This window comes from Oncorhynchus mykiss, chromosome 10 (genome assembly GCF_013265735.2).
Source record: "Oncorhynchus mykiss isolate Arlee chromosome 10, USDA_OmykA_1.1, whole genome shotgun sequence".
NCBI lineage: Eukaryota > Metazoa > Chordata > Actinopteri > Salmoniformes > Salmonidae > Oncorhynchus > Oncorhynchus mykiss.
The window spans coordinates 58,662,701-58,734,789 of NC_048574.1; the positions used below are offsets into that span (position 1 = coordinate 58,662,701).

The window sequence follows — 72,089 nt, forward strand, 5'->3', positions numbered from 1 at the left end:
AACACACCAATGCCATCCCAATGCAACATTCCAACGGGAGATTGCGGATCGGCATTTCACAACCAACCATGAGCCGAATATTGCCTTGCAGACCTTCATGGCATTATTTCAATGACCCCACAATACATACAGTTTCTGTGCAATGCTGCGCAACAGGCCAGAGGTAAAAGGGATTTCCATACCATAGCTGAATTTCCCAATGTCATTGGAGCAATTGACTGCACCCTCATCATAATAAAAGCACCATCATTAAACTTCGTCGAAAGAAAATATTTCCTTTCTGTCAATGTGCAGGTCATCTGTGATTCACATTTGGCTTTGTTGAATGTGGTGGCCAAATGGCCAGGTGAGACACACTATTCATTCATTGTGCAGAACAATTCAGTCAGCCTTAACCTCCATGAAGGAGTTGTTGAGGATGGATGGCTTATTGGTAAGTGACTTATGTTTTATTTGCAAGGTTTCATTTGCCATGTTAAACCTCTACTGGGAAACAATATCTGAATGTTGTGTTCATAACTGCAGGAGACCGGGGCTACCCATTAAAACCATGCCTGATGACTCCCCTCACAAACCAACAAGATGCAAGGTACAACCAAGCCCACGCACAAGAACAACAGTGGAACGCACCATAGGCCTGCTGAAAGGGCATTGGCTGTGCTTGTCTGGGACAGGAGGCATACTGCAATTCCAGCCCAGCAAGGTTTGCCTCTGAAATGACATTCCTGTTTAAGTCCAATCATTTATGTGTTGATCTCTTCTTGTTGTTTCAGGACTGTGTCAGTCAAAACATGCGGCGCGACTGAAGCGCTCGCCAAACAGGACACCCTTCTTGTAGGCCTGTGGATGGCTGAGGGATCAGGCAAATCCCCCACATCTGTGAAGATTTCATGTGTTGTTATTTTTGTTATATTCAGTTTGTTACATTTATTATGTTATGTATATTTGTTATATTTAATGTCAAGAAAATACGATTTAGATGTGGTCCATGTCTGAAAATGGTTGAGAAAATAAAGCTTGACATACCATCAGTTTGTCACGCCCTGACCTGTGAGAGCCTTTTTTATGTCTCTATTTTGGTTTGGTCAGGGATTTGGGTGGGCATTCTATGTTCTGTTTTCTATGTTTTGGTATTTCTATGTTTTGGCCGGGTATGGTTCTCAATCAGGGACAGCTGTCTATCGTTGTCTCTGATTGGAAATCATACATAGGCAGCCTTTTACCCTGTTGTGTTTGTGGGAAGTTATCTTTGTTAGGGGCACTAGAGCCCTGTTAAGCTTCACGGTCGTTTTTTTTGTTATAGGTTGTTTTGTTGGCGACATTTATCTTAAATAAAAATAAATGTTCGCTCACCACGCTGCGCTTTGGTCTACTTCCCATGACGATCGTGACACAGTTTGTGTGTCTGGCATGGTTATTCATTGGATGGGTCTCCCATTGATCGGGTTCCTGCCTACAAATGTCTGGTCATTTGGATAACAAAGACTTAATGTTTAAATAACATGGTTGAGCTAGTTATTAAGAAGCTAAGACTTAAAGAGGCTTCTTTTTTAGAAATCGATCTTCTTGCCTCCCCCTAATAGCAGGAAGCAGATTGTACAGTCAACTGCCTGACAGTTCTTGATTATTGTGACACCATTTACCAGATTGCAGCAATCACTACTCTAAATCTTTGGATGCCGTCTACCATAATGCCATTCGTTTTATAACTTGTGACAGTTTCAATACTTAATACCACTGCATCCGTATCAAATGGTGGGCTGGTCCTCATTAAAGTCCGGAAGATCAATTAATTATTCCCTTTTTGTTTACAAAACCCTACGACACAAGCTTCCAACTTACCTAACTTTGTTGTTAAAGTATAACAACATGAGATACTAATCCCGATCACTGAATTAGGTCCTCATTTTAATATACCTCATTGCTAGAACCAACTGCAAAATGCAATTGGTTGCTCTGACGCCACTTGGGCAATTAAACATATTGATTCGGGGAACTATTTTCTGAGGAATGTGGCTGTTTTTCTTAATTGTTTGTTGTGTTGTATTTCAGTAATCTGATTTGATTTGTCTATGAATTGTATGTGCAGGACTCCCTTGCAAAAGAGACTCTTAAGGCTAGGCGTCCCACCAGCGGAACAACTTCCGGTGAAACTGGAGGGTGCGCAATTCAAATAAATAATCATACGAATTATGGATATTAAACATTTAGGAACATATAAGTGTCTTATATCAGTTAAATTCTTGTTAATCTAACTGCACTGTCCAATTTACAATAGGCTTTACAGTGAAAGCATGCTGTGCGATTGTTTGAGGACGGCGCCCCACATCAAAATATTTTATCATAAATGTATCATAAATTCACAAATAGCAATAAAAAATTAAATTACTGTTTGAAAATCTTCCTTGGCTTTTTTTTTCTTCATAAGCATCTTAGTTTTTTTAAAATGGATTTCTAATGTTTTAAATTAATGGTTCACCCCAGACATTTGTTTTGCTATGGAATATTTAAACCACGATAACCAGAATGTTGTTGAAATGTGTATACTAAAAATTTGTGTCCGTGTCAGTTCCTGGAACCATAACCGTGGAAAGAGGGTGCGGCCCATTACATCCCTATTGATACTTGACTAGGGAAGAGTTGAGGTCTGAGGAGGAGGAATGAGGAAGTTCCTCATATATATTCTGTATCATCATTGCCACTGCATCTTTGCCCATACCTGGATTATAGTAGGCTACACAGTGGATACACTTTTTGACAGGCAAGAATGAGGCTCAACAATGTCAGCTGCCAAACGGGTCCCGCAAGTTTGAACCACCTACCCTTTAAATGGGTTAGAACCACACTGGTTGGCCAAATTTCACGTCTCATTCTTTCCATCATATAAAACACATCTGCACAAGAGTAGTTCATCTTCAGTTTTCAGAAAGCGAGGAGGAGAAGGTATTTGTGCATCGTTTCTCATTTGAGAAGGCTACAATCCGCAGGTCCTAGCTGACAACGTCTCGGATATAGGACAATTTATTCTCAGGTAAAATGCAGCTGTAGTGAATTTGACGGCCATGATTGCTTGATCAAATTTCACAGCAATTTTTCTTCATATTTCAAGACCTTGTAGGCTTACCTATGCAATTGAAAGCTGGCACATCTGCACCATTTGTTATTAACGGGACATCTTCCAAAGACAATACAGCCAATTAATTCTGAAGTTGTTTAGAACTGTTTTGGTGGCAATTAAAGGCGTGGTGCGTCTATAGGGATGTCTATAGGCATCCCATGGATGTACAACTGCTGAGTGATTGCTTAACAGGATATGTGTATAACGGTGCAAACAGTTGTTGATGTAGCCTAGGTGTTGATGTAGCCATTGTTTCTCAAACCGCTTCTCGGGGACACCTGAACTGGTTTAATGATTAATTGACAAATTAAATCAAGTTGGTTGGACGTACTGCCAAATTCTCTAAAACAATGTTGGAGGTGGCTTATGGTAGAGAAATTAGCATTCAATTATCTGGTGTACATTTCTGCGGTCAGCATGCCAATTACATGTTTCCTCAAAACTTGAGACATCTAAGAGTGGCCTTTTACAGTCCCCAGCACAAGGTGCACCTGTGTAATGATCACCTGTCAGGTGGATGGATTATCTTGGCAAAGGAGAAATGCTCACCTACAGGGATGTGCAAAACATTTGAGTGAAATAAGCTTTTTGTGCATATGGAACATTTCTGGGATCAACACATGAAACATGGTACCAACATATTACATGTTGCATTCATATTTTTGTTCAGTGTAGTATGGAAATAGTCATTTAAACACCTTACTCTGCTTATCTTAATCGGCATCAGGTTAAAATTGAAGTAAGCATACCCTGAATAAAACGCCTGGTTTCCTGAGCAATCTTTTGAATTATTTGGACCTAATTGGGCAGGGGTTAATTTGATCCGCGCATGTGCTAGCACCAATAGAGCAAGCCTCGTTCTTCCAGCCGAGATCTTTTTAACATGTAAATACGGATAGCCAAGCCTGCTTTGCCTTCATGTTGGTGCTAGCAAGCTATCAAGCAGGCTAGGTAGTGCTACGTATCAACATCCAATCTAGTAGGGGCTGGAAACTATTGTGAGCTTCCATTATTTAGAGCCACCGTTCCCTCAACAGCCTCCTGTGCATCATAGAAGTAGTTTTCACATACACACTTTATATGTCCGAACTCAGAATCAAAAAGGTTTCACAAAAATAACATGGTCACTGTGATAGAAAGTCTATTTTGATTGTCGATTTTCTGCATTCATCAAATTTCCCATCAGGTAGCTTGATTTCTGATTTCCATGTACGCTGGAATTTTTGGGAAATCTTCTTCTTTCAAAGCATATAAGCGTTTTAAACAACATTTTATATTAATCTGACTTTCCACAGTAATTGTATTATTGTGTGCATTCAACCGTGCTCACTTCAAATAATGTCAGACTTGAGCATCTTCACAGAATGCATATCTCTACCTTAATTTCTCTGAATAACCTACATAAGTATATGAATGACTCAATATGAATGATTGTCCTAAACCACTGAATGGTAGCCATTCTAATGTTACGATGGGGCTGCCAAACATGCTACCCTGAAAATAAATGTAATTTATCCTACTGCAAAGACTAGAAGTGATTCTTTGATTGACGTTGTCATTGACAAAGGATTCTGTGTTTTATTGACTTTATTATGCATTTGAAATATTCTACTCTGAAAGTGTACAGGCTTTGAAAAATGATAAAGACCGGATCCTCCACATTGATACCAATGACTTATATATAGACTAGATGATTGATAGGGAGGGCTGTGTTGGAGCCACTGGGCCTCCATCTTGGCACTCCATCACCGTTGTAGAAAATATTTTGGAAGCTTTAGAAATGCATTTATGAATGTCTACATTAGTTTTTGCCATGTTTATTATATTACAGACACCTTAATGCATACTTTTAAATGACATGTTATATATCTATATATAAACTCTGCAAAACAACGTCCTCTCACTATCAACTGTGTAAATTTTCAGCAAACTTAACATGTGTAAATATTTGTATGAACATAACATTCAACAACTGAGACATAAAGTGAACAAGTTCCACAGACATGTGACTAACAGAAATGAAATAATTTCTGTTAGTGTGGCCACCAGCTTCATTAAGTTCTGCAGTGCATCTCCTCCTCATGGACTGAACCAGATTTGCTAGTTCTTGCTGTGTGACGTTACCCCACTCTTCCACTAAGGCACCTGCAAGTTCCCAGACATTTTTGGGTGGAATGGCCCAAGCCCTCACCCTCCGATCCAACAGGTTCCAGACGTGCTCAATGGGATTGAGATCCGTGCTCTTCGCTGGCCATGGCAGAACACTGAACACATTCCTGTCTTGCAGGAAATCACGCACAGAATGAGCAGTATGGCTGGTGGCATTGTCATGCTGGAGGGTCATGTCAGGATGAGCCTGCAGGAAGGGTACCACGTGAGGGAGGAGAATGTCTTCCCTGTAACGCACAGCGTTGAGATTACCTGCAATGACAACAAGCTCAGTCCGATGATTCTGTGACACACCGCCCCAGACCATGACGTACCCTCCACCTCCAAATCGATCCCACTCCAGAGTACAGGCCTCAGTGTAACCCTCAGTCCTTCAATGATAAATGCGAATCTGACCATCACCCCTGGTGAGACAAAACCGCGACCCGGCACTTTTTGCAAGTTCTGTCTTGTCCAGCGACGGTGGGTTTGTGCCCATAGGCGACGTTGTTACCGGTGATGTCTGGCGAGGACCTGCCTTACAACAGGCCTACAAGCCCTCAGTCCAGCCTCTCAGCCTATTGCGGACAGTCTGAGCACTGATGGAGGGATTGTGGGTTCCTGGTGTAACTTGTGCAGTTGTTGTTGACATCCTGTACTTGTCCCGCAGGTGTGATGTTCAGATGGACCGATCCTATGCAGGTGTTGTTACACGTGGTCTGCCACTGTGAGGATGATCAGTTGTCCATCCTGTCTCCCTGTAGTGCTTTCTTAGACATCTCAGTACGGACATTGTAACTTTTTGCCCTGGTCACATCTGGAGTCCTCATGCCTCCTTGCAGCATGTCTATGGCACGTTCACGCAGATGAGCAGGGACCCTGGGCATCTTTCTTTTGTTTTTTTTTCAGTCAGTAGACAGGCCTCTTTAGTGTCCTAAGTTTTCATAACTGTGACCTTAATTGCCTGCCATCTGTAAGCTGTTAGTGTCTTAACGACCGTTCCACATGTGCATGTTCATTAATTGTTTATGGTTCATTGAACAAGCATGGGAAACAGTGTTAAAACCCTTAACAATGAAGATCTGTGAAGCTATTTGGACTTTTACGAATAATCTTTGAAAGAAAGGCTCCTGAAACAGGGGCGTTTTTTTTTTTGCTGAGTTTATATAAACATTTTCCTTAAAGTACAATTTTTAGATATTTCTAATGTTCTAATGTTACACCACGAAAATACTTAAATACATGTAATTTTGTCCTCTAAACATTTAATTGAAATACAGAAGAAACCCATTAATTCCTATGGAGGACTGCTCCTATGGGGAGGGGTAATATTATGGCCGAAAGGTGGCTTCAAAGCCTCTCAATGGCCAATACATAGCAATTAGCAATCAAGGGTTTATATGCATCATTGATTGATACCTGTTCTGAAAATTGCACTGTCTGGATAAAAAGTTATTGAAGGATAATGAAGGATCCAACATCAAAAGGCTCCAAATGTTTGAAGTTCTATTGTGAAATTGAAAACGATCTGAGGATAAAGAGGGACACAATAATGAGTTCTATTGTGGCTAAATACACAACGTGTTCTTTGGAGGAGGTGGTGTTTTATTGTCTCTAAAGATATAACAACTTGGGCTGCATTTCCAAAGGCAAATTTTGTGAGCAGTAAATCTTATTTTTCTGTAAGAATGTCAATTTACTTCCTGATAGACTGGGAGCATTAGAGACACCATTTATACAATAACATGTCATTCAGCAGCGCAATGTGTACTAGCCAGCAGGTTTGTTAATATGGGGGCTTATTCTAGTACAGAGAAGGATGATGCTCATCACCTTAGCAAGAAGTAGTTTCATATTTCATTTGTATAAAGCCTGCCTCAAATAGACTGCCCCCAGGTTTGTCACAGCTAGTGACTTGACAGTTTGCTGCTCCAAATTAAAGAAACAGACACCTTAAACAGACACCTACACTAATGAGGTCATTTTGTTGAATAATGTGAGTCACTTAGGAAGTTCTCAACTTGTTCTTTAACTTCTTACTTCAGTTGTACATTCCAGATTCAGGAATGTCTCGAACATCATGCAATGTGGAACATTTCATATTCAGCAGAAGCTTTGAGATTTAAAGCTGAAGTCAAGTCCAAAATTATTATCATCCTTGATACAGATTAGCAAAAAAGACTGTCTAAAATAAACAATTAAAATACTGAGTTATATGGCATGCTCAATAATTTTTTTACAATTATTTTGGCCGGGACGATACCAGTATCTTGTTAGAAGCCTATTGTGGCAAGGAAACAAAACAGGATGTGTATGTAACTTCTTTAGCAACCAGCCCTAATGTTGAAAACAAATCATTATGTTGTCATTCATTTATTTATTTTCCAAACTATAGCACACAATATTTTACATTCAGAAGGTTTTTGAAGGACCAAAGAGTTTTTTCCGCCTCGTGTTTTCACTTTTACCATGACATCGTCACAGCCCTAAAAGGTGTACTATTTTATACTAGTACAATTGCTCAGAGACAGACAATTTTTTTTTTACAAAAATAAAATAGGGGTCAAAAGCACAGACGAAGGATATCAAGGGTCTGGAAAGAGTCTGTGGGAGGAATGGTCTAAGTTCCCCAAAGGGAGGGTGCTGGAGTATTAAAAACAGGGGGCACCTGTTTAGTGGTAGTATTAGTATACAATTATATAATTTCAAATTTTGTAGAGTATGCAATATAGCTCAGTATTTTTTTGCTCATCTTTATCAATGGTGCCAATAGTTTTGGACCTGACTATCTATCAAGGTTTAAAGATGATAGGTTGATAGCACAGGCAAGACAGGCAATATAGTTGATGCATTGTTGAGTTGCTTTGATATCAAATTAACCATCTTGTCATGAGAGAGCGAGTGAGAGATAGTGGCATTATCACTCATCCTCTCCAAGACTGGTTCTGTCAGCTTTGTTCGATTGCCACACATTTCCCCGCAACAGGTTTTAATGTGTGGCTATAAATGGTTCTCATCTTTCAGCAGCACTGGGTGTTTGAAATTCCAGATATAGATGACAGGGGCAGATGACCTAGAAATGAAAAAGTAGGCCGATGTTGAGCTGAGATAAAACAGTAATGGTTTTGATCCATCTCTCTCATCTGTTTTAGAGTCTACCAAATATAGGAGTTGTAACAGCCTTCAGAACACTCACTAAGATAGGATCTACAACGATTACACAGTAACATAGAATGGGAATGTGCAGGTTTGGATGTTATGTTTTGAAGTTCTGATCTGGATAAACTCATCGCTGTGTGTGAACATTACAGTATGTAATGTCAGTGAAATACCAACCTATGATTTTGTGAAATTAAGTAAGTAGGAATTCTGTTGGAATTCTGAGCTCTCACCCTTAGCTGTTGAGTCCCGGTTGTAAGCCTTAAAGTCACATATTTTTGGCATATCCTTTTAAGATTACTAGGATTTACACCTTTGGAACTAGCCTCTACACCTTTATAGGTGGGGATGGGGCAACTGTAACAAAGGGACCCCGGAGTGCTTACTGTAAACACTGTTGTTGAAGCAGTTTTTGTTACTAATCAGTCTTTTGAAATATCAGATCAACTCCGAAAAATATCTGATGTGATTGGTCAAAGCCTGTCTAAACACAGCCCTTGTAATCGAGATGGGGCCATCGTGGTTTTGGTCAAAATCACTACATTTTGGGTACATCCAGTCACGACTTCTATAGATTGACAATGTTGTCAAAAAACAAAGCCACACACTTTGATTACTGCTAACCTTAGCCACACCTATTGTTTATTTTCGATTTTAGGACAATACACTAATATACACTGAAAGCAGTGGAGGCTGGTTACTTTGAGGAGGATGGTAGACCCACAAAGTGTGTTTTAAAAATCATCAAAGACTCATTATTTTAACCTAAAGCATTTAATAAAGACATTTATAGCACAATATTTCGGGGAAGGGGAATGAGAGGGCTACATACACCGTGTTGAAAAGGGATCACCAGTCATTGAATGAGGGTATGTGGCATGAGTTGAGATGTTCAGAGGGTTGACTAGAGTGCAGGACAGGATTTTACCGGGAACCAAAAAAACGTAACACATTCACAACACAGTTAGACAAAAGAGCTAAGAATGAGTTAGTCTAACTAAGCAAGGAATTAAATATTTTATGTTTAATAATGTGATTGTGTATGTGATTGACTCTACAAAGAGTGATGAGAGATACTTGATAGAGGTACTCATGGTGTTTGGAAGGGAAACATTCAATGTGCCAGTGGATGAGCGGGCACCTCATCAGTTCATGTCAGGAGAAAGTTGACAATGGTAGTGGAGTGGAGTAGTCATCACCTCTTAATCAGGAAACATGAGGGGACTTAGCTGTAAATACAAATAGCAGATACATTCCATTACAGCTGCGCCATCGTACGAGTTTCTCTATGAAGTTAAACTCAGACATCTCAAAATTCATAAAGTCAAACACAGACTTGACACATCATTAGTAGCCCAAGAAACGTTCCTGAATAAAACCCTGATCATCCAAATACCTGACTATAACTGACAACTGCAGACTGGTGGCACCATAGGTCCCAGAGCGGTGGGGCAATTTTTCCCCTTAGCACCTGGAGTTTTTCCTTATCTGTTAACCCTGGACCCTATAAGGTATGACAGTGATTAATCAGTTGTAAAAAGGTTTTATATGGGCTATGATGGCACCAATTTTTCCTAATCAAGTCACATGGCTTTAAAAAAACTCCTGAAAAAAAGGGGGATTTCCTCTTCCCAGCCAGACACGTAGACAACAACTGATAGACAGTATAACTCAGAGGGCTGAGATTGCTTTAAACATGTTTGCATCATGCAGGTCTATGCAACTGTAGGCCTTAGAAAAAAATATTCACATCTGACATCACTATTATGTTGATTGATTAATTCCAGGTCTTAATTTTGGATTAAAAACGTATAGGCAGCCTAGCCATCCCAATTTTGAATATAATCTAAATTTGATCACATTCACATTTTCTCCTGACACACATAAATACATAATGTTACCAATTAGTTTACCCTGACCATAGGCTGTATGCAGCTGCTCTTATTAGTAGCCTACAGTTGATCAGACTGAAGAATTGTCTTGTTTTCATCCCATACATCATGTCAGATTTCTAAAGTTCAGGTGTAGCCTAGGCTACTGCTACATTAATGTCATGAGTTCTGCTTGTTGCTGTCCGGAGTGATTATGTGTTTTCATCTTTGCTCAATAAATACCGGAGAAAAGTGCAAAGCCTACTTGAGTGCACAAAAAAAAATTCTGTGTCAAGCTCTCTCTTTAATCTAACTTTTAATGGATGATGCCGTGGAAGCTATCAAATCATTCGGAATTGTTTTCGACATCCCAGAAAAGATACTCAGCATGTAAAGCATCGTAACGTGCAATTACAGGCGGCTTGATGATAGTTAACGAGCTATACATTTGATACCAGTTGCTATTGAACGCTCTCACCTTTTCATCCTTCTTCATGACACTGATCTCAGGCAGAGGTCGACCATCGCTTTTATTTTGCACCTTTTCCATGTACCCCAGAGAATGTAAGGGGTTCTTCAATAAAAAGTCCACAACATTTTTGGCAGCTTTGGCCAATCTAGCATTCTGGCGGAGAAAACTGCACACTCGCGCTGGTAGCTAAAGTTAGATAGCTACTGAAGTTAGTGCAATTTATAAATTGCTTTGCTAACTGGACACAAAATTAAGTTCTAAACCCCCCAAAACTATTTATAATATACCTCCATCTCCTGTAATTTGAAAAAACTCATTTGAATTGAATAATGTCCCCAAAATGCTCAAATATCACTCTTAATCTCTATCCAACAATGTCACCAAGCTTCTTAACACATAGAACCCCCATAATGCTCTGTGGCACAATCCCAATACAGCACACTAGGTTCATTCTCTGATCCTACATATCTGATTGGATGTACAACATGTCAGTTCATAATGCAAAAGCTTTGATTGGTTGGAGGACGCCCTCCGGAAGTGGTCATAGTTACCATATATGTCTATGGAAGGCGGTGAGGCCTACCAGCCTCCTAGGTTTTGTATTGAAGTCAATGTAGCCAGAGGAGGATGGAGGCTAGCTGTCCTCCGGCTATACCATGGTGCTAGCCCAGACAGTGCTGTTGAAGTTACTGTAGACCTTCGATGAAAAACAATATATTTTATTTGGTGACATGAATATATTTAGTATAGTATTATCTAAAAAGGATAACTTTTTAAATATTTCACTATTTAAGGAGCCTCCACTGACTGAAAGTAGAGAACAGGGTTGAATGCATTTATCAAGCTTATGAGACATGGGCCTACTAGTTAATGCATAGGGATACTGTTAACAACTGTAAGTAGCAAGGGGATTGTTTATTGAATATCAATTAACATTATACAATTTTGGGATATTGACTGATCTCACATCACATCTCACATAGACTAATTAATGTTAGTCTTTATGATATGATCATTTCTTCAACATGGGTTAATGTAAGATCTAATTGGGTTCATTGATGATTGACACAAATTAACATATTATGGACAAATTAATATTAGTCTATATCATGGATCATCAACTAGATTCAGCTGCGGGACAATTTTTTCTTGAGCAGATGGTCAGGGTGCCAGAAACATACATACAAATAATTAGTTGGCTGCAAAATGACTGCCAAAATTGACGGCAATAAATTGACCACAGATTGACACCAAACAGATATAATATTTGAATGAAACAATAATTTAAACTTTATTTACATTTGTATACGATCACAATTAGCTCTATATTATGGTAGGGAATTATTTGGAACAGATTTCCAAAAGAAAAATCTACTGATTCTCTGGTGTTTTTACATTCTCTGGTCTTTTATTTCCAACAATAATTACAAAAAAAAAATTTTTTAACAGAAAACTTAGTTGGCCCCCAAAAAATCAGTGGTCGCCCACAGACCACCAGTTGCGGAACCCTGGTCTATATCATAAGTAGTTCAATAGGTGTTCATGTGAGCTGTAATGGGCTTAATTAAATATTTGATGTGCATGGATTGATGTTGTATACCTCTACAGGGACATGGCAGATATGGAGCCTCTGATCATTCTCCTTCTGCTAGCAGGTAAAACACTTGGTGTGTGTGTTTTGTGTGTATGTGTGTGTATCTAAGTGTCTGTGTGTTTGTGTGTGTGTGTATCTATGTGTGTTTTGTGTGTGGGGGGGTGTTTGTGTGTGTGTGTATGTGTATCTGTGCATGTTTTTTGTGTGTGGGGGGGTGGTTGTGTGTGGGTGTGTTCCTCGGGTTAACCTGACAGGTTCATCAGGGGTTGCAAAGCCACCTTTTACCACTATAGTTGGAAATAATAATTATGACTTTATTAGCCTACTTGGTGTTTCTTGTACAGTGTATAAGGTGGATGGATATATTGGACTGGAATGTATAGGCATGTCTTACATTTTTATGAATTGTTTTCTAACAGGACTAGCAGGGAAGACATCAGCAACAGACACAACAGCAATAGGTAATATACCTTCATATGGATCAACATTCCAACGGCTTCAACACAATCCATTGAATCAAACCCCAATTGGGAAACAGATTCAATGGTAATTGAGACCACACAAGATGCAGTCAAAATCACTGCCTCATAACATTTAGAATGGCAATCTGTAGTTATCAACACAGCTACTGAACAATGCCACAAACAGATGCTACCAAGTGGTTAGGGTAAACGTTGAAAACAAAACCACAGAAAAAACATGCCTTCATTCAATTCATTATCATTTGCCGGTAGTGTGATTTCAGGCTGAATATGACTATTTTGCCACCAGATACCAGCAGTACTTAAACACTTCGAGAAGATACTTGTCTTATCTTTGCATGCAAAACCCCTGGTTTACTTTCTGTCTGACATTACAATACATGTCCCTAATACTTTTACATTTACATGGTAGTTACATAGGCAGTGTAATGTAGTTACATTATAGGTATTTGTAACTGGTAAACCTGTTCGTAAACAGTAACTAGTTTTATTTATTTATTTTTTATTTCACCTTTATTTACCCAAGTAGGCAAGTTGAGAACAAGTTCTCATTTACAATTGCAACCTGGCCAAGATAAAGCAAAGCAGTTCAACACATACAACGACACAGAGTTTCACATGGAGTAAAACAAACATACAGTCAATAATACAGTATAAACAAGTCTATATACGATGTGAGCAAATGAGGTGAGAAGGGAGGTAAAGGCAAAAAAAGGCCATGGTGGCAAAGTAAATACAATATAGCAAGTAAAACACTGGAATGGTAGATTTGCAGTGGAAGAATGTGCAAAGTAGAAATAAAAATAACGGGGTACGAAGAAGCAAAATAAATAAATAAATAAAATAAATACAGTAGGGAAAGAGGTAGTTGTTTGGGCTAAATTATAGGTGGGCTATGTACAGGTGCAGTAATCTGTGAGCTGCTCTGACAGTTGGTGCTTAAAGCTAGTGAGGGAGATAAGTGTTTCCAATTTCAGAGATTTTTGTAGTTCGTTCCAGTCATTGGCAGCAGAGAACTGGAAGGAGAGGCGGCCAAAGAAAGAATTGGTTTTGGGGGTGACTAGAGAGATATACCTGCTGGAGCGTGTGCTACAGGTGGGAGATGCTATGGTGACCAGCGAGCTGAGATAAGGGGGGACTTTACCTAGCAGGGTCTTGTAGATGACATGGAGCCAGTGGGTTTGGCGACGAGTATGAAGCGAGGGCCAGCCAACGAGAGCGTACAGGTCGCAATGGTGGGTAGTATATGGGGCTTTGGTGACAAAATGGATTGCACTGTGATAGACTGCATCCAATTTGTTGAGTAGGGTATTGGAGGCTATTTTGTAAATGACATCGCCAAAGTCGAGGATTGGTAGGATGGTCAGTTTTACAAGGGTATGTTTGGCAGCATGAGTAAAGTATGCTTTGTTGCGAAATAGGAAGCCAATTCTAGATTTAACTTTGGATTGGAGATGTTTGATGTGGGTCTGGAAGGAGAGTTTACAGTCTAACCAGACACCTAGGTATTTGTAGTTGTCCACGTATTCTAAGTCAGAGCAGTCCAGAGTAGTGATGTTGGACAGGCGGGCAGGTGCAGGCAGCGATCGGTTGAAGAGCATGCATTTAGTTTTACTTGTATTTAAGAGCAATTGGAGGCCACGGAAGGAGAGTTGTATGGCATTGAAGCTCGTCTGGAGGGTTGTTAACACAGTGTCCAAAGCTTTCCAGTTTCACTGACTCACCAAATGATGTGCAGCTCACTCACTTGCGATGACCAATGTGCTGGTGCTGGTGAAACAAAAGCCCATCTCTCTTGTTTTACTTTCTAAAACTCTGTTCTTCACTCAATAGGCTTATTGGAAGTTGATTACATATTTGGTAGCCTACAGACAGATTAGTCTTCTCTTTTCAGCAGGAGCCATTTGCTTTCCAACCTGTGTTTTCCCGCTATTGTTTTTGAAATATTGTGAAAGGCCTGTTTTGACTTCATGCTGTTCACTGACATATTCACCACGTGTTCCCAACTTTAGCTAAATAAGCTAAAGTATAGGTCTACTCCTGGTGTAGTATTCTGAGTAATTCATTTTCTTTCTGGACAGCAGTAATTCTATAACTATGGCAAATACATTTTTTATTCATCAGGGGTGTTCAGCACTTTCAGCACCCTTCCAGCAGCTATGATTCTATGAGGAAATAAATGAAGTGCAATGCTGGACAGATGAGAGTTGCAGGCTCATGTCTATCAGAGCAAGGAGAGAGAGATCATAGAATGAGAGATCATGCTGGTTCTGTGAAAGATACAAGTGCGCTTCTCTCTCACCACAGCAATGGCCGCGTACTGGTGTAGGCTAGAATGTTGGCCACGTATTGGTATAGACTAGAATGTTGGCCACGTATTGGTATAGGCTAGAATGTTGGCCACGTATTGGTGTAGGCTAGAATGTTGGCCAGGTATTGGTATAGGCTAGAATGTTGGCCACGTATTGGTATAGGCTAGAATGTTGGCCACGTATTGGTATAGGCTAGAATGTTGGCCACGTATTGGTATAGGCTAGAATGTTGGCCACGTATTGGTATAGGCTAGAATGTTGGCCACGTATTGGTATAGGCTAGAATGTTGGCCACGTATTGGTATAGGCTAGAATGTTGGCCACGTATTGGTATAGGCTAGAATGTTGGCCAGGTATTGGTATAGGCTAGAATGTTGGCCACGTATTGGTATAGGCTAGAATGTTGGCCACGTATTGGTATAGGCTAGAATGTTGGCCACGTATTGGTATAGGCTAGAATGTTGGCCACATATTGGTATAGGCTAGAATGTTGGCCACGTATTGGTATAGGCTAGAATGTTGGCCACGTATTGGTATAGGCTAGAATGTTGGCCACGTATTGGTATAGGCTAGAATGTTGGCCACGTATTGGTATAGGCTAGAATGTTGGCCACGTATTGGTATAGGCTAGAATGTTGGCCACGTATTGGTATAGGCTAGAAAGTTGCGCAAACCATAAACCAGGGCCGTACCAAAATAAATAAATTATTAGAATATCAGGAACATTTCAAAATAACTTTTTCTTTTAGAGGGCAGGATATTTACAGAGGAGGCAACGTGAATTAACTCTGAATGCTTTCATTATCATTTTTACACTGCAGAGTGACAATTATTTTTCATGCCACAAGAGGTAGTGGATCGTGGCAAATGGATTCCAGAATTTAACAAAACAAAACTGGGAGGTGCCAGATCTTGTTCCAGCACGCTCAAATGAAGCATTGCACACCACCACAAACAGATGCCAACACAGCTTCAGTGTCTTTAAATGTGACAACACCACAACCAATTAGCAACATTACTTTTGCTCCATAATATGACTACACTGACACCAGATATGAATACTACATTACCACTGAGTGTTGCTGTTTCCCCACAACCACACACTATAACAACTCCATAACCTATTGATGTGACAATTACTTTGCAAACAGTCTTAAATACAACTTAAAATTCTCAAATGTGATAACAATTCCAACTAGAGGGCTGCATTCCGCAGGATGCCTGCAGGTCCTGACAGAGATCATTGTATTGTGGTCAGACAGATTACTTTGGGATTAAAATGTTTTTTTTTTGTCCAGCAGATTGTTTGCTTTGTATACGTTAACACTCTCCTAGTTGGGCGTGCAAGTTAACGTATGTGTGTTCTCATTGAAATAGAGTGGTCTTTCTACATGGATGGAGAATCACGGGGCAGTTTCCTACTGTGTCTGCAGATACTTATCGATAATGAAAAGAAGTCGATGGCGCTCAAACCAACTTGAGTCAAGGTTCAATCTTTATTTTTCATCATTGAAAAGGAGGTTACTATGGCGAGCGAGCGTTGCACCTTTTCGTTTTCAATAAGTAACGGTTACCCATTTATTTGTCTCTGCCTGGAGAATGTACTCCTAAAATGTAGGTTGTGTCCTACAGTATATGCAAAACGTAGCAAGTGTCCCTTTCATCATTCTTGCTGCTTCAAGTTCAGTAGCCATACGTGTGTGTCTCAGTTAAATAGAGTAGGCTGTTGCATGAGCGGAGAAGCACAGGGCAGATATCTTTCCAAAGAAATGTACTTCCTAAATATGATTGGGCTATGGTATACTACATTGCCTAGAATTAGGCCTAAATATTGATGACCCATATTTCTCAGTCTGAAAATCTTCATACTCCTAAAAGTTAGGCTATAAAAAAATCTCAAGAGAAAATGCAAGTCTCTCCAACTCTGCTCTCTTCAAACTACATCTAGCATATTGGCAGATATAGCCCATTAATACCGATAGCCTAATATAATGGACCACGTGAGAATCTCTGGTAATTTAACCCATATCTTAAGTTATTTTTGCACATTTAATATTGCCAATTGGCAGGGGCACAACTTGGGTTTTTAGTGATGATGAGTGAGAAAGTTATAGATGTACTAATATTATCCCCCCCTTCCCAAGTCATGCTAACCTCTGCTGTTATTCAAATGGTGAGAGGTTAGAATGTCCCAGGGGTATGATATTTGTGTGTCTGTAACTTTATCACTCATCATTATTATTCAATATTCATTCAGGATTTTTTGTAATCATGGTAGCACCCACACTAATGTAGAAGTGTTTAGAAACATATTCTATTTATTTACAATAAAAGTGACTCCAAAATGACACAATACATTATTTTCCATTAATTTCTAGAGGGTCCAGAATTATCTGAAACACAACCATAACCCCCCTCTTCATATCTACTGTATCAATAATATGTTCCACTTTCTTCCTTTTTTCCTTGTCCACCATCTTCTTCCTCCTCATCAGCTACAAAACCTAGAGAAGATAGGACCATTTGCAAGCCGCACTGCCATCTCCCAGCAGTTGCCTCTCTTTATCTCTCCCTTGAAGCTTTTCTTTCACACAGTCTGTCGGCATGCTTTGTGGTGTCCACATGGTTCTAAATCTAGTCAGCAGACACCGCTAAACAGCCTACCAGACCGCTTTAAGGCATCCGCATAGTCCTAAAGCACACAAGGCATGTTTTTGTATTACAGTGCAACGATAAAACTGGGGGAGACTAAAATACTATTTCAGAATGTGTGTGTGTGGGGGGGGGGTCATGTCCCAAGTGAAAGCTGCACCCCTGCCTAAAGGGCGCAAGATTTCTGGGACCATTCCTGGCAAGTGAGCTGCATCCCATATGCCTAAAATAATATTGTAACATTTGTTACTAATTTGTTATAACATATCAGTTCATTATAACTTGCATATGCAAGGAATGGTTCATTCAAGACTGTGCAATTCTATTAAAATAAATCACAACGTAGGGGGTGTGATACGGTCCCAAACAGGTGAAGTAGGTAAATTCCATTTAACTACGCAGCCTGGAGTTGATTATCTGTCTTTTATTATTGCTACTTGACATAGAAAACAAACTAACAAATGTGGTTGTAAAAATGTTTCATTCTGAAGAGAAAACCCATTGCCTTCTTATCTTATGCTCATCAACAAGAAGCAAAACTGAGTAACCCTACGTCCTCAGCACAGTTGATGAAACATCTGTAACTTTGTTGACTGGATTTTATGTCAGAATATGTTTAGAGTTGTACACAATTTTTAGTCACTGTACAGTTAATACGATTTAGGTATAATGAAATCCCATAGAACATCATTGTACCAATCAGAATAGAAAACCTAAAAATCAATTTTATAATTACAGAGGTCATTGTACCAACACAACCCCCAGCAGCCACAACAACTTCAGCTGTGGATACAACAACAAAAGCTGTTCCTACATCAACCACAGCTGTTCCACAAACAACAACAGCTGCTCCCACAACAAACACAGCGGATCCACCAACAACCACAGCTGCTCCCACAACAACCACAGCTGCTCCCACAACAACCACAGAATCTCCCACAACAATCACAGTTGCTGCCACAACAACCACAGCTGTTCCCACAACAACCACAACTGCTCCCATATCAACAACAGCTGCTCTCCCAACAACCACAGCCTCTCCAACAACAAACACAGCGGCTGCCACAACAACCACAGCTACTCCCACAACAACCACAACTGCTCCAACAACAACCACAGAATCTACCACAACAACCACAGTCGCTATTTCAAAAACCATAGAACCTCCCACAGCAACCACAGCTGCTCTCACAACAACCACAGCTGCTCCCACAACAACCACAGCTGCTCCCACAACAACCACAGCTGATCCCACAACAACCACAGCTGCTCCCACAACAACCGCAGCTGCTCCCACAACAATCACAGCTGATCCCATATCAACAACAGCTGCTCCTCCAACAACCACAGGTGCTCCCACAACAAACACAGCGGCTCCCACAACAACCACAGCTACTCCCACAACAACCACAGCTGCTACAACAACAACCACAGAATCTACCACAACAACCACAACTGCTCCAACAACAACCACAGCTGCTCCAACAACAACCACAGCTGCTCCCACCACAACCAAAGCTGCTCCCACAACAACCACAGCTGATCCCACAACAACCACAGCTGCTCTCACAACAACCACAGCTGCTCTCACAACAACCACAGCTGCTCACACAACAACCACAGCTGATCCCACAACAACCACAGCTGCTCTCACAACGACCACAGCTGCTCCCACAACAACCACATCTGCTCCAACAACAACCATACAAGCTCCAACGACAACTACAATTGAGGCTACAACAACCACAGATAATCCAACAACAACCACAACTGCTCCCACATCAACCACACCTTCTCCAACAACAACCACAGCTGCTCCCACAACAACCACATCCTTCCCCACAACACCCACATCTGCTCCCACAGCAACCACAGCTGCTTCAACAGAAACCACAGAATCTTCCACAACAACTACAGCTGCTCCACCAACAACCACAGCTGCTCCCACAACAACCACAGCTGCTCCCACAACAACCACAGAATCTCCCACAACAATCACAGTTGCTGCCACAACAACCACAGCTGTTCCCACAACAACCACAACTGCTCCCATATCAACAACAGCTGCTCTCCCAACAACCACAGCCTCTCCAACAACAAACACAGCGGCTGCCACAACAACCACAGCTACTCCCACAACAACCACAACTGCTCCACCAACAACCACAGAATCTACCACAACAACCACAGTCGCTACTTCAAAAACCATAGAACCTCCCACAGCAACCACAGCTGCTCTCACAACAACCACAGCTGCTCCCACAACAACCACAGCTGCTACAACAACAACCACAGAATCTACCACAACAACCACAACTGCTCCAACAACAACCACAGCTGCTCCCACAACAACCACAGCTGCTCCCACCACAACCACAGCTGCTCCCACAACAACCACAGCTGATCCCACAACAACCACAGCTGCTCTCACAACAACCACAGCTGCTACCACAACAACCACAGCTGCTCACACAACAACCACAGCTGATCCCACAACAACCACAGCTGCTCTCACAACGACCACAGCTGCTCCCACAACAACCACATCTGCTCCAACAACAACCATACAAGCTCCAACGACAACTACAATTGAGGCTACAACAACCACAGATAATCCAACAACAACCACAACTGCTCCCACATCAACCACACCTTCTCCAACAACAACCACAGCTGCTCCCACAACAACCACAGCTGCTCTCACAACAACCACAGCTGCTCCCACAACAACCACATCTGCTCCAACAACAACCATACAAGCTCCAACGACAACTACAATTGAGGCTACAACAACCACAGATAATCCAACAACCACAACTGCTCCCACATCAACCACACCTTCTCCAACAACAACCACAGCTGCTCCCACAACAACCACATCCTTCCCCACAACACCCACATCTGCTCCCACAGCAACCACAGCTGCTTCAACAGAAACCACAGAATCTTCCACAACAACTACAGCTGCTCCACCAACAACCACAGCTGCTCCCACAACAACCACAGCTGCTCCCACAACAACCACAGAATCTCCCACAACAATCACAGTTGCTGCCACAACAACCACAGCTGTTCCCACAACAACCACAACTGCTCCCATATCAACAACAGCTGCTCTCCCAACAACCACAGCCTCTCCAACAACAAACACAGCGGCTGCCACAACAACCACAGCTACTCCCACAACAACCACAACTGCTCCACCAACAACCACAGAATCTACCACAACAACCACAGTCGCTACTTCAAAAACCATAGAACCTCCCACAGCAACCACAGCTGCTCTCACAACAACCACAGCTGCTCCCACAACAACCGCAGCTGCTCCCACAACAATCACAGCTGATCCCATATCAACAACAGCTGCTCTCCCAACAACCACAGTTGCTCCCACAACAAACACAGCGGCTCCCACAACAACCACAGCTACTCCCACAACAACCACAGCTGCTACAACAACAACCACAGCTGCTCATACAACAACCACAGCTACTCCCACAACAACCACAGCTGCTCCCATATCAACAACAGCTGCTCTCCCAACAACCACAGCCTCTCCAACAACAAACACAGCGGCTGCCACAACAACCACAGCTACTCCCACAACAACCACAACTGCTCCACCAACAACCACAGAATCTACCACAACAACCACAGTCGCTACTTCAAAAACCATAGAACCTCCCACAGCAACCACAGCTGCTCTCACAACAACCACAGCTGCTCCCACAACAACCACAGAATCTACCACAACAAACACAACTGCTCCAACAACAACCACAGCTGCTCCCACAACAACCACAGCTGCTCCCACCACAACCACAGCTGCTCCCACAACAACCACAGCTGATCCCACAACAACCACAGCTGCTCTCACAACAACCACAGCTGCTCCCACAACAACCACAGCTGCTCCCACAACAACCACAGCTGATCCCAAAACAACCACAGCTGCTCTCACAACAACCACAGCTGCTCCCACAACAACCACATCTGCTCCCACAACAACCATACAAGCTCCAACGACAACTACAATTGAGGCTACAACAACCAAAGATAATCCAACAACAACCACAACTGCTCCCACATCAACCACACCTTCTCCAACATCAACCACAGCTGCTCCCACAACAACCACATCCTTCCCCACAACACCCACATCTGCTCCCACAGCAACCACAGCTGCTTCAACAGCAACCACAGAATCTTCCACAACAACTACAGCTGCTCCCACAACAACCACAGCTTCTCCCACAACAAACACACCGGCTCCCGAAACAACCATAGATGCTCCCAAAACAACCACAGCTGCTCCCACAACAATCCCAGCTGCTCCCACAACATCAACAGCTGATCGCACAACAACCACAGCTGTTCCCTCAACAACTACAGCTTCTCCAAAAACAACCACAACTGCTCCAACAACAACCACAGCTGCTCCCACAACAACCACAGCTGCTCCCACAACAACCACAGCTTCTCCCACAACAAACACACCTGCTCCCGAAACAACCACAGATGCTCCAACAACAACCACAGCTGCTCCCACAACAACCGCAGCTGCTCCCACAACAATCACATCTTATCCCATATCAACAACAGCTGCTCTCCCAACAACCACAGTTGCTCTCACAACAAACACAGCGGCTCCCACAACAACCACAGCTACTCCCACAACAACCACAGCTGCTACAACAACAACCACAGAATCTACCACAACAACCACAACTGCTCCAACAACAACCACAGCTGCTCCCACCACAACCACAGCTGCTCCCACCACAACCACAGCTGATCCCACAACAACCACAGCTGCTCTCACAACAACCACAGCTGCTCTCACAACAACCACAGCTGCTCCCACAACAACCACAGCTGCTCCCACAACAACCACAGCTGCTCCCACAACAACCACAGCTGCTCTCACAACAACCACAGCTGCTCCCACAACAACCACAGCTGCTCCCACAACAACCATACAATCTCCAACGACAACTACAATTGAGGCTACAACAACCACAGATAATCCAACAACAACCACAACTGCTCCCACATCAACCACACCTTCTCCAACATCAACCACAGCTGCTCCCACAACAACCACAACACCCACATCTGCTGCCACAGCAACTACAGCTGCTTCAACAGCAACCACAGAATCTTCCACAACAAATACAGCTGCTCCCCCAACAACCACAGCTTCTCCCACAACAACCACACCGGCTCCCGAAACAACCATAGATGCTCCCAAAACAACCACAGTTGCTCCCACAACAATCCCAGCTGCTCCCACAACATCAACAGCTGATCGCACAACAACCACAGCTGTTCTCACAACAACCACAGCTTCTCCAACAACAACCACAGCTTCTCCAACAACAACCACAGCTGCTCCAACAACAACCACAGCACCTCCCACAACAACCACAGCTTCTCCCACAACAACCACAGCTGCTCCCACAACAACCACAGCTGCTCCAACAACAACCACAGCTGCTCCCACAACAACCACAGCTGCTCCCACAACAACCACAGCTTCTCCCACAACAAACACACCGGCTCCCGAAACAACCACAGATGCTCCCACAACAACCACAGCTGCTCCCACAACAACCGCAGCTGCTCTCACAACAACCACAGCTGCTCTCACAACGACCACAGCTGCTCCCACAACAACCACAGCTGATCCCACAACAACCACAGCTGCTCTCACAACAACCACAGCTGCTCTCACAACAACCACAGCTGCTCACACAACAACCACAGCTGATCCCACAACAACCACAGCTGCTCTCACAACGACCACAGCTGCTCCCACAACAACCACATCTGCTCCAACAACAACCATACAAGCTCCAACAACAACTACAATTGAGGCTACAACAACCACAGATAATCCAACAACAACCACAACTGCTCCCACATCAACCACACCTTCTCCAACAACAACCACAGCTGCTCCCACAACAACCACAGCTGCTCTCACAACAACCACAGCTGCTTCCACAACAACCACATCTGCTCCAACAACAACCATACAAGCTCCAACGACAACTACAATTGAGGCTACAACAACCAAAGATAATCCAACAACAACCACAACTGCTCCCACATCAACCACACCTTCTCCAACATCAACCACAGCTGCTCCCACAACAACCACATCCTTCCCCACAACACCCACATCTGCTCCCACAGCAACCACAGCTGCTTCAACAGCAACCACAGAATCTTCCACAACAACTACAGCTGCTCCCACAACAACCACAGCTTCTCCCACAACAAACACACCGGCTCCCGAAACAACCATAGATGCTCCCAAAACAACCACAGCTGCTCCCACAACAATCCCAGCTGCTCCCACAACATCAACAGCTGATCGCACAACAACCACAGCTGTTCCCTCAACAACTACAGCTTCTCCAAAAACAACCACAACTGCTCCAACAACAACCACAGCTGCTCCCACAACAACCACAGCTGCTCTCACAACAACCACAGCTTCTCCCACAACAAACACACCTGCTCCCGAAACAACCACAGATGCTCCAACAACAACCACAGCTGCTCCCACAACAACCACAGCTGCTCCCACAACAATCACATCTTATCCCATATCAACAACAGCTGCTCTCCCAACAACCACAGTTGCTCCCACAACAAACACAGCGGCTCCCACAACAACCACAGCTACTCCCACAACAACCACAGCTGCTACAACAACAACCACAGAATCTACCACAACAACCACAACTGCTCCAACAACAACCACAGCTGCTCCCACCACAACCACAGCTGCTCCCACCACAACCACAGCTGATCCCACAACAACCACAGCTGCTCTCACAACAACCACAGCTGCTCTCACAACAACCACAGCTGCTCCCACAACAACCACAGCTGCTCCCACAACAACCACAGCTGCTCCCACAACAACCACAGCTGCTCTCACAACAACCACAGCTGCTCCCACAACAACCACAGCTGCTCCCACAACAACCATACAATCTCCAACGACAACTACAATTGAGGCTACAACAACCACAGATAATCCAACAACAACCACAACTGCTCCCACATCAACCACACCTTCTCCAACATCAACCACAGCTGCTCCCACAACAACCACAACACCCACATCTGCTCCCACAGCAACCACAGCTGCTTCAACAGCAACCACAGAATCTTCCACAACAAATACAGCTGCTCCCCCAACAACCACAGCTTCTCCCACAACAACCACACCGGCTCCCGAAACAACCATAGATGCTCCCAAAACAACCACAGCTGCTCCCACAACAATCCCAGCTGCTCCCACAACATCAACAGCTGATCGCACAACAACCACAGCTGTTCTCACAACAACCACAGCTTCTCCAACAACAACCACAGCTGCTCCCACAACAACCACAGCTGCTCTCACAACGACCACAGCTGCTCCCACAACAACCACAGCTGATCCCACAACAACCACAGCTGCTCTCACAACAACCACAGCTGCTCTCACAACAACCACAGCTGCTCACACAACAACCACAGCTGATCCCACAACAACCACAGCTGCTCTCACAACGACCACAGCTGCTTCCACAACAACCACATCTGCTCCAACAACAACCATACAAGCTCCAACGACAACTACAATTGAGGCTACAACAACCACAGATAATCCAACAACAACCACAACTGCTCCCACATCAACCACACCTTCTCCAACAACAACCACAGCTGCTCCCACAACAACCACAGCTGCTCTCACAACAACCACAGCTGCTCCCACAACAACCACATCTGCTCCAACAACAACCATACAAGCTCCAACGACAACTACAATTGAGGCTACAACAACCACAGATAATCCAACAACCACAACTGCTCCCACATCAACCACACCTTCTCCAACAACAACCACAGCTACTCCCACAACAACCACATCCTTCCCCACAACACCCACATCTGCTCCCACAGCAACCACAGCTGCTTCAACAGAAACCACAGAATCTTCCACAACAACTACAGCTGCTCCACCAACAACCACAGCTGCTCCCACAACAACCACAGCTGCTCCCACAACAACCACAGAATCTCCCACAACAATCACAGTTGCTGCCACAACAACCACAGCTGTTCCCACAACAACCACAACTGCTCCCATATCAACAACAGCTGCTCTCCCAACAACCACAGCCTCTCCAACAACAAACACAGCGGCTGCCACAACAACCACAGCTACTCCCACAACAACCACAACTGCTCCACCAACAACCACAGAATCTACCACAACAACCACAGTCGCTACTTCAAAAACCATAGAACCTCCCACAGCAACCACAGCTGCTCTCACAACAACCACAGCTGCTCACACAACAACCACAGCTGCTACAACAACAACCACAGAATCTACCACAACAACCACAACTGCTCCAACAACAACCACAGCTGCTCCCACAACAACCACAGCTGCTCCCACCACAACCACAGCTGCTCCCACAACAACCACAGCTGATCCCACAACAACCACAGCTGCTCTCACAACAACCACAGCTGCTACCACAACAACCACAGCTGCTCACACAACAACCACAGCTGATCCCACAACAACCACAGCTGCTCTCACAACAACCACAGCTGCTCCCATAACAACCACATCTGCTCCAACAACAACCATACAAGCTCCAACGACAACTACAATTGAGGCTACAACAACCACAGATAATCCAACAACAACCACAACTGCTCCCACATCAACCACACCTTCTCCAAAAACAACCACAGCTGCTCCCACAACAACCACATCCTTCCCCACAACACCCACATCTGCTCCCACAGCAACCACAGCTGCTTCAACAGCAACCACAGAATCTTCCACAACAACTACAGCTGCTCCACCAACAACCACAGCTGCTCCCACAACAACCACAGCTGCTCCCACAACAACCACAAAATCTCCCACAACAATCACAGTTGCTGCCAGAACAACCACAGCTGTTCCCACAACAACCACAACTGCTCCCATATCAACAACAGCTGCTCTCCCAACAACCACAGCCTCTCCAACAACAAACACAGCGGCTGCCACAACAACCACAGCTACTCCCACAACAACCACAACTGCTCCACCAACAACCACAGAATCTACCACAACAACCACAGTCGCTACTTCAAAAACCATAGAACCTCCCACAGCAACCACAGCTGCTCTCACAACAACCACAGCTGCTCCCACAACAACCACAGCTGCTCCCACAACAACCACAGCTGATCCCACAACAACCACAGCTGCTCCCACAACAACCACGGCTGCTCCCACAACAACCGCAGCTGCTCCCACAACAATCACAGCTGATCCCATATCAACAACATCTGCTCTCCCAACAACCACAGTTGCTCCCACAACAAACACAGCGGCTCCCACAACAACCACAGCTACTCCCACAACAACCACAGCTGCTACAACAACAACCACAGCTGCTCATACAACAACCACAGCTACTCCCACAACAACCACAGCTGCTCCCATATCAACAACAGCTGCTCTCCCAACAACCACAGCCTCTCCAACAACAAACACAGCGGCTGCCACAACAACCACAGCTACTCCCACAACAACCACAACTGCTCCACCAACAACCACAGAATCTACCACAACAACCACAGTCGCTACTTCAAAAACCATAGAACCTCCCACAGCAACCACAGCTGCTCTCACAACAACCACAGCTGCTCCCACAACAACCACAGAATCTACCACAACAAACACAACTGCTCCAACAACAACCACAGCTGCTCCCACAACAACCACAGCTGCTCCCACCACAACCACAGCTGCTCCCACAACAACCACAGCTGATCCCACAACAACCACAGCTGCTCTCACAACACCCACAGCTGCTCCCACAACAACCACAGCTGCTCCCACAACAACCATAGCTGATCCCACAACAACCACAGCTGCTCTCACAACAACCACAGCTGCTCACACAACAACCACATCTGCTCCCACAACAACCATACAAGCTCCAACGACAACTACAATTGAGGCTACAACAACCAAAGATAATCCAACAACAACCACAACTGCTCCCACATCAACCACACCTTCTCCAACATCAACCACAGCTGCTCCCACAAACACCACATCCTTCCCCACAACACCCACATCTGCTCCCACAACAACCACAGCTGCTCTCACAACAACCACAGCTGCTCCCACAACAACCACATCTGCTCCCACAACAACCATACAAGCTCCAACGACAACTACAATTGAGGCTACAACAACCAAAGATAATCCAACAACAACCACAACTGCTCCCACATCAACCACACCTTCTCCAACATCAACCACAGCTGCTCCCACAACAACCACATCCTTCCCCACAACACCCACATCTGCTCCCACAGCAACCACAGCTGCTTCAACAGCAACCACAGAATCTTCCATAACAAATACAGCTGCTCCCCCAACAACCACAGCTTCTCCCACAACAACCACACCGGCTCCCGAAACAACCATAGATGCTCCCAAAACAACCACAGCTGCTCCCACAACAATCCCAGCTGCTCCCACAACATCAACAGCTGATCGCACAACAACCACAGCTGTTCTCACAACAACCACAGCTTCTCCAACAACAACCACAGCTTCTCCAACAACAACCACAGCTGCTCCAACAACAACCACAGCACCTCCCACAACAACCACAGCTTCTCCCACAACAACCACAGCTGCTCCCACAACAACCACAGCTGCTCCAACAACAACCACAGCTGCTCCCACAACAACCACAGCTGCTCCCACAACAACCACAGCTTCTCCCACAACAAACACACCGGCTCCCGAAACAACCACAGATGCTCCAACAACAACCACAGCTGCTCCCACAACAACCGCAGCTGCTCTCACAACAACCACAGCTGCTCACACAACAACCACAGCTTATCCCACAACAACCACAGCTGCTCTCACAACGACCACAGCTGCTCACACAACAACCACAGCTGATCCCACAACAACCACAGCTGCTCTCACAACAACCACAGCTGCTCTCACAACAACCACAGCTGCTCACACAACAACCACAGCTGATCCCACAACAACCACAGCTGCTCTCACAACGACCACAGCTGCTCCCACAACAACCACATCTGCTCCAACAACAACCATACAAGCTCCAACGACAACTACAATTGAGGCTACAACAACCACAGATAATCCAACAACAACCACAACTGCTCCCACATCAACCACACCTTCTCCAACAACAACCACAGCTGCTCCCACAACAACCACAGCTGCTCTCACAACAACCACAGCTGCTCCCACAACAACCACATCTGCTCCAACAACAACCATACAAGCTCCAACGACAACTACAATTGAGGCTACAACAACCACAGATAATCCAACAACCACAACTGCTCCCACATCAACCACACCTTCTCCAACAACAACCACAGCTGCTCCCACAACAACCACATCCTTCCCCACAACACCCACATCTGCTCCCACAGCAACCACAGCTGCTTCAACAGAAACCACAGAATCTTCCACAACAACTACAGCTGCTCCACCAACAACCACAGCTGCTCCCACAACAACCACAGCTGCTCCCACAACAACCACAGAATCTCCCACAACAATCACAGTTGCTGCCACAACAACCACAGCTGTTCCCACAACAACCACAACTGCTCCCATATCAACAACAGCTGCTCTCCCAACAACCACAGCCTCTCCAACAACAAACACAGCGGCTGCCACAACAACCACAGCTACTCCCACAACAACCACAACTGCTCCACCAACAACCACAGAATCTACCACAACAACCACAGTCGCTACTTCAAAAACCATAGAACTTCCCACATCAACCACAGCTGCTCTCACAACAACCACAGCTGCTCACACAACAACCACAGCTGCTACAACAACAACCACAGAATCTACCACAACAACCACAACTGCTCCAACAACAACCACAGCTGCTCCCACAACAACCACAGCTGCTCCCACCACAACCACAGCTGCTCCCACAACAACCACAGCTGATCCCACAACAACCACAGCTGCTCTCACAACAACCACAGCTGCTACCACAACAACCACAGCTGCTCACACAACAACCACAGCTGATCCCACAACAACCACAGCTGCTCTCACAACAACCACAGCTGCTCCCATAACAACCACATCTGCTCCAACAACAACCATACAAGCTCCAACGACAACTACAATTGAGGCTACAACAACCACAGATAATCCAACAACAACCACAACTGCTCCCACATCAACCACACCTTCTCCAAAAACAACCACAGCTGCTCCCACAACAACCACATCCTTCCCCACAACACCCACATCTGCTCCCACAGCAACCACAGCTGCTTCAACAGCAACCACAGAATCTTCCACAACAACTACAGCTGCTCCACCAACAACCACAGCTGCTCCCACAACAACCACAGCTGCTCCCACAACAACCACAGAATCTCCCACAACAATCACAGTTGCTGCCACAACAACCACAGCTGTTCCCACAACAACCACAACTGCTCCCATATCAACAACAGCTGCTCTCCCAACAACCACAGCCTCTCCAACAACAAACACAGCGGCTGCCACAACAACCACAGCTACTCCCACAACAACCACAACTGCTCCACCAACAACCACAGAATCTACCACAACAACCACAGTCGCTACTTCAAAAACCATAGAACCTCCCACAGCAACCAATGCTGCTCTCACAACAACCACAGCTGCTCCCACAACAACCACAGCTGCTCCCACAACAACCACAGCTGATCCCACAACAACCACAGCTGCTCCCACAACAACCACGGCTGCTCCCACAACAACCGCAGCTGCTCCCACAACAATCACAGCTGATCCCATATCAACAACAGCTGCTCTCCCAACAACCACAGTTGCTCCCACAACAAACACAGCGGCTCCCACAACAACCACAGCTGCTACAACAACAACCACAGCTGCTCATACAACAACCACAGCTACTCCCACAACAACCACAGCTGCTCCCATATCAACAACAGCTGCTCTCCCAACAACCACAGCCTCTCCAACAACAAACACAGCGGCTGCCACAACAACCACAGCTACTCCCACAACAACCACAACTGCTCCACCAACAACCACAGAATCTACCACAACAACCACAGTCGCTACTTCAAAAACCATAGAACCTCCCACAGCAACCACAGCTGCTCTCACAACAACCACAGCTGCTCCCACAACAACCACAGAATCTACCACAACAAACACAACTGCTCCAACAACAACCACAGCTGCTCCCACAACAACCACAGCTGCTCCCACCACAACCACAGCTGCTCCCACAACAACAACAGCTGATCCCACAACAACCACAGCTGCTCTCACAACAACCACAGCTGCTCCCACAACAACCACAGCAGCTCCCACAACAACCACAGCTGATCCCACAACAACCACAGCTGCTCTCACAACAACCACAGCTGCTCCCACAACAACCACATCTGCTCCCACAACAACCATACAAGCTCCAACGACAACTACAATTGAGGCTACAACAACCAAAGATAATCCAACAACAACCACAACTGCTCCCACATCAACCACACCTTCTCCAACATCAACCACAGCTGCTCCCACAACAACCACATCCTTCCCCACAACACCCACATCTGCTCCCACAACAACCACAGCTGCTCTCACAACAACCACAGCTGCTCCCACAACAACCACATCTGCTCCCACAACAACCATACAAGCTCCAACGACAACTACAATTGAGGCTACAACAACCAAAGATAATCCAACAACAACCACAACTGCTCCCACATCAACCACACCTTCTCCAACATCAACCACAGCTGCTCCCACAACAACCACATCCTTCCCCACAACACCCACATCTGCTCCCACAGCAACCACAGCTGCTTCAACAGCAACCACAGAATCTTCCACAACAACTACAGCTGCTCCCACAACAACCACAGAATCTACCACAACAAACACAACTGCTCCAACAACAACCACAGCTGCTCCCACAACAACCACAGCTGCTCCCACAACAACCACAGCTGCTCCCACAACAACCACAGCTGATCCCACAACAACCACAGCTGCTCTCACAACAACCACAGCTGCTCCCACAACAACCACAGCTGCTCCCACAACAACCACAGCTGATCCCACAACAACCACAGCTGCTCTCACAACAACCACAGCTGCTCCCACAACAACCACATCTGCTCCCACAACAACCATACAAGCTCCAACGACAACTACAATTGAGGCTACAACAACCAAAGATAATCCAACAACAACCACAACTGCTCCCACATCAACCACACCTTCTCCAACATCAACCACAGCTGCTCCCACAACAACCACATCCTTCCCCACAACACCCACATCTGCTCCCACAACAACCACAGCTGCTCTCACAACAACCACAGCTGCTCCCACAACAACCACATCTGCTCCCACAACAACCATACAAGCTCCAACGACAACTACAATTGAGGCTACAACAACCAAAGATAATCCAACAACAACCACAACTGCTCCCACATCAACCACACCTTCTCCAACATCAACCACAGCTGCTCCCACAACAACCACATCCTTCCCCACAACACCCACATCTGCTCCCACAGCAACCACAGCTGCTTCAACAGCAACCACAGAATCTTCCACAACAACTACAGCTGCTCCCACAACAACTACAGCTTCTCCCACAACAAACACACCGGCTCCCGAAACAACCATAGATGCTCCCAAAACAACCACAGCTGCTCCCACAACATCAACAGCTGATCGCACAACAACCACAGCTGTTCCCTCAACAACTACAGCTTCTCCAAAAACAACCACAACTGCTCCAACAACAACCACAGCTGCTCCCACAACAACCACAGCTGCTCCCACAACAACCACAGCTGCTCCCACAACAACCACAGCTTCTCCCACAACAAACACACCTGCTCCCGAAACAACCACAGATGCTCCAACAACAACCACAGCTGCTCCCACAACAACCGCAGCTGCTCCCACAACAATCACATCTTATCCCATATCAACAACAGCTGCTCTCCCAACAACCACAGTTGCTCCCACAACAAACACAGCGGCTCCCACAACAACAACGGCTACTCCCACAACAACCACAGCTGCTACAACAACAACCACAGAATCTACCACAACAACCACAACTGCTCCAACAACAACCACAGCTGCTCCCACCACAACCACAGCTGCTCCCACCACAACCACAGCTGATCCCACAACAACCACAGCTGCTCTCACAACAACCACAGCTGCTCTCACAACAACCACAGCTGCTCCCACAACAACCACAGCTGCTCCCACAACAACCACAGCTGCTCCCACAACAACCACAGCTGCTCTCACAACAACCACAGCTGCTCCCACAACAACCACATCTGCTCCCACAACAACCATACAATCTCCAACGACAACTACAATTGAGGCTACAACAACCACAGATAATCCAACAACAACCACAACTGCTCCCACATCAACCACACCTTCTCCAACATCAACCACAGCTGCTCCCACAACAACCACAACACCCACATCTGCTCCCACAGCAACCACAGCTGCTTCAACAGCAACCACAGAATCTTCCACAACAAATACAGCTGCTCCCCCAACAACCACAGCTTCTCCCACAACAACCACACCGGCTCCCGAAACAACCATAGATGCTCCCAAAACAACCACAGCTGCTCCCACAACAATCCCAGCTGCTCCCACAACATCAACAGCTGATCGCACAACAACCACAGCTGTTCTCACAACAACCACAGCTTCTCCAACAACAACCACAGCTTCTCCAACAACAACCACAGCTGCTCCAACAACAACCACAGCACCTCCCACAACAACCACAGCTTCTCCCACAACAACCACAGCTGCTCCCACAACAACCACAGCTGCTCCAACAACAACCACAGCTGCTCCCACAACAACCACAGCTGCTCCCACAACAACCACAGCTTCTCCCACAACAAACACACCGGCTCCCGAAACAACCACAGATGCTCCAACAACAACCACAGCTGCTCCCACAACAACCGCAGCTGCTCCCACAACAATCACATCTGATCCCATATCAACAACAGCTGCTCTCCCAACAACCATAGTTGCTCCCACAACAAACACAGCGGCTCCCACAACAACCACAGCTACTCCCACAACAACCACAGCTGCTACAACAACAACCACAGAATCTACCACAACAACCACAACTGCTCCAACAACAACAAACACAACTGCTCCAACAACAACCACAGCTGCTCCCACCACAACCACAGCTGCCCCCACAACAACCACAGCTGATCCCACAACAACCACAGCTGCTCTCACAACAACCACAGCTGCTCCCACAACAACCACAGCTGCTCCCACAACAAGCACAGCTGCTCTCACAACAACCACAGCTGCTCCCACAACAACCACATCTGCTCCCACAACAACCATACAAGCTCCAACGACAACTACAATTGAGGCTACAACAACCACAGATAATCCAACAACAACCACAACTGCTCCCACATCAACCACACCTTCTCCAACATCAACCACAGCTGCTCCCACAACAACCACAACACCCACATCTTCTCCCACAGCAACCACAGCTGCTTCAACAGCAACCACAGAATCTTCCACAACAACTACAGCTGCTCCCCCAACAACCACAGCTTCTCCCACAACAACCACACCGGCTCCCGAAACAACCATAGATGCTCCCAAAACAACCACAGCTTCTCCCACAACAACCACACCGGCTCCCGAAACAACCATAGATGCTCCCAAAACAACCACAGCTGCTCCCACAACAATCCCAGCTGCATCAACAGCTGATCGCACAACAACCACAGCTGTTCTCACAACAACCACAGCTTCTCCAACAACAACCACAGCTGCTCCAACAACAACCACAGCACCTCGCACAACAACCACAGCTTCTCCCACAACAACCACAGCTGCTCCCACAACAACCACAGCTGCTCCAACAACAAACACAGCTGCTCCAACAAAAACAACAGCTGCTCCCACAACAACCACAGCTGCTCCCAGAACAACCACAGCTGATCCCACAACAAGCACAGCTGCTCTCACAACAACCACAGCTGCTCCCACAACAACCACAGCTGATCCCACAACAACCATACAAGCTCCAACGACAACTACAATTGAGGCAACAACAACCACAGCTGATCGCACAACAACCACAGCTGATCCCACAACAACCACAGCTGCTCATACAACAACCACAGCTACTCCCACAACAACCACAGCTGCTCCAACAACAACAATAGAATCTACCACAACAACCACAGTCGCTGCCACAACAACCACAGCTGTTCCCACAACAACCACAGCTGCTCCCACAACAACCACAGCTGTTCCCACAACAACCACAGCTGCTACAAACACAACCACAGCTGCTCCAACAACAACCACAGCTGCTCACACAACAACCACAGCTGCTCACACAACAACCACAGCTACTCCCACAACAACCACAGCTGTTCCCACAACAACCATACAAGCTCCAATGACAACCACTGCTGCTACGACAACAGCTCCAGATGTTCCATCAACAACCACATCTTCTCCAACAACAACCACAGCTTCTCCCACAACAACCATACAAGCTCCAATGACAACTACAACTGGGGCTACAACAACAACAGATAATCCAACAACAACCACAACTTCTCCTACATCAACATCTTCTCCAACAACAACCACAGCTGCTCCCACAACAACCACATCCTTCCCCACAACACCCACATCTGATCCCACAGCAACCACAGCTGCTTCAACAGCAACCACAGAATCTTCCACAACAACTACAGCTGCTCCCCCAACAACCACAGCTTTTCCCACAACAACCACAGCTTATCCCACAACAACCACAGCTGCTCCCACAACAACCACAGCTGTTTCCACAACAACAACAGCTTCTCCAACAACAACCACAGCTGCTCCAACAACAACCACAGCTGCTCATACAACAACCACAGCTACTCCCACAACAACCACAGCTGCTCCAACAACAACAACAGAATCTACCACAACAACCACATTCGCTGCCACAACAACCACAGCTGTTCCCACAACAACCACAGCTGCTCCCACAACAACAACAGCTGTTCCCACAACAACCACAGCTGCTACGACAACAACCACAGCTGCTCCAACAACAACCACAGCTGCTCACACAACAACCACAGCTGCTCCCACAACAACCACATCCTTCCCCACAACACCCGCATCTGCTGGCACAGCAACCACAGCTGCTTCAACAGCAACCACAGAATCTTCCACAACAACTATAGCTGCTCCCCCAACAACCACAGCGTCTCCCACAACAACCACAGATGCTCCCAAAACAACCACAGCTGCTCCCACAACAATCCCAGCTGCTCCCACAACATCAACAGCTGCTCGCACAACAACCATAGCTGTTCCCACAACAACCACAGCTGTTCCCACAACAACCACAGCTACTCCAACAACAACCACAACTGCTCCAACAACAACAACAGCTGCTCCAACAACAAACACAGCTGCTCCCACAACAACCACAGCTTCTCCCACAACAACCACAGCTGCTCCCACAACAACCACAGCTGTTTCCACAACAACAACAGCTTCTCCAACAACAACCACAGATGCTCCAACAACAACCACAGCTGCTCATACAACAACCACAGCTACTCCCACAACAACCACAGCTGCTCCAACAACAACAACAGAATCTACCACAACAACCACAGTCGCTGCCACAACAACCACAGCTGTTCCCACAACAACCACAGCTGCTCCCACAACAATCACAGCTGTTCCCACAACAACCACAGCTTCTACGACAACAACCACAGCTGCTCCAACAACAACCACAGCTGCTCACACAACAACCACAGCTACTCCCACAACAACTACAGCTGTTCACACAACAACCACAGCTGCTACGACAACAGCCCCAGATGTTCCAACAACAACCACATCTGCTGCAACAACAACCATAGCTTCTCCCACAACAACCACAGCTGCTCCCACAACAACCACATCTGTTTCCACAACAACCACAACTTCTCCAACAGCAACCACAGCTGCTCCAACAACAACCACAGCTGCTCACACAACAACCACAGCTACTCCCACAACAACCACAGCTGCTCCAACAACAACAACAGAATCTACCAGAACAACCACAGTCACTGCCACAACAACCACAGCAGTTCCCACAACAACAACAGCTGCAACGACAACAGCCCCAGATGTTACAACAACAACCACAGCTGCTCCCGCAACGACCATAAAAGCTCCAACGACAACTACAATTGGGGCTACAACAACCACAGATACTCCAACAACAACCACAACTGCTCCCACATCAAGCACACATTCTCCAACAACAACCACAGCTGCTCCCACAACAACCACATCCTTCCCCACAACACCCACATCTGCTCCCACAGCAACCACAGCTTCTCCCACAACAACCACAGATGCTCCCAAAACAACCACAGCTGCTCCCACAACAATCCCAGCTGCTCCCACAACATCAACAGCTGCTCGCACAACAACCATAGCTGTTCCCAAAACAACCACGGCTGTTCCCACAACAACCACAGCTACTCCAACAACAACCACAACTGCTCCAACAAGAACCACAGCTGCTCCAACAACAACCACAGCTGCTCCCACAACAACCACAGCTCCTCCCACAACAACCACAGCTGCTCCCACAACAACCACAGCTGTTTCCACAACAACCATAGCTTCTCCAACAACTACAGCTGCTCCCCCAACAACCACAGCTTCTCCCACAACAAACACACCGTCTCCCACAACAACCACAGATGCTCCCAAAACAACCACAGCTTCTCCCACAACGACCATAGCTTCTCCCACAACGACCATAAAAGCTCCAACGACAACTACAATTGGGGCTACAACAACCACAGATACTCCAACAACAACCACAACGACTCCCACATCAACCACACCTCCAACAACAACCACAGCTTCTCCCACAACAACCACATCCTTCCCCACAACACCCACATCTGCTCCCACAACAACCACAGCTGCTTCAACAGCAACCACAGAATCTTCCACAACAACTACAGCTGCTCCCCCAAAAACCACAGCTTATCCCACAACAACAACAGATGCTCCCAAAGCAACCACAGCTGCTCCCACAACAATCCCAGCTGCTCCCACAACATCCACAGCTGCTCGCACAACAACCACAGCTGTTCCCACAACAAACATAGCTGTTACTACAACAACCACAGCTTCTTCAACAACAACCACAACTGCTCCAACAACAACCACAGCTGCTCCAACAACAACCACAGCTGCTCCCACAACAACCACAGCTTCTCCAACAGCTGCTCCCACAACAACCACAGCTTCTCCAACAACAACCACAGCTGCTCCCAAAACAACCACAGCTGTTCCCACAACAACCACAGCGGCTACGACAACAGCCCCAGATGTTCCAACAACAACCACATCTGCTCCAACAACAACCATAGCTTCTCCCACAACGACCATAAAAGCTCCAACGACAACTACAATTGGGGCTACAACAACCACAGATACTCCAACAACAACCACAACTGCTCCCACAACAACCACAGCTGCTCCCACAACAACCACAGCTGCTCCACCACCAACCACAGAATCTCCCACAACAACCACAGCCAACACTTTAAAAACCACCAAATCTCCAACAGCAACCACAGCTGCTCTCACAACAACCACAGCTGCTCCAACAACAACCACAGCTGCTCCCACAACAACTACAGCTGCTCCCACAACAACCACAGCTGCTCCCACAACAACCACAGCTGCTCCCACAACAACCACAGCTGCTCCAACAACAACCACAGCTAATCCCACAACAACGACAGCTACTTACACAACATCCTCAGGTGTTCCAACAGCAACAACAGCTGCTCCATCAAAAACCACAGATTCTCCCACAACAACCACAGATGCACCCACAACAACCATAGCATTTCCAACATCAACGCCAGCTGCTCCCATAACAACCACAGCTGCTCTTACAACAACCACAGCAACTTTCACAACAATCACAGCTGCTCAAACAACAACCACAACTGCTCCAACAACAACCACAGCTATTCCCACAACAAACACAGCGGCTCCCATAACAACCACAGCTGTTCCCACAAAAACCACAGCTGCTACGACAACAACCCCAGATGTTCCAACAACAACCACATCTGCTCCAACAACAACCACAGCTTCTCCCACAACAACCATACAAGTTCCAACGACAACTACAATTGGGGCTACAACAGCCACAGATGCTCCCACAACAACCACAACTGCTCCCACATCAACCACACCTTCTCCAACAACAGCCACAACTGCTCGCACAACAACCACATCCTTCCCCACAACACCCACATCTGCTCCCACAACAACCACAGCAGCTCCAAAGACAACTACAACTGAGGCTACAGCAACCACAGACACTCCAACAACAACCACAGCTGCTCCCACAAAAACCACAGCTGCTCCATCAACAACCACAGCTAATCCCACAACAACGACAGCTATTTACACAACATCCTCAGATGTTCCCACATTAACCACAGCTGCTTCAACAGCAACCACAAGATCTTCCACAACAACTACAGCTGCTCTGCCAACAACCACATATGCTCCCACATCAACCACTTCTGCTCCCACAACAACCACAGCTGCTCCCACAGCAACAGCATATGCTCCCACATCAACCACTTCTGCTCCCACAACAACCACAGTTGCTCCAGCAACAACAACATTTGCTCCCACAACAACCACCTCTGCTCCCACAACAACCACAGCTGCTCCAGCAACAACCACAGCTGCTCAAGCAACAACAACATCTGCTGCCACAACAACCATTTCTGCTCCCACAACAACCACAGCTGCTCCAGCAACAACCACAGCTGCTCAAGCAACAACAACATATGCTCCCACAACAACCACTTCTGCTCCCACAACAACCACAGCTGCTCCAGCAATAACCTCAGCTGCTCAAGCAACAACAACATATGCTGCCACAACAACCACTTCTGCTCCAACAACAACCACAGCTGCTCCCAAAACCACCACAGCTGCTGCCACAACAACCACAGTTGCTCCAAGAACAACAACAGCTGCTCTTACCACAGTTACAACTGGTTCTTCAACCACTATCACAACACCGGCCCCTCCACCACCAGAGGTGAAGTTGGAGTTCAAATTGGAGCAAAACTTCACAGCAGATTTGAATAATGTTTCTTCACCAGAGTTCAAAGAATTAGCAAATACTGTGTCTACAGCGGTAAATACTGTTTTACTTTCATTTTCAACCCTTTTAATATCATACTTTTAGATTCCCTAACAAAAAAAGGTTTAGTCTAGTCAATTCAGTAATCAAAATATCATGTTATTAAATGCAGGGAATAAAATCTAAAACTATTCTGCTCAATGATTGCTTGGACTGAATTTAAATGATTGATTGATATATTGATTTAGTAGTAGTTTGCAAGTAATGAAGAAAATATTTCAAAATGATAAGCAAACCTTTAAATTAGGGTTAGGGTGAGTTGTAAAGTATATTTCAATGTAAAACCTTCGCAATGTCTCAGGACATATTCATGTATAAATTATGATATATTCATATTATTTTTTTACAGCTGGAAATTGTGTACAAAAGTAAATATGGATCCAGTTTCATTCGCATAGAAGTTATAGGTTTCAGGTAAGAAGTAATTCTAAGCATTTTTTTCTGACATCGTGTTTGGGGTTCTATTTAAGTTAGAAGTCATTTGTTTAATTGTTCATATTTATCATAGCATATCAACATGAATCTGATCTGTTGATGAAATCATAATTTAAAATAATAATTGTGGTTGTTTTCCAGTCAAGGTTCAGTTGTGGTAATCACTAAGCTGGTATTTAACGATACCAGTGTAGTCCCTGCGACCAGTGATGTGGCTGCCACGATGACAGAGGCAGTTTCAAGCAACAGCTCTAATTTCTCTCTCCCAGTGAACACAGCCTCCATTGTGGCAACAAGTAAGACACACATATTATTTGCACTAGTTGTTCATCACAGATTTCCTGTTACTAATTTGTTATAACATATCAGTTCATTATAACTTGCATATATATGCAAGGAATGGTTCATTCAAGACTGTGCAATTCTATTAAAATAAATCACAACGTAGGGGGTGTGATCCGGTCCCAAACAGGTGACGAAGGTCATTTCCATTTAACTACGCAGCCTGGAGTTGATTATCTGTCTTTTATTATTGATACTTGACATAGAAAACAAACTAACAAATGTGGTTGTAAAAATTTTTCATTCTGAAGAGAAAACCCATTGCCTTCTTATCTTATGCTCAACAACAAGAAGCAAAACTGAGTAACCCTACGTCCTCAGCACTGTTGATGAAACATCTGTAACTTTGTTGACTGGGTTTTATGTCAGAATTTGTTTAGAGTTGTACACCATTTTTAGCCACTGTACAGTTAATAAGATTTAGGTATAATGGAATCCTATAGAACACCATTGGATCAATCAGAATAGAAAACCTAACAATCCATTTTATAATTACAGAGGTCATTGTACCAACACAACCCCCAGCAGCCACAACTCCAACTTCAGCTGTGGATACAACAACTACAGCTGCTCCTACATCAACCACAGCGGTTACACAAACAACAACAGCTGGTCTCAAAACAACCATAGAAGCTCTAACAACAACTACAATTGGGGCAACAACAACCACAGATACTCCAACAACAACAACAGCTACTCCAACAACAACCCCAGATGTTCCAACAACAACCACATCTGCTCCAACAACAACCACAGAATCTCCCACAACAACCACAGCTGCTCCCACAACAACCACAGCTGCTCTCACAACAACCTCAGCTACTCCGACAACAACCCCAGATGTTCCAAACACAACCACAACTCTTCCAACAACAACCACAGTTGCTCCCACAACAAACACAGATACATCCACAACAACCACAGCCATCCCCTCAACACTCACTGCTGCTCCCACAACAAACACAGCAGCTCCAACGACAACTACAATTGGGGCTACAACAACCACAGATACTCCAACAACAACCAAAACTGCTCCCACATCAACTACAGCTCCTCCAACAACAACCACAGCTGTTCCCACAACAACCACAGAATCTCCCAAAACAACCAAAGCTTCTCCCACAACAACCACAGCTGCTCCCACAACAACCACAGCGGTTCCCAAAACAACCACAGCTGCTCCCACAACAACCACAGCTGTTCCCACAACAACCACAGCTGCTCCCACAATAACCACAGCTGCTCCCAAAACAACCACAGCGGTTCCCACAACAACCACAGCTGCGCCAACAACAACCCCAGATGTTCCAACAACAACCACATCTGCTCCAACAACAACCCCAGCTGCTCCAACAACAACCTCAGCTGTTCCCACAACAACCACAGCTGCTCCCACAACAACCACAGCTGCTCTCACAACAACCACAGCTGCTCCCACAACAACCACAGCTGTTCCAACAACAACCACAGAATCTCCCACAACAACCACAGTCGCTACTTCAAAAACCACAGCTGCTCCCACAACAACCACAGCTTCTCCCACAACAACCACAGCTGCTCCAACAACAACCACAGCTTCTCCCACAACAACCACAGCTGTTCCCACAACAACCACAGCTGCTCCCACAACAACCACAGCGGTTCCCAAAACAACCACAGCTGCACCCACAACAACCACAGCTGTTCCCACAACAACCACAGCTGCTCCCACAATAACCACAGCTGCTCCCAAAACAACCACAGCGGTTCCCACAACAACCACAGCTGCGCCAACAACAACCCCAGATGTTCCAACAACAACCACATCTGCTCCAACAACAACCCCAGCTGCTCCAACAACAACCTCAGCTGTTCCCACAACAACCACAGCTGCTCCCACAACAACCACAGCTGCTCTCACAACAACCACAGCTGCTCCCACAACAACCACAGCTGTTCCAACAACAACCACAGAATCGCCCACAACAACCACAGTCGCTACTTCAAAAACCACAGCTGCTCCCACAACAACCACAGCTGCTCCCACAACAACCACAGCTGCTCCAACAACAACCCCAGATGTTCCAACAACAACCACATCTGCTCCAACAACAACCACAGCTTCTCCCACAACAACCATACAAGCTCCAACGACAACTACAATTCGGGCTACAACAATCACAGATACTCCAACAACAACAACAGCTGCTCCAACAACAACCCCAGATGTTCCAACAACAACCACATCTGCTCCAACAACAACCACAGAATCTCCCACAACAACCACAGCTGCTCCCACAACAACCACAGCTGCTCTCACAACAACCTCAGCTGCTACCACAACAACCACAGCTGTTTCCACACCAACCACAGCTGTTCCCACAACAACCACAGCTAATCCCACAACAACCACAGCTGCTCCCACAACAACCACAGCGGTTCCCACAACAACCACAGCTGCTCCAACAACAATCCCAGTTTTTCCCACAACAACCATACAAGCTCCAAAGACAACTACAATTGGGGCTACAACAAACACAGATACTCCAACGACAACCACAACTGCTCCAACATCAACCATAGCTTCTCCAACAGCAACCACAGCTGTTCCCACAACAACCACGGCTAGTCCGACAACAACCCCAGATGTTCCAACCACAACCACAACTCTTCCAACAACAACCACAGCTGCTCCCACAACAAACACAGATACATCCACAACAACCACAGCCATCCCATCAACACTCACTGCTGATCCCACAACAACCACAGCAGCTCCAACGACAACTACAATTGGGGCTACAACAACCACAGATACTCCAACAACAACCACAACTGCTCCCACATCAACCACAGCTTATCCAACAACAACCACAGCTGTTCCCACAACAACCACAGAATCTCCCAAAACAACCACAGTCGCTACTTCAAAAACCACAGCTGCTCCCACAACAACCAGAGCTGTTCCCACAACAACCACAGTGGTTCCCACAAGAACCACGGCTACTTCGACAACAACCCCTTATGTTCCAACCACAACCACAACTCTTCCAACAACAACCACAGCTGCTCCCACAACAAACACAGATACATCCACAACAACTACAGCCATCTCCTCAACACTCACTGCTGCTCCCACAACAACAACAGCAGCTCCAATGACAACTACAATTGGGGCTACAACAACGAAAGATACTCCAACAACAACCAAAACTTCTCCCACATCAACTACAGCTTTTCCAACAACAACCACAGCTGTTCCCACAACAACCACAACAACCACAGTCGCTACTTCAAAAACCACAGCTGCTCCAACAACAACCAGAGCTGTTCCCACAACAACCACAGCTGTTCCCACAACAACCACAGCTGCTCCCACAACAACCACAGCTGCTCCCACAACAACCACAGCGGTTCCCACAACAACCAGAGCTGCTCCAACAACAACGCCAGATGTTCCAACAACAACCACATCTGCTCCAACAAAAACCACAGCTTCTCCCACAACAACCATACAAGCTCCAACGACAACTAAAATTGGGGCTACAACAACCACAGATACTCAACAAACAACCACAACTGCTCCCACAACAACCACAGCGGTTCCCACAACAACCACAGCTGCTCCAACAACAACTCCAGATGTTCCAACAACAACCACATCTGCTGCAACAACAACCACAGCTTCTCCCACAACAACCATACAAGCTCCAACGTCAACTACAATTGGGGCAACAAAAACCACAGATACTCCAACAACAACCACAACAGCTCCCACATCAACCACACCTTCTCCTACAACAACCACATCTGCTCGCACAACAACCACATCCATCCCCACATCTGCTCCAACGACAACCACAACTGCTCCCACATCAACCATAGCTTCTCCAACAGCAACCACAGCTGTTCCCACAACAACCCCAGATGTTCCAACAACAACCACATCTGCTCCAAAAACAACCACAGCTTCTCCCACAACAACCACAGCTGCTCCAATAACAACCCCAGATGTTCCAACAACAACCACATCTGCTCCAACAACAACCACAGCTTCTCCCACAACAACCACAGCAGCTCCAACGACAACTACAATTGGGGCTACAGCAACTACAGATACTCCAACGACATCCAAAACTGCTCCCACATCAACTACAGCTCCTCCAACAACAACCACAGCTGTTCCCACAACAACCACAGAATCTCCCACAACAACCACAGTCGCTACTTCAAAAACCACAGCTGCTCCAACAACAACCACAGCTGTTCCCACAACAACCAGAGCTGCTCCACCAACAACGCCAGATGTTCCAACAACAACCACATCTGCTCCAACAAAAACCACAGCTTCTCCCACAACAACCATACAAGCTCCAACGACAACTAAAATTGGGGCTACAACAACCACAGATACTCAACAAACAACCACAACTGCTCCCACAACAACCACAGCGGTTCCCACAACAACCACATCTGCTGCAACAACAACCATAGCTTCTCCCACAACAACCATACAAGCTCCAACGACAACTACAATTGGGGCTACAACAACCACAGATACTCCAACAACAACCACAGCTGCTCCCACAACAAACACAGATACATCCACAACAACCACAGCCATCCCCTCAACACTCACTGCTGCTCCCACAACAACCACCGCAGCTCCAATGACAACTACAATTGGGGCTACAACAACCACATATACTCCAACAACAACCAAAACTGCTCCCACATCAACTACAGCTCCTCCAACAACAACCACAGCTGTTCCCACAACAACCACAGAATCTCCCACAACAACCACAGTCGCTACTTCAAAAACCACAACTGTTCCCACAACAACCACAGCTGTTCCCACAACAACCACAGCTGCTCCCACAACAACCACAGCTGCTCCCACAACAACCACAGCGGTTCCCACAACAACCACAGCTGTTCCAACAACAACCCCAGATGTTCCAACAACAACCACATCTGCTCCAACAACAACCACAGCTTCTCCCACAACAACCATACAAGCTCCAACGACAACTACAATTGGGGCTACAACAACCACAGATACTCCAAAAACAACCACAACTGCTCCCACAACAACCACAGCGGTTCCCACAACAACCACAGCTGCTCCAACAACAACCCCAGATGTTCCAACAACAACCACATCTGCTCCAAAAACAACCACAGCTTCTCCCACAACAACCACAGCTGCTCCAACAACAACCCCAGATGTTCCAACAACAACCCATTCTGCTCCAACAACAACCACAGCTTCTCCCACAACAACCACAGCAGCTCCAACGACATCTACAATTGGGGCTACAGCAACTACAGATACTCCAACGACAACCACAGCTGTTCCCACAACAACCACGGCTAGTCCGACAACAACCCCAGATGTTCCAACCACAACCACAACTCTTCCAACAACAACCACAGCTGCACCCACAACAAACACAGATACATCCACAACAACCACAGCCTTCCCCACAACACTCACATCTGCTCCCACAACAACCACAGCAGCTCCAACGATAACTACAATTGGGGATACAGCAACTATAGATACTCCAACGCCAACCGCAACTGCTCCCACATCAACCATAGCTTCTCCAACAACAACCACAGCTGTTCCCACAACAACCACAGCTGCTCCAACAACAACCCCAGATGTTTCAACAACAACCACATCTGCTCCAAAAACAACCACAGCTTCTCCCACAACAACCACAGCTGCCCCAACAACAACCCCAGATGTTCCAACAACAACCACATCTGCTCCAACAACAACCACAGCTTCTCCCACAACAACCACAGCAGCTCCAACGACAACTACAATTGGGGCTACAGCAACTACAGATACTCCAACAACAACCACAACTGCTCCCACATCAACTATAGCTTCTCCAACAACAACCACAGCTGTTCCCACAACAACCACGGCTAGTCCGACAACAACCCCAGATGTTCCAACCACAACCACAACTCTTCTAACAACAACCACAGCTGCACCCACAACAAACACAGATACATCCACAACAACCACAGCCTTCCCCACAACACTCACATCTGCTCCCACAACAACCACAGCAGCTCCAACGATAACTACAATTGGGGATACAGGAACTATAGATACTCCAACTCCAACCGCAACTGCTCCCACATCAACCATAGCTTCTCCAACAACAACAACAGCTGTTCCCACAACAACTACAGCTGCTCCCACAACAAACACAGCTTCTCCAACAACAACCACAGCTGCTCCCACAACTACTAAAGTTGGTCTCACAACAACCCCAGCTGCTCCAACAACAACCTCAGCTATTCCCACAACAACCACAGCTGCTCCCACAACAACCACAGAATCTCCCACAACAACCACAGTCGCTACTTCAAAAACCACAGCTGCTCCCACAGCAACCATAGCTGCTCTCACAACAACCACAACTTCTCTCACCACAACCACAGCTGTTCCAACAACAACCACAACTGCTCCAACAACAACCACAGCTGTTCTTTCAACCACAGCTGTTCCCACAGCAAGCACAGATTCTCCCACAACAACCACAGATGCTCCCACAACAACCACTGCTGCTCCAACAACAACCACAGCTGCTCCCACAACAACCACAGCTACTCTAACAACAACCACAGCTTTTCTGACCACATTTACAACTGGTTCTTCAACCACTACCACAACACCGGCCCCTCCACCACCAGAGGTTAAGTTGGAGTTCAAATTAGAGCAAAACTTCACAGCAGAGTTGAATAATGCATCTTCACCAGAGTTCCAAGCATTAGTAACCAGTGTGGCTACAGCGGTAAATTCTGTTTTACTTTCCACTCTTTTAATACTGTTCATCTTCATTTGTACAGTTTCTTAAAGGGGCATTTCATCCCCAAAATAAGTTTTCATATTTGTCATTATGTCAAACACATTCCCTCTAATTGTTTATGTCAATGTGTCAGTTCTAAAGACAAATTTCTAAATTTGCTTATATTACGCTTACAGCTGGACACAGTTTATCGAAACAAATATGGATCCAGTTTTAATCGCACAGAGGTTCTAGGTTTCAGGTACTTAGTTATTCTTTCGTTTTTATTTAGATTTTGGGCCATTATTGGAATACATTTTAAGATAGACATTGTATTCATCAATTAATTTAAAGATAAATCATTAAATTGTGTTAGTGTTCATATTTGTCATAGTATTTAAATATGAATTTGCTTTACTGATGGTATCATATTAATTGTTTTTCATTTTGTTGTATTCCAGTCAAGGTTCGGTTGTGGTAGATGCTAAGCTGATATTTAACAATGCCAGCTCAGTCCCTGAGTCCAGTGCAGTGGTTGCAACCTTGATAGAGATTGTCTCAAGCAACAGCTCTTATATCTCTCTCCCACTGAACACAACTTCTATCGTGGCAACAAGTACGAAACCTTAATATTCCAAATTCTGAACTCTAAATTACTTAGTATTTCCAAGCACTCTCTCTACCTCAAGTGTTTTAAAGACCAAGTTATCATACAGCTGCACTTCTTTATATGTCTGCATTTTACTTTCCTATGTTTGAGAATATTAAAGTAATTAGAGTTATCTGGTCTCTATATTACTTAACTGTTTAACATTCTAAGAATATTATAACAACTGAAACAAATTCCTATAAACGATTATTGATTGGACATCAAGTAATCTATTCTATCATGTCACGTCACAATAACATTCTGATCGTTAACAGTGATCAGATGTTGTCAAAGGTGTGTGCAACACTTAATGTTTATTTTTTCTTTAACATCACTACATCTTCTATTATACACACATAATGATATCTGATGATTTGCTGTCTTCCAGGAGTCGTTTCAACCTCAGCTACAACTACTACTTCTACTCCAGATCCTCCAATATCAACACCATATACGGTCATGAAAGCAACTTCAGCCCCCTCAAACAGGTCAACTACAAACATGGTTGTCAATGCAACATCGGATCCTGTGAACATGTCAACAACACACATAGTTCCCAATGGAACATCAGCGCCCATAAATGTGTTAACATCAGCCCAAAGTGCTGTCAATGTCACATCAGGACCTGTAACACAAAGCAATACAACTTCAACACTATCAACTACAACCCCATTGTTGTCAACTACCCCGATAGTCAACACAACAGCTCCTTCAACTACACCCATAGTCAACACAACAGCAACTCCAAATACCCCAGTAGTCAACACAACAGCTCCTCCAACTACCCCAGTAGTCAGTGCAACAACATCTCCAACTACCAATTTGACCGAAGTACTAACTACCCCATTACCAACTACGCCGGTAGCAACTACCCCAGTACCAACTATCCAAGTGCCAACTACAACGGCATCCCATGCAACAGAGGCGCCACTGACCAGCCCACAACTGTCACTGCAGTTCAGCCTGATATCTATCTTCACTATCTCTCTGAGCAACAGCAGGTCACCAGAGTTCCTGGCTTTGGCAAATCATGTGACTACACAGGTAACTTTCATTTAATTTAATACAGTGTCGTTAGTTGTTTGAAAGACGCATGATAAAATCAGAATCATGATCATCTCCATCATAATTCATCATATGGCATCTTGATTACCAGCCTTACATTGTTGAATTGTTATTATAATATAACTTAAAATTCTGTATACACTTTTTTTCAGCTGGATAATTTGTTCAAGGCTCAATTTGGAGCCAGATTCTTTCGAACTGTTGTCAATAGTTTCAGGTGGGTACATAATTATCATCTGAATGACTTTGAAACAGTGTGGATGATGGAGAAAAATAACATTTCAATAAGTATTGTTATTTTGTTTGCCTTGGGAGTGGATTGTTACTGAAGTAATGCTTGTAAAAGTTCTTAAAATTTTTCTCATATTATTTTCAGGTCAGGGTCAATTGTGGTGGATTCTACGTTGATATTCAACAACATCAGCTCAGCGCCTAACGATAGCCTGGTAGCACAAACGTTACAAACTGCCATTACTTCCAACACGTCTGGCCTGACCTTACCTATCAATTCATCCTCCATTGTGGTCACACGTAAGACAATTCATCAACACATCGCTTTACCTATTCTCACACACTCAAAACACTAGATGGCGCCGAAAGATAGGGCTGCTTCGCTTCTCGTTCTTAGGAGACTTTGCAGTGTTTAGTTTTTTTCTGTATTTTTTCTCACATTGTTAGCCCAGAGAATGTACGTGTTATTTATTACAGCTGGGAAGCACTATTAGATATCAGAGCGACGGTAACTCACCAGCACTACCAGCATACGACCAGCAATACGACTTTCCCCAAGCAGATCCTTTGTTTGCACCACCGAGGGCAATTGAACTGATTCCAGAGGCTGACCCAAAACAACGCCGGCAAAAAAGGGGTACTTGGAGAGTTCTTCTAGTCCAACTTAGAAGGCGCGCACATGACACACCTCTCCAGAGTATATTATTTGCTAATGTTCAGTCCCTGATGAATAACGTTGACGAGATTATGGCAAGGGTTTCTTTCCAAAGAGACATCAGGGATTGCAACATACTCTGTTTCACGGAAACATGGCTCTCTCGGGATATATTGTCGCAGTTGGTCCAGCAATCTGCATTATCAGTTCATTGCACCGACAGTAATAAACATCTCGCCGGGAAGAAGAAGGACGGGGATGTATGTTTGATGATTAACGACAAATTATGTAATTGTGATAACATACAGGAACTCAAGTCCTTTTGTTCACTCAACCTAACCTAGAATACCTCACAATCAAATGTATATTCCCCCTCAAGCTGATAACACGATGGCCCTCAAGGAAATTCACTGGACTTTATGCAAACTGGAAACCATATATCCTGAAGCTGCATTTATTTTAGCTGGAGATTTGTACGAAGCAAATTTGAGAAAAAGGCTGCCTAAATTCTATCAGCAATTTGACTGTAGTACTCATGCTGCTAAAACACTAGACCACTGTTGCTCCAACTTCTGGGATGCATACCAGTCGCTCCCCCGCCCTCCTTTCGGCAAACCTGACCACAACTCAATTTTTCTGCTCCCTTCCTATTGTCAGAAACTCAAACTGTTAGTACCCGTGCTGAGGACTATTCAACGCTGGTCTGACCAATTGCAATCCATGCTTCAAGACTGATTTGATCACGTGGATATGTTCCGGGTAGCTTCCGAGAATAATATGGACGAATTCACTGAAACAATAACTGAGTTTATCAGGAAGTGTATAGGAATTTTGTACCCACTGTGACTATTAAAACCAACCCTAACCAGAGACCGTGGATAGATGGCAGCATTCGTGCAAAACAGAAAACACGAACCACCGCATTTAAACATGGAAGGTGACTGGGAATATGGAAGAATACAAACAGAGTAGTCATTCCCTCCGACAAGCCAATCAAACAGGCAAAACGTCAGTATAGAGACAAAGCGGATTCACAATTCAACGGCTCAATACGTATGTGGCAGGGTCTACAGACAATCATGGACTACAAAAGGAAAACCAGAGGAAACAAAAGGAAAACCAGCCATGTTGCGGACACCGACATATTGCTTATTGGTTACTAACACAATGCAATAAATGGTCCCTAGTGGACTAAACCGATATGACGGCTTGGTAGACCATGGACAGGGGTGGGGACAGATAAAGAGTGGGAAAGACATAATGGGACCCACTACACACAGTTGATAACTAGGCTCATTGACATGATTATACTTTCACATGAACATCCGCTCATTTGAAAATAATTGCAATATATATATTCACGCCATATGTCTTGTTGTCTCTTTGACTAAATCTTCGGTCTCTCTGCTGGACAGTTGGTCGACAGAAATTCTCTGGCTGTGTCCACCAGAGATCAAAGTCTTTCATAGATGTAGCTCTGTTACAATGGATACGTCAGATGTACCAATGGTCGTTCTATAGGGAAATGTTCTCCAGAATATATCTTTCAGAGTACAATTCGGTCGTTTGATTGTGAAATGTTCTCCATTCGTCTTTGGTCGAGTTTCCTAGACTATTTCACATATACAGCTGCAGACTGTGAATGTGTGCATCTTTAGTTTTGTAGATTTCCTAACCATTCGCAACGTCCGGTTCAACACTGTCCGTCTGCTTGTTCTGTAGAGTAGTTGCCATTTCAACGTGGGGACTCCCGTCCCTGCGTTTTCTTGACTAATTGTACATTTTCTCATGAGTGGGTTTTATGCACTCGGGGGAAAAGGGGTGTTCCCTCCTTTTGTCGTAATGTCTGTGCTTACGTAGGCGTGGCCACTGGCTTGTTTAAGACTTCATATGAAAAACAATTCTCTAATTTAGAAGTCTAACATCACATTACATCTTCTCACAAATGGTTTCAAATTTAATCATGTCAGTTCCCCAAAATGTGGGTATGACCCTGACAACTGGGAAATACTGTATATACATTCAAAGATACAGTTATGTTATTATTCTGTCCTTCATGAGATCCCAAAACACAACTGATCAGGCACTTTATCTCATATGTTTATAAAAGTATTCTATAATATTCTACTGTATTTTTGTCTATGCCAATCTGATATTGCTCACCCATATATTTATATATTCTTAAATCCATTCGTTACTTAGATTTGTGTGTTTGCGGAATATGTTGTTAAATTGTTAGATATTGCTTGTTAGATATTGCTGCACTGTCGGAACCAGAAGCACAAGCATTTCGCTACACACGCAGTAAAATCTGCTAAACAAGTGTATGTGACCAATAAAATTGTTAATTTATTTTAATAATTGCAAAATGCATTGCATTGAATGTTGCATTTTTCAGGCGCTACTACAATGACTAATGCAACCACCTCAGCTGCAACAACTGCTGCTCCAACTGTAGATGTCACTACGACCTCTCCGGCAGTGGCCAAAACCACCACCACTGCTGTTCCGGCAGCAACCACCACCACCGCTGTTCCGGTAGCAACCACCACCACCGCTGTTCCGGCAGCAACCACCACCACCACTGGTCCGGCAGCAGCCACCATCACTGCTTTCGCACCAACTGACCCTCCTTCTTCTAGTGAAGGAACCCTGATTCTTCGGTTCAGTCTCAATGAGATATTCACCTCGGATCTTGCCAACCCGTCCTCTTCAGCATTCAAGGCTCTGGCTGGCAAAGTGGTCTCAGAGGTAAGTATCCAGAAGTCTTTTCATCAATACAAACCACACCAAAGAGACTGGATATGAGTTGGCATCCTATTGTTAGATAGAACCAAAGATTATTCAGTACAAAGTTATCGTACTCTGGGACCTCCCCGTTGAGAATAATGTCCAGACTTTTTTTTACGGTCTTCTTAGTGGACATGAACACTTGTGCCTGCCTAACAGCTGTTATGGGCAACACAGAGTACAATGTGCACAACATGGGAAATATTTACAGTTTTGCATGTCAGTAATCAAGTCATTAAGATATTAAACAACTTTTAAATGCAGAAATACAGCCACTGTGATGCATTTTGCATCATATGAAGCAAACGCAGCATCTTATGATGCAAAATGGATCATACCTGCTGTTTCTGTATTTTGAATGTTAAATATCTTCAAAACATTTTGGGGATTATTTCAACAATGGACTAATGAAACAAACACTAAAATACAGTTTTTGAGTGGCGTATTCCTAACTCTGAAATTTGAAGTTTGGAGCAACTTTGAAATTTGACGTTGTATTGCATGTCAGCATTCATGTATAGGATGACACATTTTCCTTTAATGGTTAAGGTTTTGGACAGGGTTAAAACAGTATGTTTAGGAATTCATTCCGAAAGGTTAAGTTAACGGTTAATGTTTGGGATAGAGTTGAAACAAAAACATAATAAACTAGTGTCTACAACTGGTACTGAACATGCAACCTTTGTATCCGTTGTTATGGGATTATGGGATTTCCCGATGTCTTTACGACATGGACAGGCATCCAATTTCAAGGTCAATCTTGAGCAGTCTGGGCTTTGTTCTATGACATCAAAGTGTTATTTATTATAATCCTCAATATCTAATTTTTCAGAACACATCAAGTCCTCTTGATTTACACCATTCCCCTCTCTCAGAAAAAAACAGCTAAAGTATCCCAATTAGCAGAAGAGTCTGGGGCACCTTTTTGTAGCGCTTGGTGTTTTGACTCTTTGAGTTCTGGCCCTGTTTTAATTTTTACGCAAATGCGGTTAAGCTTTGGTAATCATATTTTAATATTTCAATGCAGGTGAACAAGATTTTTTCTAGAACCCCAAGCTTCCTTCGTTCCATTGTCAACTCATTCAAGTAAGTATGAATTCTCATTACCGACTTAAATACTTTGATTATGACAGTGATGATAATGATTTCTGTGGGTTGTCCATTTTCTTTCCTAGGAGTGGATCTGTAGTTACCAACATGACCCTCGTGTTCAGTAACAAATCTTCGGTTCCCAGCGCATGCAGCTCACAGGCAACTTTCACCATCAGTTCCACCTCCCTGAACATCCTACCGGGCAGCGTCAATGTTGGTATGTATTAATTGTCACAATACAACTACACATATGTAAGAGCAAAGTCAACATTTGAACAGAAATATGAAAAGACAATCTACTTTCATCATTCACTGAACCATATCTTTATTTTTCCTACTTTTTCAGAGTCATCAGTCAATTCAGGAAGTGCTCCCCGACCCACTGCCTTCTGTCTGGCTTTCTTGCCTCTCACTTTGGCACTGCTAATGGTACAGTTGCTGGCTAACTAACAGCCTGTGTCATAGCTCCTATGGCATCTTTTTCACCAATGAACGGTTTTCCAGCTCTCATAGAGACAGCCTTATGATTAAGGACCTGCTTTGGCAGAAGAATGCACAATGGATTGTGCCTGTGTCAATTGGCAAAATATATATGTATTTCATGTACATTCCCCCAAGTACATACACAAACAAAACACACCTAATTGTACATTTTGATGTCAAGTAGGATATTTGTGACATTCCTTAAGAAATCATATAGTTTTTTTTTCTGCTTATGAATATTAAATGCATATACCTTTTCTTTCAAGTGACTGTATTTATACTTAACCATATAGGCTCTCAAAGACATGACTTATTTATTTGCATCTTGCACACAGCAGCTTCCACATGTTTTATCTGTTAGATTAATACGGAAAATAACTGAAAGATTAGAAAACCTTTCCTACAACATGTGACATCTAAATCCTATTGTATACTTTTTTTTATTGTGTTATTTGATCATAGTTGCATTTTTAATTATTAACTTATTGTAACTACTTTATATCATATATATAACTACTTTATATATAATTCACCAAGACCAAAAACCAAATACCTTTATGATAATTATATTTTGGGTCATGTAATTGGGTTGAAAAAAGCTTATTTTTCTCAAATGCTGTGCACAAATTTGTTTTCATCTCTGTTAGTGAGAATTTATCCTTTGCCAAGATAATCCACCCCCCATAATAGTTGTGGCATATGAACACTTCACATGTTGCATTTATACGTTTGTTCAGTATTTCTGTAAATCTATCTATTTATATTTCTATATGTCATTGAAATAAACTTTTTGAATGAAACATTAAATCTTGTTTTTTTTCTTTGAGAAAGTAGTGTTCCAATTTATACACGCAGTAGAAAATGGTCACTTGCACTCAACATTGAAAAATACCAGTTCATATTCTGAGCGATACCATCAATACGAATAATACCTCAAGTTAGTTTAAAAAATGTGCGAGGTGTTTTTGCAATATGGTCATTCAAATTATACAATACCTAATGCAACATATGGAGTACAAAACTATATGGGGATATCAACGACAGCAGGGGAAAGTGTGTAGATAGATCCATATATCCAAGATGGGAAAATGCAAAAGAAGAAATGAGAAGCACATAGTATCATACACCGCTCACACACTGCATGAGCACTATATAGCTTCTGAACACTAAAGATATAGATCTCTCTTATTCAAAACCAAAAACGCAATATATATATATATTTTGCAAACCTCCATCAAGCTTCTTAATTAATGCCATGAAATTGTCTCTTTTTAAGTTTCATTCTGTCCTTTAGTAGTATCAATCACTCCACAAAATAAGTTTCTTATATTGAAAATAAAGTTTAGTTTAGAAACGTTGTGTGCTTGTTTTTGTAGTATGAAAAGTAGATTTCTATATTATTACTAAGTAGCATAATATGTCCCTTCACAGGGGCTGGCCACTGATTGAGCAGTGCCCTAACCTTATGAGAACCCAAATCTCACATTTTAGAAGCTAAAATCACATTTCATCCCATCACGAATAATTTAATATTCAAACATTTAAATTGAAAAACAATTCCATGTGAATCCGATAACTCTGATGTGTAGACCTTCCACTGTAGAGTTTATGTCATCTTATCATTGATGAGAATGTCTCAGATGACAACCGAACTGTCATCATATTCATTAAGTACCACCGCATATGTTCAATTGGTCGGGTGACCAGAATATAATTAATTTCCCTCCACCTTCTGATGTTCCCAGAATCTCTATGTTAACCAAGGTGTTTGCAAATGTAACATCAGTAGGGTGAGAGAGGAAAAAGGGGGGAAGAGGTATTTATGACTGTCATAAACCTACCCCCAGGCCAACGTCATGACAATACTATCATGTACAGAATCTATTCATATAATATTGTAATTTAAAAGCTACAATCTGTAATTCAAACAACCTAAAAACGGAATCACCACCACTTTTTGGTTAACAGCTGAGCGATGGGATAAAGATATGAAATCACTGTCTAATTCATAGACAGAACTATGAAGACAAGGACCGACCATCCATGAGATCAGAATTATGCTAGAAAGCTATACAGTGTTTGTTTCCAAACTAAAACAAGCCTATTTGGGCGTTGTTGGGGTAAAACAGTTGGAGTGCGCTCATGAGGCATTTATAAGTTATATTCATCAGAACTCAATTAATAAAAAACTCTATTAATAAAATACTCTGATACTATATAGATAAATACAAACTCGATGTGCAAATCACTTTAAGGAAAGATGCATACGATCAAAGTGAAAAGTGATGACATGGACATGTGTAAAACAGGATTTATCGGTCTCGGTTCATTGAGTGCATTTTTAAGGGATAGTTCTGGAAGTTTCTGACAAGTCATATGACTTATGAGAAATGATTAAGTTGTCAGATAACACAACATGTGTGTTCCAAATGATCCAAGACGATAAAGCTAAGTCATGAAAAAACCCTAAAACAACTTTGATGAATACTTGCTCAAGTATTCAGTTAATCACTGGTTACATCAACTCACATTTCATTTTAGATATTGAATATAGATATAGATGTATATTGATAATAATATATATATTTTGATTATTGAGTATATTGATTATGATATAAATGCTTATGGACAATGCTGGTGTGATCAGACAAACTCAGAAGCCCCATGACAATAATTTCGAAGTCCCATGACAATAATTTAGAAGTTCCATGACAATAATTTAGAAGTCCCATGACAGTATTCTCAATGATGGAAGAAACAATGTTTATTTGACTCTATATTCATTAATCCTTTTCAATTAAATTATGTGGCCTGCAGTCAGCTGTAGGGCTGGCTCAGGGAAGAGGACGCCCCTGCCTTGCATAGTCCCATGGGAAATCTTAATTGGGCATGGGACACAAGCTAAGGCTTGATCACCCTTTAGCTGGCCACCTTTGATGAGGGTGTTTAGTGATTAAAGGCCGAAACACCCACTGAATCGAAGGCACACTACTGAGGATTTGTCCCAAAATTTACATCTTAACCCAGTCAAAGAAGTAAACCTCCCATGCCACTCTGTCAACATCATGGCAAATCTCATGTGAGTGCATACCATCTATTGGCACAATGGACAGTTTTTAACATCTCGTCCCGTGTTTTATGATTCTGATTATCTGGACCAGTCCAGTGACTGCTGTGAAAGGACAGCTGGCAACATAGGAAAGTCTGTGTGACAGCTTGGAGAGACAGCTGATCGGAGGGAATAGACCCCACTGGGGCTGTCATGGGCTAGCTACCCATGTTGGCAGTCTCCGATGCTGCTTCAGTATGTTGGAGACTCCCGCTAAGTGCTACTGAAAGTCAACAAAGGAACATACCCCTAGAGCCTGCGAGAGCTGGGACGCAAGATGTCTCAAAGACTGAACACACGGCTACGGACCCAGGAACGGAAACGACTACGAGTAGGAACACAGCACATGAGACAACCATAACAGCAGCAGGACACACACTTCAGGTGTGCAGCTGTGGTTGGGAGAGAGTAACATCGGCAAGGGGGTTAAGGATCCATCAAGGGAGGAAAAGGTGCTTGGGAGAGCAGAGACAGGGACCTCGCATTGACCAGTACTTCTTACGAAGCAGCCAGTCAAATCAGTCGAATGAAGCACAGCGACGGGACGCAAACCAAAGTTCGCAGAGCATCAGCACCCCTGTAACGGAGGAGGATAACACAAGCACAGAAATGCCAGTGGATGAACTCAGCCAACCACAGAGACCTCTAAAATAGAAAAAGATCAAAGGGCACAGACCGAGTGGGAAGTGGCCCAAAGCTGTTGAAAAGAGAGAGTGGGAAACAATCAACAATGACCTGACAAAAATCTTGGAACAACAGGTAGGAACAGCATAGAAAAAGCTTGAAAGGATGGGAGACATTATCTACCACTACGGAGAAGAGCGCTTTGGAGTAAACGAAAGGAGAAGTGGCAAGACACCACCAGCGCCACCCAAATCTAGGAGGCAGCAAGAGATCGAGATACTTGTCAGAGTGAGAAGGCAGCTGAGAAAGCAGTGGAAGAAGGCCTCTGATGAAGAGAGAGAAGGTCTCATGCTACTCCAAGCAGACATCAAATGTCGGCTGGCAACCTTGCGAAGAGCGGAAAACTTTAGGAAACTTTGTAGGAAGAAGGAACACTCAAGAACACGGTTCTATAAAAAAAACTTTAAGTTTGTCAAAGACCTCTTCACAAAGGAAAAGTGCGGAATCCTAAAAACTCCAAAGCCAGAACTGGAAGAACACCTGGAAAAGGTCCACCAGGACATGAAAAGGCATGAGCAGATAATCATCCCACATGACATCCCACCTATTCAACCACCAGAATTCAATCTGGACACTGACCCTCCAAAATGGAAGGAAGTAGAGAACGTTGTCCGACGAGCAAGAGCGGCCTCGGCTCCTGGGCCTAATGGAGTACCATACAAGCTCTACAAGAACGCCCTGGATGTTCTACGCTTTCTTTGGAGGCTCATGAGGATAGTGTGGCAGAAGGAAATAATACCAAAGGCATGGCGAAGGGCTGGTGGTGGGCTAATCCCGAAAGAGAAGGATGCGACAGACATCAGTCAATTCTGACCAATCTCCCTACTCAACGTCGAAGGGAAGATATTTTTCAGTTTAATAGCACAGAGGTTATCCACTTACCTGGAAAGGAACAAGTACATTGATATATCTGTACAGAAAGCAGGCATTCCTGCTTTCTCTGGTTGCCTGGAACATACCAGTATGATTTGGCACCAGCTCCAAACAGCTAAGAAGGACAAGAGAGACCTCTATGTCATCTTCCTCGACCTGGCCAATGCCTTTTGGCTCAGTTCCCCATGAACTCTTCTGGGAATCCTTCAACATTTTCCACGTACCAGAACCCCTCACTACACTGGTAACGGCCTAATTCCAAGACCTGCAATTGTGTTTCACAACACCTGACTTCACAACAACATGGCAGCGCTTGGAAGTAGGCATAATGGCAGGCTGTACAATTTCACCTCTGGCCTTCACTATGGCCATGGAAGTCATCATCAGGGCATCGAGATGGGTGGTCGGCGGTGAGAGAACTAAGGAAGGGCTCCGTCTCCCACCTATCCGAGCCTACATGGATGACATGACTACACTGACCACCACTGCAACATGCACCAGGCGGCTACTTGCAAAACTGCAGGATTACATCAGGATGAAAATCAAGCCAAGCAAATCTTGAAGCATCTCCATAGTCAAGGGACAGCTTAAAGATGTGAGGTTCTGCATTGGAGATGATCCGATACCAACAGTGTCTGAGCAACCCGTCAAGAGCCTGGGTAGATGGTACAACGAAAGCCTCCGGGATAAAGATCAAGTGCAGCAAGTAAGGCAGGACATCGGCGACGGTCTTGAGAACATCAACAAGACCCTGCCTGGGAAGCTCAAGCTTTGGTGCCTACAGTTTGGAATTCTCCCTCGGGTAATGTGGCCACTCACCGTCTGTGAGGTCCCAATAACAACAGTAGAGAAGATGGAGAAAACATTACCTCATACGTGAAGAAATGGCTAGGTGTCCCACGATGCCTGAGTAACATCGGCCTCTATGGCAAAGGGGTCCTTGAACTACCTCTTACAAGTCTAACGTAGGAGTACAAGTGCTCTAAAGTAAGACTTCAGATGACATTGAATGACTCCAAAGACCAGACCATTAGCAAGGCTGCACCTCCCCTACAAACTGGACGGAAATGGACATAATCCAAGGTTGTGCAGCAAGCAACATCAGCCCTGAGACACCAAGACATGGTGGGGAATATCCAGCATGGAAGACGAGGCTTTGGCCTGGCAGCAAGCAAACCAACGTTCCATAAGGCAACAACATCTGAACGCAGGAAGCTGGTGGTCGAGGAGGTGCGCAGACAGGAGGAGACTGCAAGAAGTGCAAAGGCTGTCTCTCTTGCTAAACAAGGACAATGGACGCGGTGGGAAGGCCTGGAGAGGAGAAAGATCAACTGGAGTGAGCTTTGGCAAATGGAGGCAAGCAACATCAGCTTCATCATAAGAGCTGTTTATGATGTGCTTCCATCAAAAAAAAACCTACATCAATGGTATGGCGAGGACCCGACCTGCCCCCTCTGCCCAGCTCCAGCGACTCTCAGGCATATAATGACAGGTTGCAAGACCAGCCTCTCACAAGGCCGCTACACCTGGAGGCACAATCAGGTCCTCAAGAGCCTGGCTGCAGCACTTGAGACCAAGAGGAGTGCAACCAATTCATTACCTCCAAAAACAAGCAATCCCGTCAAAACAACAACATTCAACCGGGAGGGATAGAAAAGGCCCAAGCATCCTCCTACGAAGCCAGAAACTGGACACCAAGCCATGGCCCGGGACTGGAAGATGCTTGTCGATATTGGCCAGCAACTCATTTTTCCACCTGAGATTGCTTCTACCAACCTTCTACCAACCAATGATACTCTGGTCCCCTTCACAAAAGGCTGTGTACATCATAGAGCTCACAGTCCCGTGGGAAAACTCTGTTGAAGAGGCCTACGAGCTTAAGAAACTGCGTTACACAGAGTTGGCAGCAGACGCAACTCAGCGTGGCTGGAATGCAAAAGTCTGGCCAGTTGAAGTGGGATGCAGAGGATTCGTGGCTTCTTCCACCATCAGGTTGCTGAAAGAACTTGGAATCCATGAACAGGCTCTGCGGCAGACCGTCAGAGCAGTTTCTCAAGCAGCTGAAAGAGGCAGCCAGTGGATCTGGATTAAACGGAAGGACCCTTGCTGGGCTATAACTTCATGACCCCCACCCCCACCTGAGAACCTAATTCAGATCCCTGATATTTTATACTCTATACAACTATTTGTCTAACTGAGTAAAGAAAAGATCAGTCTACATTATTTGTTGACATCAGTAGTGTCAGACCTTAAGTGTGTGCACACAACACTGGTGGTGTTTTCTCTACGGGTTCTATCTAATCTAACTCAACAGTACACCCCTTGTAGTTGCTCGTAGTTCTTTGCAGAGGCCTACTGTGCACTTGGAGGTGGAATTGTAGACACTTGAATGCTGAATCATTCTTTTAAAGCTTAATATCTAAAGATACAGTGCCTTGCGAAAGTATTCGGCCCCCTTGAACTTTGCGATCTTTTGCCACATTTCAGGCTTCAAACATAAAGATATAAAACTGTATTTTTTTGTGAAGAATCAACAACAAGTGGGACACAATCATGAAGTGGAACGACATTTATTGGATATTTCAAACTTTTTTAACAAATCAAAAACTGAAAAATTGGGCGTGCAAAATTATTCAGCCCCCTTAAGTTAATACTTTGTAGCGCCACCTTTTGCTGCGATTACAGCTGTAAGTCGCTTGGGGTATGTCTCTATCAGTTTTGCACATCGAGAGACTGACATTTTTTCCCATTCCTCCTTGCAAAACAGCTCGAGCTCAGTGAGGTTGGATGGAGAGCATTTGTGAACAGCAGTTTTCAGTTCTTTCCACAGATTCTCGATTGGATTCAGGTCTGGACTTTGACTTGGCCATTCTAACACCTGGATATGTTTATTTTTGAACCATTCCATTGCAGATTTTTCTTTATGTTTTGGATCATTGTCTTGTTGGAAGACAAATCTCCATCCCAGTCTCAGGTCTTTTGCAGACTCCATCAGGTTTTCTTCCAGAATGTTCCTGTATTTGGCTCAATTCATCTTCCCATCAATTTTAACCATCTTCCCTGTCCCTGCTGAAGAAAAGCAGGCCCAAACCATGATGCTGCCACCATCATGTTTGACAGTGGGGATGGTGTGTTCAGCTGTGTTGCTTTTACGCCAAACATTACGTTTTGCATTGTTGCCAAAAAGTTCAATTTTGGTTTCATCTGACCAGAGCACCTTCTTCCACATGTTTGGTGTGTCTCCCAGGTGGCTTGTGGCAAACTTTAAACGACACTTTTTATGGATATCTTTAAGAAATGGCTTTCTTCTTGCCACTCTTCCATAAAGGCCAGATTTGTGCAATATACGACTGATTGTTCTCCTATGGACAGAGTCTCCCACCTCAGCTGTAGATCTCTGCAGTTCATCCAGAGTGATCATGGGCCTCTTGGCTGCATCTCTCATCAGTCTTCTCCTTGTATGAGCTGAAAGTTTAGATGGACGGCCAGGTCTTGGTAGATTTGCAGTGGTCTGATACTCCTTCAATTTCAATATTATCGCTTGCACAGTGCTCCTTGGGATGTTTAAAGCTTGTGAAATCTTTTTGTATCCAAATCCGGCTTTAAACTTCTTCACAACTGTATCTCGGACCTGCCTGGTGTGTTCCTTGTTCTTCATGATGCTCTCTGCGCTTTTAACGGACCTCTGAGACTATCACAGTGCAGGTGCATTTATATGAAGACTTGATTACACACAGGTGGATTGTATTTATCATCATTAGTCATTTAGGTCAACATTGGATCATTCAGAGATCCTCACTGAACTTCTGGAGAGAGTTTGCTGCACTGAAAGTAAAGGGGCTGAATAATTTTGCACGCCCAATTTTTCAGTTTTTGATTTGTTAAAAAAGTTTGAAATATCCAATAAATGTCGTTCCACTTCATGATTGTGTCCCACTTGTTGTTGATTCTTCACAAAAAAATACAGTTTAATATCTTTATGTTTGAAGCCTGAAATGTGGCAAAAGGTCGCAAAGTTCAAGGGAGCCGAATACTTTCGCAAGGTACTGTATAAGAACTCGCTGTTTGTTATCTACGCATAATCACTTCACCCCTAACCTACATGTACAAATGACCTCAACTAACCTGTGCCCCCGCACATTGATTCGGCACCGGCACCCCCTGTATATAGCCTTGTGATTGTTATTTTATTGTATTTTTTTTAATGATTTTTTATCTAAGTTTATTTGATAATTTTTTTCTTAACTCTTTCTTGAACTGTGCTGTTAAGGGCTTGTAAGTAAGCATTTCACGGTAAGGTCTACATATTGTATTCGGCGCATGTGACAATTAAAGTATGTATTTATGTATTCTAATACAAACCTAGTAATCTGACCGATCCTCTCAGTACATGAGCTCTTTTGAATGACACCCATGTGTTGCCCTGAAGTCACAAAGTGCACATTCCCCAACAAACCTCCCACTGAGTGACAGAAAGACCAGGTTAGGTAGGGGACAGAAAGGGACAGAGAGGACCCAAAAACAAAAGCAGTCACTCCTCACAGGTGGCAGTCAATAGACACTTGAGTCCAAAATTAGATTCATTTTCATTTACCTGCACATTCTTGTCAAATGCCTCAACACCTAAACAGCAATAAAAACGAATGAAAGGTAAGCATAAATACCATATTTATGCTTACTTTTTCATGTATACTGTACATGGAGATGTATTGGTCATGGAAATGTGGTTAAAAGTCATGGAGAAGTCATATAAAAGTAATGAAATTCCATCTCTCAAAATGTGTATGAATCCTGATTTATGTGCTGTCTTTACTTATATTTTCAGAGAAAGTAATGCTTCTGCACCCAGAGGTGGAGACCTTGAGGGAGTCTTGCTGCCAGAGTGACACATTTTCAACCCCACCAGAAATGCTTGTTTTATACATCGTATTTGTAAAATACAGAATTTCAATTGCTTTTATTGGTTTAAATGTAACTTATTTATTTTGTTACAGTTACCACAGAACAAGTAGTTCACCAAAAAGTACCAGTCAAAACAGCTGTGGTGAAGCTAAGAATACATGATAAACACATGCCGAAGGTATTCAGATCCCTTGACCCTTTCCACATTTTGTCACGCTGAAAAGTTCTAGAATTTATAAAAAAAATATAATCAACAGCAATCTACACACAATACCACATCATGACGAAGCAAAAACAAGTTTTTAGACATTTTTGCAAATGTATTAAATATAAAAAACAGAAATGCCTTATTTACAAAAGTATTCAGACCCTTTGCTATGAGATCCGAATTTGAGTTCAGATGCATCCTGTTTCCATTGATCATCCTTGAGATGTTTCTACAACTTGGAGTCCACCTGTAGAAAATTAAATTGATTGGACATGATTTGGAAAGGCACACACCTGTCTATATAAGGTCCCACAGTTGACAGTCCATGTCAGAGCAAAAACCAAGCCATGAGGTCACAGAAATTGTCCTTGGAGCTCCGAGACACGATTGTGTCAAAGCACAGATCTGGGGAAGGGTACGAAAACATTTCTGCAGCATTGAAGATCCGCAAAAACACAGTGGCCTCCATCTTTCTTAAATGGAAGAAGTTTGGAACCCCCGAGATTTCCTAAAGCTGGCCACCCAGCCAAACTGAGCAATCGGGGGAGAAGGGCCTTGGTCAGAGAGGTGACCAAGAAACCAATGGTCACTCTGACAGAGCTCTAGTGTTCCTCTGTGCAGATGGGAGAACCTACCAAAAGGACAACCATCTCTGCAACACTCCACCAATCAGGCCTTTAAGGTAGATGGGCCAGACGGAAGCCACTAAACGCACATGACAACTCAGTTGGAGTTTGCCAAAAGGCACCTAAAGGACTCTCAGACCATGAGACACACGAGTCTCTGGTCTGATGTTGATTATGACGTTAGCTAATACGGTGACAAAAAATATTTTTGGTCTGGTCACAGACAGCTGATATGTTGTCCTCTGAAGTCCACAAGGGAAAAGCTGAGAGGAGGAGAGCAAGTAGATGCGAGACTTATACAAAATGATCATTATGTTTTTATGTGGCTGCTATGAAAGTGAACTGTGTTTGTTAGTGATCAGGTGTGTTTTCATTCCGCCGATTATGTGGGAAAAGTTTTCTTAAATGGAAGCAAATGGAATGAAATGGGGATAAACATTCCTGAATTTGTCCAATAGAAACTCTCGTTTGCAACGGTTGGACTAATGATTATACCCTAGATCAGCTATTTATGCAGGCAAGAGTGTGCAAGGCGGTATTGAATGTGTCACTGTCTGTCACCTTGATTTCTATCATTTTTCTCTTGACCTGTGCAGCTACGTTGTAAACTTTTATTTATAGTCTAGGTTGTAGCAACCTCATAATGGGTATAGGAAAATTTGAGTATCATGTAGTAGCCTAAACCTAACAATGTTACATTGAGCTAGGTGAATGGAATATGAATGACAGTCAACCAATATGTTGTAATAGAAATAAGCCCCTCATTTTAAATGTCACCGACCGCCACTGGTTGAACATTGTTTTGCAGTATACATTCTGATATCAGGAAGTACACATGGGAGGGCTGGTTTCTCAACAACCAAGATGTGACAAACACACTTGTGCCTCAGGGTGACCACACCCTCCATCTCTCTCTCTCTCTCTCACACCCTCTCTCGCGCTCTCTCTCTTTCTCTCTCTCTGTAATTCAATATCCTTTAATCGCATGAATGACAAGGTCAACGTTGCCAAAGCAAAGTGACACACATAAACATTATGAAAACAACAGTGACAACAGTAAGAATAGTGCATTTAATACCAAATAAATTCTATAATATAATACTGAAAAAAAGGAAAACAAATCTGTTGCATATATATATATATATATATATATACACACACAGTACCAGTGTGACAAAAGTGGGCCAAGCTGTCATCAAGGCAAATGGATACTTCAAAGAATGTAAAATCTAAAATATATTCAGACTTGTTTTTATAACACTTTTTTTTTGTTACTACATGATTCCAAATATGCTATTTCATAGTTTTGATGTCTTCACTATTAATTTACATTGTAGAAAATAGTAAAAATAAAGAAAACCCCTTGAATGAGTAGGTGTGTCCAAACTTATGACTGGTACTGTGTGTTGTCTATTACTTATAATAAATGGATTAAATAGCACATAGAGACGTAATAAAATACTCTCAATAGTTGATTGTCTCTCATTTTCTGTAAAGTGACAGAACTAACAATACCAGTTGAGCAATATAACAATAACCACAGTAACCAGAATAACCACCACTTCGTGCCAGGAAGTTACTACTGTCTTGATTTCTTTGAATAAGACAAACATTTTATCTGCAGAAGCTGTGGAAAAGACTGCCATTACAGTTTGGAATTTACATATAACCTTTGTATGATTCGTGTGATTACATGTACACAATGTGTATAGTCTTTCAGACATGCCACATATAGGAATCAGTGGACATGTCAGTTGACATGTCAGTTAAATGTCAAAAATCGGACGTATTTAAAATACATCTGTTACATATATGACATGCAGTCAGGTCCATCATTATTGCCACAGAGGAGTTCATCTATTAAATAACATTGTGATCAGATGTGAAAGTATGATACAGTGGAATTGTGAACTGTTGATTTTGGCACCTGCCTGGTCAAACCTGGTCAAGAACTACAGGAAACGCATGATCTCTGTAATTGCAAACAAAGGTTTCTGTAGCAAATATTAAGTTCTGCTTTTCTGATGTATCAAATACTTATGTCATGCAATACAATGCAAATTAATTAATTAAAAATCATACAATGTGATTTTCTGAATTTTTGTTTTAGATTCTGTCTCTCACAGTTGAAGTGTACCTATGATAGAAATTACAGACCTCTACACGCTTTGTAAGTAGGGAAACCTGCAAAATCGGCAGTGTATCAAATACTTGTTCTCCCCAATGTATATAAAACGTTTTTTCCCAGCACCAGTTTCTAAAGTTTGGAACTTGCATATAATCTTTGTTTGCTTCATGTGATGAAATGCTCACGAAGTCTATAGTCTTTTAGCAAACAATACAAACTAGTATTGAGGATAAAAACAATACAGATTAGTGAATTTATTCAGATGAATACAACATTTATACAAGGAGAAGACCATATACAGTTGAAGTCTGAAGTTTACATACTCTTAGGTTGGAGTCATTAAAACTATTTTTTTTGTTTGCGTCATGTGATTAAATGCTCACAATGTCTATAGTCTTTTAGCAAACAAAACTATCTAATATTGAGCATGAAAACATTACAGATTAGTGAATTTATTCAGATGAATACAACATTTATACAAGGAGAAGACCATATACAGTTGAAGTCTGAAGTTTACATACTCTTAGGTTGGAGTCATTAAAACTAATTTTTCAACCATTCCACAAATTTCTTGTTAAACAAACTATGGTTTTGGCATGTCGGTTAGGACATCTACTTTGTGCATGAGAAGTAATTTTTCCAACAATTGTTTACAATCAGATTATTTCGCTTATAACTCATTGTATCACAATTGTATCATTGTATCACTTTAAAACAGTTTGGAAAATTCCAGAAAATTATGTCATGGCTTTAGAAGCTTCTGATAGGCAAATTGACATAATTTGAGTCATTTGGAGGTGTACCTGTATTTCAAGGCCTACCTTCAAACTCAGTGCCTCTTTGCTTGACATCATAGGAAAACCAGTAGATGGTATAGAGTACAGTATATACATATGAGATGAGTAATGTAGGGTATGTAAACATTATATGAAGTGGCATTGTTTAAAGTGGCTAGTGATACATTTTTTAAATGAATTTTTATATTATTAAAGTGGCTGGAGTTGAGTCAGGATGTTGGCAGCAGCCACTCAGTGTTAGTGGTGGGTGTTTAACAGTCCGATGGCCTTGAGATAGAAGCTGTTTTTCAGTCTCTCGTCCCTGCTTTGATGCACCTGTACGGACCTCGCCTTCTGGATGATAACAGGGTGAACAGGCAGTGGCTCAGGTGGTTATTGTCCTTCATGATCTTTATGGCCTTCCTGTGACATCGGGTGGTGTAGGTGTCCTGGAGGGCAGGTAGTTTGCCCCCAGTGATGCGTTGTGCAGACCTCACTACGCTCTGGAGAGCCTTACAGTTTTGGGCAGAGCAGTTGCCGTATCAGGCTGTGATACAGCCCAAAATGATGCTCTCGATTGTGCATCTGTCAAAGTTTGTGAGTGCATTTGGTGACAAGCCAAATTTCTTCAGCCTCCTGAGGTTGAAGAGGCACTGCTGCACCTTCTTCCCAACGCTGTCTGTGTGGGTGGACCAATTCAGTTTGTCTGTGATGTGTATGCCGAGGAACTTAAAACTTACTACCCTCTCCACTTCTGTCCTGTCAATGTGGATAGGGGAGGTGCTCCCTCTGCTGTTTCCTGAAGTCCACGATCATCTCCTTTGTTTTGTTGACGTTGAGTGTGAGGTTATTTTCCTGACACCACACTGAGGGCCCTCACCTCCTCCCTGTAGGCCGTCTCATTGTTATTGGTAATCAAGCCTACCACTTTAGTGTCGTCTGCAAACTTGATGATTGACTTGGAGGCGTGCATGGCCACGCAGTCGTGGGTGAACAGGGAGTACAAGAGAGGGCTCAGAACGTACCCTTGTGAGGCCTCAGTGTTGAGGATTAGCGGGGTGGAGATGTTGTTACCTACCGTCACCACCTGGGGGCGGCCCGTTAGGAAGTCCAGTACCCAGTTGCACAAGGCGGGGTCGAGACCCAGGGTCTCGAGCTTGATGACGAGTTTTGAGGGTACTATGGTGTTCAATGCTGAGCTGTAGTCGATGAACAGCATTCTCACATAGGTATTCCTCTTGTCGAGATGGGTTAGGGCAGTGTGCAGTGTGGTTGCAATTGAGTCGTCTGTGGACCTATTGTGGTGACAAGCAAATTGGAGTGGGTCTAGGGTGTCAGGTAGGGTGGAGGTGATATGATCCTTGACAAGTCTCTCAAAGCACTTCATGATGACGGAAGTGAGTGCTACGGGACGGTAGTCGTTTAGCTCAGTTACCTTAGCTTTCTTGGGAACAGGAACAATGGTGGCCCTCTTGAAGCATGTGGGAACAGCAGACTGGGATAAGGATTGATTGAATATGTCCGTAAACACAACAGCCAGCTGGCCTGCGCATGCTCTGAGGACACGGCTGGGGATGCTGTCTGGGCCTGCAGCCTTGCGAAGGTTAACACGTTTAAATGTTTTACTCTCATCGGCTGCAGTGAAGGAGAGTCCGCAGGTTTTGGTAGCGGGCCGTGTCAGTGGCACTGTATTGTCCTCAACGCGAGCAAAGAAGTTGTTTAGTCTGTCTCGGAGCAAGGCATCCTGGTCGCGGCGGGGCTGGTTTTCTTATTGTAATCTGTGTCTGGTTCATTCTTGTGAGCAATTTACAAACGACTCAAGGTACCACGTTCCTCTGTACAAACAATAGTAAACAAGTATAAACAAGCAAGCAGTCATCATACCACTCAAGAAGGAGAAGCCTTCTGTCTCATAGAGATTAACTTACTTTGGTGCGAAAAGATCAAATCAATATCCACAGGAAAACGAGTCCAATATCGACATAACCTGAAAGGCCACTCAGCAAGGAAGAAGCCACTGTTCCAAAACCTCCATAAAAAAGCCAGACTACGGTTTGCAACTGCACATGGGGACAAAGATTGTACTTTCTGGAGAAATGTCCTCTGGTCTGATGAAACAAAAATAGAACTGTTTGGCCATAATGACCATCGTTATGTTTGGAGGATTGAAGGGGGAGGCTTGAAAGCGTGGGGTGGCAGCATCTTTGCTGCAGGAGGAATTGGTGCACTTCACAAAATAGATGGCATCATGAGACAGGAAAATTATGTGGATATATTGAAGCAACATCTCAAGACATCAGCCGGGAAGTTAAAGCTTGGTCGTAAATGGGTCTTCCAAAGTTGTGGCAAAATGGTTTAAGGACAACAAAGTCAAGGTATTGAAGTGGCCATCACAAAGCCTTGATCTCAATCCTATATAAAATTTGTGGACAGAAGTGAAAAAGCATCTGCGAGCCAAGACGCCTACGAACTTGATTCAGTTACACCAGCTCTGTCAGGAGGAATGGGCCAAAATTCACACAACTTATTGTGGGAAGCTTGTAGAAGGCTACCCAAAACCTTTGACGCAAGTTAAACAATTTGGTAAAATACTAATTGAGTGTATGTAAATTTCTGATCCACTGGGAATGTGACGAAAGAAATACAAGCTGAAATTAATTATTCTCTCTGCTATTATCTTGACATTTCACATTCTTAAAATAAAGTAGTGATCCTTACTGATCTAAAACAGGGGATTTTAACTAGGATTAAATGTCAGGAATTGTGAAAAACTGAGTTTAAATGTAGTTGGCTAAGGTGTACGTAAACTTCCGACTTCAAATGTATGTTGTAGATTGGAAATGGCTGTGTTCCAATATCTGCAACTGCATTCTTAGAATGCATGTCAAAGACAGACATAGAGAGCCTCCTGTTCTTCTTTATGAATGTTTTGCAACATTTGTCCTCATCTGAAAATACCCCAGTGGTCTTTTCCTTTAGTTGCAATGCTTTGAAAGTTGCAGATAGAAACATGATGCATATGATTGACTTTATTTCCTAGTCAAACCAAGATAATCATGTTTCTAGACACAGCATATTGGAAGACATGTTTAACTGTGCTTCTACTTTCATGCGGTACTATTCGAAACTGCTTGATGTTGTATTAAAGTGCACAGTGTAATGATCTGATAGGATTGAGGAATTAAAATCAGGATGGGGCAGATTATTAATTAGATGCTTTCGTGAGAAACACAAATGTAGAACAGAGACACTGTCAGCCAACAATTAGTGAAACCACAACTAGGTACCTACCGCCCAGTTTACCTTGAGAGGAATGCGGATAGACATACCAGATCACTGTTAAATTATTCAGAAGTTCTTAAAACATTCAGCTTTGACTATAAAGTTTTATTATACTTTTAAACTGAACATTTGAATGTGGGTTTTAAGAAATTATGCTTCTGTTTCCTGTTTGACTGTCAGTTAGGTCAACGTACTTTGCAACATGTTATTATTGGAAAACATCAAAATGCTGACATCTCTGCATTTTACCTTTTTGTAACCTATAAGCTGGCATATTGGTCAATAGTTCTATTTCAAGTAAGGGGTTTCCTCTAGAGTTGTACATCACATCAGTGAATGTGTCAGTTACATGTCAAATATCGGAAGTATTTGAAATATGTCAGTTACATACAGTATGACATGCAGTCAGGTCCATAATTACTGGCACCATTGATAAGGATGAGCAAAACATGATTGTTTAAAACATACATGTATAATACACATACTGAACTATACTGCATGCTCAAAAAATAAGGTAATATCAGTTGTTGCATACAAGGACAGCCACGAAGGATTTAATCTATTAAATAATATTGTGATCAGATATAAATGTATCATACAGTGGAATTGTATAGTGTTGATTTTGTATTTGATACACTGCCGATTTTGCAGGTTTTCCTACTTACAAAGCATGTAGAGGTCTGTAATTTTTATCATAGGTACACTTCAACTGTGAGAGACGGAATCTAAAACAAAAAAAAACAGAAAATCACATTGT

At 44.0% G+C, this 72,089-nt stretch overlaps 2 protein-coding genes and 1 non-coding gene across 4 annotated transcripts; all 3 read left to right on the plus strand.

Moving 5' to 3' along the window:
- Positions 1-2,849: 2,849 nt before the first annotated feature.
- On the plus strand, positions 2,850-18,924 carry LOC110533161. The gene is made up of 4 exons (XR_005034191.1): positions 2,850-3,031; positions 12,377-12,423; positions 12,782-12,823; positions 18,547-18,924. It is a non-coding gene; the product is annotated as an uncharacterized LOC110533161 (transcript).
- Positions 18,925-23,049: 4,125 nt separating this feature from the next.
- LOC118966640 (mucin-5AC-like) lies at positions 23,050-39,346 on the plus strand. The gene is made up of 6 exons (XM_036989364.1): positions 23,050-23,069; positions 26,773-26,960; positions 31,987-33,636; positions 36,136-36,208; positions 37,738-38,097; positions 39,133-39,346. Exons 1-6 carry the CDS (start codon positions 23,050-23,052, stop codon positions 39,344-39,346), a joined length of 2,505 nt encoding a protein of 834 aa, XP_036845259.1.
- Positions 38,693-55,529, plus strand: LOC110533164 (mucin-5AC-like). Of its 2 annotated transcripts, none has more exons than XM_036933480.1 (10): positions 38,693-40,202; positions 47,977-48,041; positions 48,241-48,395; positions 48,817-49,472; positions 49,646-49,710; positions 49,870-50,024; positions 52,778-53,130; positions 54,197-54,255; positions 54,345-54,478; positions 54,608-55,529. In XM_036933480.1, the coding sequence occupies exons 4-10, from the start codon at positions 48,888-48,890 to the stop codon at positions 54,709-54,711; spliced, it is 1,455 nt and encodes a 484-aa protein (XP_036789375.1). In that variant the 5' UTR covers positions 38,693-40,202; positions 47,977-48,041; positions 48,241-48,395; positions 48,817-48,887; the 3' UTR covers positions 54,712-55,529. The 2 variants fall into 2 exon arrangements, with proteins under 2 accessions (XP_036789375.1, XP_036789374.1); XM_036933479.1 differs by lacking the exon at positions 38,693-40,202 and adding an exon at positions 47,377-47,785.
- The last annotated feature ends 16,560 nt before the right edge of the window (positions 55,530-72,089 follow it).

What these genes read in the sequence shown, in the direction of transcription:
- LOC118966640 (XM_036989364.1), top strand. Translation starts at nt 23,050, where the DNA reads ATGCTCCCAAAACAACCACA. An exon ending in AACCACAGCTGTTCTCACAA is followed by an intron (nt 33,637 to 36,135) that starts CAACCACAGCTT and finishes CTGCTGGCACAG; the next exon opens with CAACCACAGCTGCTTCAACA. An exon ending in GCTCCCCCAACAACCACAGC is followed by an intron (nt 36,209 to 37,737) that starts GTCTCCCACAAC and finishes AAACAACCACAG; the next exon opens with CTTCTCCCACAACGACCATA.
- LOC110533164 (XM_036933480.1), top strand. Translation starts at nt 48,888, where the DNA reads ATGAAAGCAACTTCAGCCCCCTCAAACAGGTCAACTACAAACATGGTT. An exon ending in TCCATTGTCAACTCATTCAA is followed by an intron (nt 54,256 to 54,344) that starts GTAAGTATGAAT and finishes TTTCTTTCCTAG; the next exon opens with GAGTGGATCTGTAGTTACCA. An exon ending in ACCGGGCAGCGTCAATGTTG is followed by an intron (nt 54,479 to 54,607) that starts GTATGTATTAAT and finishes CTACTTTTTCAG; the next exon opens with AGTCATCAGTCAATTCAGGA.